Consider the following 72,089-nt stretch of genomic DNA (forward strand, 5'->3'; position numbering starts at 1 on the left):
TAGACGTGGATCATGTTCAAAGAAACAAGGAAACAAAGAAAAAGAGCAATAATGAGTAAAAGAGAAGAAGAACTAAATGTGGAACTGGGTTCCATACTGGGTTGTGGCAGTGGGGACTCTTCCAATCAAACTCATTTGGGCTCCTTAGACCAGAAGATTTTTCATTCCTGAAAGATCTTAATATTTGTAACAGTGATCCTGACCAGACATTTTGGCAGAGCCCAAAAACAGAATTACTTATTAAAGCAGTTGAATAAGCCTCCCCAGGAACTCAGGTAGATTAGTGTCTTCAGCTCTCCAGTGGACATTAGAATTCTAGGCACCCTAAATAAATTCTAGCTATAGAAGGCCACATTGTATGGATTCTTATTAAGGGTAGTAGACAGAAAGAGAAAGCAATCTGCTCTTTCAAGCTGATAGCATAGATTGGATACTCAGGAGATGGGATTGACCTAATTCTGGGAGTACAAACTGCCTTGCTGAGAACTCAAATTTTTGGCAGGACAAGCCTTGCCAAAATTTCTAGACTGCTCTTCTGTCATGCAGACACAAAGCTCTCAGAATCATGTAAATTCCCTAAGGCTCCACAAAATAGGTCCAATCCATTAACTGGAGTAACTTTTGTCCAAATAAGACACTCCAGCTAGACCATGGTCCAAATCTATTTCTACCAGTACTTCCTGAGATATTTGAACATCTTACTAACATATATGACTATAGGGATAAAAAATTTTATTTGCATAGAGAAGTAGAATGTGAACAACAAACAGAATTAAATTAGCCTCTATACTTTATATTGATATCATCCCAAACCCACAAAATTACCAAAAATTCATATTGGCTAAACTTGTGGATTTCTAACAAATGTCCAGCTTTTTCATTTTGGATATAAATGATGGCTAGTTAACAGGAAAATTTTTCCCAAGTATTAATATTTTCCCAAATATTAAGCAAAAGTTTGGAAAATATGAGCTATGAATATTTGGATCCATGGCAAAGCAGTAAGACAATTTTAGTATGTCTCCATAGCCTAATCTACTTTGGTAACCAGTTGTAATATTCACATAACTTGTCCAAAATTAGTGTTAATGTTATAGCATAAACATACCTGATACCTCCTTAAATATCCAAAGTGAAAAATGTACACAGAAGTGAGGAGGGGGTCAGTTGTTGAAGGCTAAGACTCATAAAGTTCCTTGAGTTCAATAATTTTCTATCAACAGAAAAATAATGTGGCTGCACCCTTCAGAATGAAAATTTTCTATCCCTCAAGAAGGATTTTTTGAAATGTAACCAAGAATATTAAAAACTAAGATACGTAATTATTTAAGATAATGACTGGTGCCAGCAAAGAAACAGTCACCTCCTGAAGGAGACCAAAGTGAATGCAAAGTGGACCAAAGTCAGTGGTCCCAAAAAAGTATCAACAACTAGATCATAGAGAGGTAAGATGACTTCAGGTTCTCACTGGGTATGGTGAATGGGTCCTGTGGGTTTACTATCTATATGTCATCTGTATGTAATACCTCACACTTACAAGAAATAAGTGTGATATCAGACATTCAGTTGTGTTCACCTGTACTAATCTCATTTTGTGGTGATGTGCAGTGCCCTGTATATTCATTTCTACTCCTAAAATCTTAGAGGAATGTTACACAATTCAAGTACCACCTATTACAAATATTTCAGGACAAAGATTAGGCAACCTCTTTGGCCATATTGTTATCAATAATATTGAATATAGTCTATATCCCCAAAGCATAAGAATCTATAAAGCATACTTAAGAAAAGAACATTTGGAGAACAAAAAGTGGAGATTAAAGCCATAATAGCAATAATCCAAAACTCTATAGAAGGAATGTCTAAGAAGGATGTAAAGACAGAAATGGAAAATATTACAGAAAGTGAATATTAAAGGAACAAACTGCATTAATTCAAGAAATGAGGAATTTTACATATATCATCAGAATAGAGTAAATTCATGAACAGAATAATTAAAGAAAATTTCCAGAACTAATAGACATGAATTTCCAAATTAAAAGGGTCACTAAGCACCTAGAATAATGGATATAAAGGACACTGTCAAAGATACAGCCTTTTGACATTTTACAACACTAAAAACACAGAATCCCTTGAGAAAATGTCTTAATAACAAGACTGAAAGCTAAAAGACAAAAGGAGAAATAGTTTTAAAATTCCAACAGAAATATTTCCAGCCAGAATGTGATACCCTATCAAAATATTAGTCAAGTGTTAGAGTAGAATAAAGACATTTTCTGCTATTTTAAAAAATATTCTACATATATGTGGTAGAACATAAGCAAGATACCAGTAGAACAAAAAAGAGCAAATCTGCCCAGGAAGCAAGACTTCTAACCCAACAGAGGCAAAAGTTATATTTGTTCCTAACAGAGATCCAAAGATGAACCCAGATTTACATGAGACAAAAGATTCCAAGTGAGAAATTGCTAATAAGATAAAAGTGTTAGAATCTCTCATGATTTTCAACATACTGAGAGAATATTTACTCACCTAGAGAAGAAAGAGTTTAATCAATGATAAATACAAAGATAAGCACACAAAAAATAATAATTATTAACTCCAGTTAAATGAGAAATTGTGTCAGAGAGAAGAGGAAACATATACTACGTGGGTCAGTTACAAATACAAATGACTTGATCATTTAATGTAAATCCTGAAAATTGATCTGAACCAAACCAACATATAACTACAGCAGATAACTAAGCAAGTGTTACAATACTAACATTGAAAATTTGGGGGTTTAATACTTTTCTTTGCACTCATGTGTGTGTGCTTTGGTCAGTGCTGTTGCTGTGAGAGAAAAATGAAGCTTCATCTTCCAAAACTCTCCATTTATTTGGCCATAGAGCAGGAAACAAAAAAATATTTTAAAAGTAGAAACTAATAGCATCACGAAGAACAAGAAATAAGAGAGGGAGGTATCAGTACTGGCAGGGACTGCTTAACAGGTTTAATTTGAATTAAAACTATTTCACATGTAACTTATAAAAATAAAAATGCTTTTAAAAGCAATCAAGTTAGGTTCACTGTAGTCCCCATCAACTCAAACCCAAGACTCTTGACCAAGGAAGGGGAGATTTCTGCCCCTCCATTAGTCCTACTTAACTAAAAATAGATGCTTTATTTAGCAGATGACAATCTTTGATTCTGTGCTCTTCAGAGTGAAACGAAACAAAATTTTGACTTTATACTCTTAACATTATACCTAGTCTTAGCATTATATTCTTGAACTGATTTATGATCATTGTAATATTTCCCTTTTAATATTTCATAATTGGAAGCAAGTGTTACAATACTAACATTGAAAATTAGAGGGTTTAACACTTTTCTTTGTGTCATATTTACTAAAAACAAATCTGAAAACTTTTATTTTCTATTACTTTAGAATCTCTTTATGTATTTATTCTTATGCCCAGTTTCCCAGATCTTCAGCATAATGTGTGAGTAGTCAAGATTTTTGAGAGCTGCAGCTAAATCGGATTTGAAATATTAATTCACATTCTGGCTACAATTGATTTAATTGTCTTACAGTCAATATTTCTTCTATATTGTTTTGTTTATCTTTTATTTTCATTTGATCACTCATTCAATTATTGAAGCCCCAAAACTGATAGCTACTAAAGCCCTTTTGTGTATTAACTCCTCAAATTGATTTTGATTTCTTATATAAAGATAATGTGTTACATTTGTTTTGAACTTTCTCATACAGTGTTCAGACTATAGTAAATGCACAAAATTTCCTTAAATAAATAAGCTTTCTCTTCTTCCATTTTGATTTGATAACACTAGGATATGATATAATGTATGATATGATATGAGCTAAAGATCATTGGGACTATTCCATTCTACTTTATTTTACTAAATAAGCAGCTCTACTGGTCAAATGCAAAGTTAGTAACAATTCTACTAAATATCCCAAATGGATAAAAACAACTTACATAGCCACAATTCTATTACTTTGAATTAATATGCATCACAAGTGAAATATTCTTCCTATCCCACTTACTAAATTATAGCCAGTGTTGGTGGATTGCCATTGTTGCCATTTAAAATATTAACCCAACTTCAAGTTATCCTTAAATGACACACACAATCCAAACCACATGCAAAGTTAAATAGGCATTAGCAACAAAGCTAAGCTTCATAAAAACAAATATGTGAATGTGACATAAATATTAATTCAGTCTTACAAAGACAGCAGATTTGAGAGGGCACATGACAGGAACTCCTATAGGCATTGGATGTATTGAAAGAGGATAATTAGGAAATGAAAACTTCCTAATGGCTGATGGATGTCAGCAAATTTTCTTTTCCTCTCTATTCTGATGATCTTTTATAAAACATGTAGCTTACTTTTACTTAAGAAATTACTGATGCCAAGTCTTTAAGCTCTATGTACTTTTCCCCAGATATGTGTGGTGCATCAAACTTTGGCCATCCACTGGGGCATTGAGGATGGTTTATGTAACCATAAACCAGGAAGGTCCCCATTAACTACTTAAATACCACAGTCCAATCAGACCCGAAGACCAATTGCAGCAAAAAGCAGATGTCAGAGTAGAGCAAGCTAAATATTTACTCAAAAGGGGATAGAAGTCAATAATATGGTTATTAATTATATAAATTTACTTATACAAGTACTTTATCTCAAAAATTGCTTTTGTAATAAGTCTTTAAATATTTTTATTGGTGCATTAAAAGTATACATAATAGTGAGATTCATTATGCCATATTCATACATACACATAATTTAATTTGATTAATCTCATTCCCCAGTTCCTTTACTTCCCACCCCCCAATTCATTTGCTCTACTATACTGATTTCCCTTTTATTATTGTTACCATTATTTAAATTCATGTGTTATAATTATAGACTGCAGGATTCATTGTGACTGATATAAGTTGCTTTTGATCTGGCACTGACATCCAACTTTTCATTCCTTTAAGAAAATAAACTATGTTCAGAGCCAAGCATTATAGGAAATCCAAACATCTACAAAATACAACTCTCCCAAAACTTAACATATAAAGGAAGATATGAGACAAATTTCTGAAATTGAATTTAGACCATACAAGAGAACATCACAGAAATACTCCGATAATTTGCCACAGGAGTTTCAACAAAGAATGAAACTCATATTGGTGAACTCAACTTTTTTAGGACCTATAACTTGGATCATTTATATATTCAAATACTTTTTTCTTGTAATGCTGACATCTTTTGACTATTAAATTAGAAAACCTGAAAAAATAATGACTATGAAAACAAGATGAAAGACTTATTTTTTCTTATGTTTTATAAAATAGATATCACTTTGAAGTTATTTGTGAAATGCCTCAAAATAACATGTTATTTTACTTAACATTTTTTTGTTGTTTACCAAAAGGAGAGTGAAACTAATAATTGATAAAAAATAAAGATATTTCTATTCAATTCAAAAGCCCTGAGATTTGTTATTCTAATAAATCTCTGCTTCAAAATGAACATACATCAGAGCTTACAGCTCTGAGAGCCTATTTTGGAAAATAGGTTAGTCTGATATGATATTCAGACATTTGAAAGGGTTTTTTCCCCTTAATAACATATTATTTGGCATTATATTCATTCTTTTTATGTGAAATTTGACCCAAATTTGCTTTCCTATTTGTATAAAATTCTTTTGATATTTCACTTGAAAGAAAGAAGATAATGACAGAGGAAAGTAGAATCCTTTCCACAATAAACAAGCTAGAGACTGGCATCTTTTGATTCTGCTTTATGATGTGCAAATCTTGATTATACAGGTTTTATTTTAAAGTACAGAACTCCAAAGCCATGACAGATATTAAAAATAATTATTCAGTTTGCAAACTGACTAAATAAGAAAATATACAGTATAATTCCTTAAATTAGTATAAAATACTTTGAAGAAAGAAAGAAAAGAAAAATACTTAATTGGCCAGGATTTGGTAATAATACCTCTTAAGACAACAAAGAAGAGATAATTATTCTCACAGAGAGCTCTAGGGTGCTTAAATTTTAAACTATTGGGAATAACATTTCTGCTTCACATTGGATAGTGTTTTAAAATACAACATTTCCTTCTAATTTGCTAAGAAAAGGTACTGTTTCTGTGCCCTTTAAATTTGCTTCATTAAAATCCATTTGCCTTAAAGGTGATTCAGTATCAGAAAATCTATTCATATACTACACATAGGACAGGCTAAAATGTCTATCAAAATTAAAGCTCTTGTAGAATTTCAACAGTCACAAGAGAACAACGCCCACTGTTACCATTATTATTAAATTTTTTTCTGAAAATACTGATCAAAGAAAGAGAAGAACTAAGAGAAATAAACATATTGAAATAGAAAAGGTAAAATTACATGACTTGCAGATGAACATTTATACGCCCAGCAAGTCTCAGAAATCAACACAAAACTATAATAACTAAGGAAATTCTACAAAACCAATACAGTTTATAAAATTAAAACTGAAATTATCACTTTTCTAAGTATAATCAACAAACAGCTAGAAAATATGAAAGAAAATATCTCATAATAACAAACAAGATATCTAGAATAAATATAAATTAACTTTTTAAATATAAAGAAATTATGTAAAGAAAATATATAAACATTATTGAAATATAATAGAATTTTACTCATGTAGTTATACTCAAACTTTTAAAAGTTTAGTATATACTAATAGGTTTATTTTTTATTTTAATTTTTATATATGACAGCAGAATGCATTATTATTAATATTACACATATAGAGCACAGTTTTTCATATCTCTGATTGTATACAAAGTAGAGTCACACCATTTTTGTCTTCATACATGTACTTAGGGTAATGATGTCCATCTCATTCCACTGACTTTCCTACCCTCATGCCCCCTCCCTTCCCCTCCCTGCCCTTTGCCCTATCTAGAGTTCATCTAACCTCCCATGCCCTCCCAACCACATTATGAATCAGCATCCTTAAATCTGAGAAAACATTCAGCATTTGTTTTTTTGGAATTGGCTAACTTCACTTAGTATTATATTCTCGGACTACATCCATTTACCTGCAAATACCCTAATTTTATTCTCTTTTAATGCTGAATAATATTCCATTGTGTATATATACCATTTATTGTCTTTATTCCTTCATCTACTGAAGGGCATCTAGGTTGGTTCCATAGTTTAGCCACAGTGAATTGTGCTGCTATAAACATTGATGTGGCTGTGTCCCTATAGTATGCTGTTTTTAAGTCCTTTGGGTATAGACAGAGGAGTGGGATGGCTGGGTCAAGTTGTGGTTCCATTCCAAGTTTTTTAAGGAATCTCCATATCGATTTCCATATTGGTTGCACCAATTTGCAGTCCCATCAGCAATGTATAAGTGTGCTTTTTTCCCCACATCCTTGCAAACACTTATTTTTGTTGTATTCTTAATAGCTGCCATTTTGACTAGACTGAGATGAAATATTAGAATAGTTTTGCTTTTCATTTCTCTAATTGCTAGAGATGATGAACATCTTTTCATGTATTTGTTAATTGCTTGTATATCTTCTTCTGAGAAGTGTCTGTTCAGTACCTTGGCCTATTTATTGATTGGGTTATTTGTTTCTTTGGTGTTAAGATTGAGTTCTTTATATATCCTAGAGATTAGTGCTCTATCTGATGTGCATGTGGTTAAAATTTGTTTTCAAATTGTAGCCTCCCTATTCATTTCACTGATTGTTTTCTTTTGCTGAGAAGAAGCTTTATAGTTTGAATTCATCCCATTTATAGATTCTTGATATTAATTCTTGCACTATAGGAGTCTTATTAAGGAAGTTGGGGCCTAATCCCACTTGATGGAGATTTGGGACTACTTTTTCTTCGAATAGACACAGTGTCTCTGGTTTAATTCCTACGTCCTTAATCCAATTTGAGGTGAATTATGTGCATGGTGAGAGGTAGGGGTTTAATTTCATTTTATTGCATACAGATTTCCAGTTTTCCCAGCACCATTTATTGAAGAGGATATCTTTTCTCCAATGTATATTTTTGGAACCTTTGTCTAATATAAGAAACTGTAATTATGTAGGTTAGTCTCTGTGTCCTCTGTTCTGTACCATTGGTCTATAAGTCTATTTTGGTGCCAATCCATGCCATTTTTGTTACTATTGCTCTGTAGTATAGTTTAAGGTCTGGTGTAGTGATGCCCTATGCTTCACTCTTCTTGCTAAGGATTGCTTTAGCTATTCTGGGTCTCTTATTTTTCCAGATGAATTTCATGACTGCTTTTTCTATTTCTATGAGGAATGTCATTGGAACTTTGATTGGAATTGCATTAAATCTGCATATTGCTTGTAGTAGTATGGTCATTTTGACAATATTACTTCTGCTTACCCAAGAACAAGGTAGACCTTTCCATCTTCTAAAGTTTTCTTTAATTTCTTTCTTTAGCATTCTGTAATTTTCATTGTAGAGGGCTTTCACCTCTTTTGTTGATTCCCAAGTTTTGGGTTGTTTTTTTTTTTTGAGACTATTGTAAATGGGGTAGTTTTCCTCCTTTCCCTTTCAGAGGATTTGCCACTGATATACATAAATGCCTTTGATTTATGGGTGTTGATTTTATATCCTGCTACTTTGCTAAATTCATTTACTAGTTCTAGAAGTTTTCTGATGGAATTTTTTGGGTCTTCTAGGTATAGAATCATGTCATTCCAAATACTGTCAATTTGAATTCTTTTTTTCCTATGTGTATTCCTTTAATTTCTTTCATCTGTCTATTTGCTCTGGCCAGTGTTCAAGAACTATGTTAAATAGAAGTGGTGAAAGAGGGTATCCCTGTCTTGTCCCAGTTCTTAGAGGGAATGTTTTCAGTTTTTCTCCATTTAGAATGATGTTGGCCTGGGGCTTAGATAGATAGCTTTTATGATATTGAGATATGTTCCTGTTATCCCTAGTTTTTCTAATATTTTGAACAGGAAGGGGTGCTGTATTTTGTCAAATGCTTTTTCTGCATCTATTGAGGTCATCATATGGTTCTTATCTTTAAGTCTATTGATGTGATTAATTACATTTATTGATTTTTATATGTTGAACCAACATTGCATCCCTGGCATAAACCCCACTTGACCATGGTGTATTATCTTTTTTATATGTTCTTGTATTATATTTGCCAGAATTTTGTTGAGAAGTTTTTGCATCTATGTTCATTAGAGATATTGGTCTGAAGTTTTCTTTCTTTGATGTGTCTTTGGTTTTTGGAGTCAAGGTGATATTGGGCTCAAGAATGAGTTTGGAAGTATTCTCTCTTTTTCTGTTTCATAGAATAATTTCAGAAGTATTGGTATTAGTATAAGTTCTTCTTTGAAGGTCTTGTAGACCTAATCTGTGAATTTATCTGATCCTGGGCTTTTCTTGATTGGTAGGCTTCTGATGGCATCTTCTATTTCATCGCTTGAAATTGATCTATTTAAATTGTGTATATCATCCTGATTCAATTTGGGCAAATCATAAGACTCTAGAAATTTGTTGATGCCTTCAATATTTTCTATTTTATTGGAGTACAAGATTTCAAAATAATTTCTAATTATCTTCTATATTTCTGTAGTGTCTGTTGTGATATTTTCTTTTTCATCATGTATGTTAGTATTTTTTCTCTCTCCTTCTCTTCATTAGCATAGCTAAGGGTCTGTCAATTTTACTTATATTTTCAAAGAACCAACTTTTTATTCTGTCAATTTTTCAATTGGTTTTGTTTGTTTGTTTGTTTGTTTGTTTGTTTCAATTTCATTGATTTCAGCTCTGATTTCTAATTTCATCCCATTATGATCGATAGAATGCAGGGTAGTTTCTCAAATTTTTAAATTTGTTAAGAGTTGCTTTGTGGCATAATACATGGTCTATTTTACAGAAGGATCCATGTGCTGCTGAGAAGAAAGTGTATTCACTTGTTGAAGGATGAAATATTCTATATATGTCAGTTAAGTCTAAGTTATTGATTGTATTATTGAGTTCTATAATTTCCTTGTTCAGCATTTGTTTGGAACATCTATCCAGTGGTGAAAGAGGTGTGTTAAAGTCACCAGAATTATTTTGTTGTTGTCTATTTGACTCTTGAACTTGAGAAGAGTTTGTTTGATGAATGTAGATGCTCCATCGTTTGGGGCATATATATCTATAACTGTTATGTCTTGTTGATGTATGTTTCTCTTAAGCAGTATGAAATGTCCTTCTTTATCCCTTTTGATTAACTTTGGCTTGAAGTCTACTTTATTTGATATGAGGATGGAAAGCCATGCTTGCTTCTGCAGTCCATGTGAGTAGTATGATTTTTCCCAACCTTTCACCTTCAGTCTGTGAATGTCTTTTCCTATGAAATAAGTCTCTTGAAGGGAGCATATTTTGGGGTCTTTTTTTTTTTTCAATCTAATCTGCCAGTCTGTCTTTTGTTTGGTGGCGGGATGGACTTGGGCCTTCCCTGGGCCCTAGCTCCCACGCAGTTCAGTGAGATGGGTCTGGGCTGGGCCTGAGCCCCAGTGGGAGTCTGCCAGTGGGTGCTCCTGCAGAGCTCTCCTGGTGGCAGGATGGACCCTGGCCTAAGCTGGGCCCTAGCTCCCATGCAGGTAAGTGAGCAGATCCAGGATTATTTTTTAATCTTTACATAATAGTACTAAATTTTACTTAAGAAAAACAATGTGAGAATATACAAAGGATCTAAAATAAAATTAATGAGGAATGCTAGTCCTACCAGATATTAAGATATATTTTGAACTTATAATAATTTATGTATATAATAGGGAAATATTTCACAAATTGCAAAGAATGTATATCTAAATAATATGAAAATATTGTTGAAATTAAAATGGTTTTCAAGTAAGAGGAAAGAAATTATTTAGTAAATTATATTAAGGCAATTGGTTTGTTATTTGAAAAAAAAATAAATTTAGATCTCTTCTTTATTCCATTCACCCAAATAATGAATAAATGCATTAAAGAGCAGAAATAATATCAAAAGTAAAAAGATTAAATGGAAAACATTTTTATAGGCAGTAATAAACACAGAACAAAATTCAGAGGTCATGAAGAAATGAATTAATATATTTGAATTCATTCAACCTTTCTATAGGATGAAAAATAGAAAGTCTAATAACAAATGAGGGAAATTTTTAATATTGTTTTTAAAACTATTATCCTATGCCAATCCATAAAAATGTAAAATGAATAAAGAAGTAATCAAACAAAATTAAAATAAAACAAGACAAAAAAAGAAGAAAATGAAACTAGCCAATTAGGAATAAGTAGAAAGTCATAAAAAACATTTTCTTTTTGGAGGGGGGAGGATGAGGTGGGTACCAGGGATTGAACTAAGGGGCACTCAACCACTGAGCCACATCCCCATCCCTATTTTATATTTTATTTAGAGACAGGGTCTCACTGAGCTACTTTGTGCCTCGCCATTGCTGAAGCTGGCTTTGAACTCACGATCCTCCTATCTCAGTTTTCCCAGCTGCTGAGATTACAGGCCTGCACCACACTCACAACTATAAAAAAACATTTTCAATTTTACTTCTACTTTTATTCTTTTATTTTTTTAAATAGAGCTTTATACTTAAGATACATAGTAGAGGGGTCATCCCAATGAAATCATGCATGAAATTAGATTTCAGTTCACAATCCCCCCTTTTCCCTCCCCCTTTCACTCCTATTCTCCCTGTCCTCTAGCATTCTACTCCCTCTACCCTGTTAGACTTCCATTCACTCATTTATTTATTCATAATCTTTTTAGTTATACATAAAGGTGAAATTCACTGTGTATATTTATATATGCACGTAACATGATTTTTCAAGAATTCATTCCACATTGCTCCCCCTTCCCTCCCTCCACTATGACTCTCCATCTCCTTCTATACTACTGATATTTCCTATGTTTTTGAGTTATCCTAGCCTTCTCTCCCCCTTTCCTTTATTTTTATTTAGCTTCTGTATATGAGAGAAACCATTTGACCTTTGAGTTGCTGAATCTGAGTTGTTTCATTTAGCTTGATTTTCTCCATTTCCATTCATTTACCAGCAAATGCCAAAATTTCATTCTTCTTAACAGTTGAGGAGAACTCCATTGTGTGTGTGTGTGTGTGTGTGTGTGTATATATATATATATATATATATATATATATATATATATATATATCTCACAATTTCTTAATCCATTTATCAGAGAGGCAGCTGGGTTGAAAACATAATTTACCTATTGTGAATTGTGCTGGTATAAACATTGATATGGCTTCATCACTATATTATGCTAATTTTAGTGCTTCGGGGGAAATACCAGAGTGGATTAGCTGGATCATAGATGGTTCCATCTCTATTTTTTTGAGGAATCTCTATACTGCTTTCCAGAGTGATTGTACTAGTCTATAGTCCCACCAACCATGTACAATTATACATTTTCTCCCACACTCTTGCCAGCATTTATTGTTTATATTCTTGATCATTGCCATTCTGACTGCAGTGAGATAAAATCTTAATGTTATTTTGATTTTTCCCCCTCAATGTGAAAGATATTGAACATTTTTCATATATTTATTGGCCATCTGTGTTTCTTCTTTTGAGAAGTTTCTGTTTAGATTTTTGTCCATTCACTAATTGGGTGTTTGGGGGATTTATTTCTTTGTTTTGCTTTGTTGGTGTTGCCTTTTTGAGTTCTTTATATATTCTGGATAATGATCCTTTATTAGGGGAGTAGCTGGCAAGATTTTATCCTGTTCTGTAAGCTCTCTCTTTATGCTCTTAATCCATTTCCTTTGCTGTCCAGAAGTTTTTTAATTTGATGGCATCCCATTTATTGATTCTTCATCTTATCTCTTGTGCTTTCGGTTGTCTTATTAAGGAAGTCACTGACAGCACCAATATATTGGAGTGTTGACCTTATGTTTTTTTCTAGCAGTTTCAAGATTTCTGGTCTAATTTTTAAGCCTTGACCTGAATCAGTTTGACTCTACGCCGGGTGAGAGAAAGAAAGAAATCTAGTTTCATTTTTTACACGTAGTTCTCTTAGTACCATTTGCTCAAAAGATTATCTTTTCTCCAAAATGAATTTTTGACACCATTGTCAAATATCAGATGGCTGTAAGTACATGAGGCTTTCTCTGTGACTTCTGTTCTGTTTCATTGGTCTTCATCTCTATTTTGATGCCACTACCATGATGTATTTGTTATGATAGCTCTATGGAATAATTTCAGATCAGGTATTGTGATGCCTCCTGCATCTCTTTTCTGGCTGAGCTTTGCTTTGGCTATTCTGAGTCTCTTATTCTTCCAAATGAATTTGAGAATTGTTTTTTCTGAATTTATGAAGAATGTCATTGGTGTTTTGATGAGGACTGCAATAAATCTATATATTGCTTTTTGTAGTATATCCTTTTTGGCAATATTAATTTTGCCCATCCAAGAACATGGGAGATCTTTCCATGTTCTAGGATCTTCTTCAATTTCTTTATTCAATGTTCTATAATTTTAATTGAAGGGCCCTTTTACCCCTTTGGTTAGATTAATTTCCAAGTTATTTGATTTGTTTTGAGGCTTTGTGAATGGAATGGTTTTTCTGATTTCTTCATTGACTGAATCACTGTAGGAATATAGGAACTCTATTGATTTATGGGTGTTGATCTTGTATCCTGCTACTTTGCTAAACTCATTTATAAACTCTAGAAGTCTTCTGGTGGAATTTTGGGGGTCTTCCAGATTCAAGATCATGTCATCAGCAAACAGAGATTGTGTGACTTTTTCTTTTCCTATTTGTATCCCTTTGATTTTCCTTATCAACCTGGCTAATGTTTTGAGGACTACATTGAACAGAACAATAAAAGTGGACAGCCTTGTCTTATTTCTGATTTTAGAGGAAATGTTTTTACTTTTACTTCTTTCGGTATGATTATTAACTTTTGTGTTTGTGATAAACAGCCTTTATGATGTTAATGTAAGTTCCTTCCATCTCTAGCTTCTCCAGAATGTTTAACATGAATGGGGGGTGATAGATTTTATCAAAGGCCTTTTCCACATCTATTGAGATGATTATGTGATTCTTGTCCTTAATTCTGTTAAAGTGGTGAATTACATTTATTGATTTGTGTGTGTTGAACCAATCTTGCATTCCTGAATGAAACCCACTTGGTCATGATGTATTATCTTCCTGATGTATTTGGGGTGGGGGTGGGGGTGGAATTACGGAAGATTGAACATATGAACTTAGACCACTGAGCCACATCTCTAGCCCCATTTTGGATTTTATTTAGAGACAGGGTCTCACTGAGTTGCTTAGTGCATCACTGTTGCTGTGGCTGGCTTTGAACTCATGATCCTCCTAATTCAGCCTCCTAAACCACTGGGATTACAGGCATGTGCCACCATGCCTGGATCTTGATGTATTTTTTAATGCAGTTTGAAAATATTTTATTAAGGATTTTTGCATCTATGTTCATCTAGGTTATTGTTCTGTAGTTCTCTTTCCTTGATTTACCTTTGTCTGGTTTTGGTATTAGGATTATACTGGCTTCATAGAATGTGTTCCTCCCTTTCAATTTCATGGAATAATTTGGGAAAACTGGTGTTAGTTCCTCTTCAAAGTTCTGGTAGAAATCAGCTGAGAATCCATCTGGTTCTAGTCTTTTCCTTTTGGAGAGGTTTTTAATTGCTTTTTCAATTTCATTAATTGGTTTTGGTCTGTTTGGATTTTCTGTATCTTCCTGATTCAATATGGGCAAGTCATATGTGTCTAGAAATTTATCAATGTCTTCTAGATATTCCAGTGGATTGGAGTATAAATTTTCAAAACACTTTCTGATTGTCCTCTGGATTTCAAAAGTGTCTGTGGTGATGTCTCTTTTAGTCACTAATTTTGTTGATTTCTGTCTTCTCTTTCTTTTGGTTAGTTTGGTTAAGGTTTTATCAACATCATCTTTCGAAGAACCAAGTTTTCTTTGCATTGATCTTGTGTATTGTTTTTTTTAATTCCCAATTTCATTAATTTGGGCTCTGATCTTAATTATTTTCTATCTTCTACTGATTTTGGAATTCGTTTTTTATTCTTTTTCTAAGGCCTTAAGGTGGAGCAAAAGTTTATTTATTTGGGATCTATATTTTTTTTGTAGGCACTTAGTGCTATAAATTTTCCTCTTAGGACTGCCTGCATAATGTCCCAGAGATTCTGATATATTGTATTTTAGTGCTCACTGGTTTCTAAGAATTTCTTGATTTCTACTCTCATTTCTTCTTTGATCCATTCTTCATTTAGGAGATTATTTGTTCAATCTCCATGTATTTATGAAGTTTCTATTATTTTTCTTGCTGTTGAATTCTACTTTCATCTCATTATGATCTGATAGGATACATGGGATTATATAGATTACTTTGTACCTGCTAAGATTGACTTTGTGACCTAGAATATGGACTATTTTGCAAAAACTTCCATGAGCTGCTGGGAAGAAGGCAAATTTAGCTGCTTTGGTGTGAAATAATCTATAAATGTCTATTAGGTCCATTTGATTTATAGTTTTATTTAGATTGAAAATATTTTTATTGGCTTTATGCTTTGATGACCTATTAGCAATAAGGGTGTGTTGAAATTATCCAGTATTATTGTTTTGGGGTCTACCTTTGATATCATGGAGTGTTTTTTATGTAACTGGGTACACTGATATTTACAGCATAAATATTTACTATCATTATATCTTCTTGTTGGATTGTTCCTTTACCAGGATGTAGTGGCCTTCTTTGTCTCTTCTGATTAATATATGCTTGAAATCTACTTTGTCAGAAGATAGATACTCCAGCTTGTTTGCAGAGTCTGTTGACATGAATATTTTTTTTCCATTCTTTTATCTTCATCCTGTGGGTATCTTCATGTATAAGATGAGTCTCTGTAAGCAGAATATAGTGAGATCTTGTTTTTTGATCCATTCTCCTAATCTGTTTCTTTTACTTGGGGAGTTGATATGCTTTACATTCAGTGTTAGCATGTTTGTGGTTTCCTGCCATTTTCGTTTTTTGCTATATTTAATACTGTTTTGAATCTCCTTTAGTATATTATTCTTCCATTGAGCTTCCTCTATTTGGGAATTTGGAGTTTGTTTTTCAGTTCTTCTGTGTGCCATTTATCTTTGATTATTCTTCATAGTGCTGGCTTAGTGGTCATGAATACTTTTAGTTTATTCTTGTCATAGATAGTTTTTTATATCCCCCTCAAATTTGAAACTGAGCTTTGATGGGTACAGTATCCTTGGCTGGCAGTTGTTTACCTTATGACTTTGAAAATCTCATTCCAGGTCCTCCTTGATTTTAGGAAATGAGTAGAGAAGTCTGAGTAAGCCTAATTGGTTTACCTCTAAATATGTCTTTATGTTTCTATGTTGCAGTTTTTAATATTATCTCCTATGTTCTCTTGGGTATTTTGATTATGTTGTGTCTTGGAGAACTTCTTGTTTGATTGGGTCTATTTGGGGGTCCTGTATGACTCCTGCATATGGCTATCTATCTATCTCATTTTTATATGGGATAAGTTTTCTGTGACTATCCCATTTAAAATGTTCTTAATGTCTTTAGTTCATATCTTCATGTTCTCTTCTATCCCAGTGATTCTAAGATTTGGTCCCTTGATGTAGTCCCAGAGTCTTTATATATTTTGATCATGTTCTATAACTTTTTATTTTTATTCTTATCTAGGTACTCAAGTTCATTTCCCTATCTTCAAGGCCTAAAGTTCTGCCTTCATGGGCTGAAGTTCCATTTTCTACACAATCTCATATGTTAGGGATACTTTCAAGGGAATTTTTAATTTGACTTGACTTTTATTTCTAAAACTTCTGATTAATTTCCTTTTGATATTTCTAATTTCTTATTGAAGTGATCTTTCATCTCCTGTATTTTCTTGCTTAATTCATAGCTTAGGTCTTCTTAGTTCATTTAACATTTTAATAATCAGTTTCTTACAATTTTTCTCTGGATTTTGCCCACTTTGATATGAGTGGGATCCTATACTGGGGGATTCTGAATTTGGGGGGATTCTTTTTGTCTGTTTCCTCATGTTTTCAGAGTCTTAGATTTGCTCATGGATTGAGATGGGTTCCCATTCCTATTTTTTACATATGACCTTTTTTTGTGTGTGTAATATTTTATTTGTTCTAGAATTTCTGTTTTTTATATATAAGATGTCATGGACCTGAAGTCCTTTTCTGATTATTCCTCTTTGTATCCTGGTTGTTAGTTTGGTGGGGTTTCTTGGTCTCCTCAATTTTTGAGTTGGAGTAATGTTAAGGAGTCAGGTGAGGAGGCTATATCATGTTTGGGGTGAGATTCACTGTTGCCCAGTTAAGATGTGAGTACATCTCAGCAGCTGGATCTGCATTCTGTATCTTAAAGTGTCCCATTCTCTTTCCAGCCCCTCTTAGAGGGGGGGGGGGGGGAAAGCCAGTTTTGCCCCTAGTGTCATCAACGGATGTACAGCATTAAAATAAATGTTCAGTGTCTATTTTGACATCTATAATACTAATTGCCACTTCTATAGAAATGGTGGGGTAGCATTTAATAACAGTACCAACAAAAAAACATAAACTAGATCAGATATTCAACAGCAAGTGTTGCCTATGTTGACCACGTAATAATAATCACAACTTGAATGGGTTATGAATTACATAAACTACATAATTTCTGTTACTTCATGGGATTACAGTTTCTTAAGGAAAAGGAAATAGGGTAGGTAGCCAAGAGAAACATTTAAAGTGTTTGAAAAAGTGATCAGAAGAAAGGCAGGAGATGGGGAACAAGTGTCAATTGTAAAGAAGAAGGAAAAATAAATTAACTGACAGCAATGAAAAAAGAAAGAACAAGAGGAGCGGAGAACAGGAAATTTTGAATGCTGGAGGTGGGGGTGTGAAAAAGGAGAGAGAAGGGATCCCAGAACCTAGGTATGAACAAACCAGCAAATATAAGGTTGAAACAACTCCAACCCTCATATAATTGTACCTCACCAAGTCTAATCTAAGCTAAATAATGAACACATTAATAGGTCTCTCCTATTAATGCATGTTATATGAATAGAATAGACATATATATTCAAATTATCCACACAATGAGAGAATACACAACCACAAACACATACACACACACACACAAAAAAAGCACGCAAAATAAAAAAGTGAAGAATAGTATAATAAAATGTTTGAAAAACTTTTAAAAAAATAAAATTTAATAGGAGTAAAAAATGAGAATATGGAGGGGAAAAAAGAAACAAGGAGAAAAAATTTAAAAAAAATCTTTATGAGAGACAGAGGGTTGTTTCTGATGTGGTGGTCAAATCTGTTGGCAGAGATGGGTTTTCAGTTTTTATATTTATTTTTGGCTCTGTATTTTTGGCCACTGTCCTTGTGTTCCTCACCTAGCTGCCAGCAGGGTGCAGCTCTCAGCTTCCAATCTCCCAGTGTTGGTTGGGATAGCCTGGCGAGTACTGATGAATCGTGTGATCCTGAGGCCGGGGTGAGGTGGAATTTTACATTCGAGTTTCCAGTTGTAGGGGTTTGGCCTTTGGTGACTTTTGGAACCCTGCAGGTGAGTACTGGAGATGGGGTTGACAGCCCCTATGAGTATGGAGCTCCCTCTCTCTGCTGGGCTTCTGGAAAAGTCCACTTTCCGGGCATAAGGACTAAGCCTGCACAGGTTTAACTTTCACAGATATGATGGGATTGACCGGGTACCCGCCCTGAAATGAAGTTGTCATTCTGTGGCAGAAGTGAGTGTCCTCGTAATAGCTCTTCTAAGGTGCCAGCCATTATGGGATTTTTTCTCCCTTGGGATCCAGAGGCTAAACGACCCTGTGTGCCTGTTTCAGTCTCTCTGGTTCATTCACTCTATGGGAACGTTTTTGGAGGCTGCCATTGGCTTCCTTTTGAGTCCCCATCCCCCCCTCCTCCCTGTTCACATCTGTGCAGATTCCAGGGGACAGGTTTCAGCACCTGCCAGCGTGGCCTGCTCGCAGAGGGCTTCTGCCCCCACAGAACACCTCCACCCCAGCAGAGCGCTGCAGATTGGTTTTCACTGAAAGGGCTTAGCCTCCCAACTCTGTGTCCAGAATAATCAGCATTCCTTGGAAACCACAGATGTTTCTTTATTTTTAAAATAAAATTTCTTTACCCCCTGGTCATGCATCTCTAGTCTGTGCTCCCTGCTCCGGCTGCTAGAGGCTGGAGCTGGCGCTTCTCTGAGGTATTATTATGCTTGAGTTACCGACTTGCTGTAGCTCTCTGAACTTTTTTCTTTTTCTTTTTTTTTTTTTTTTCAAATTCGGTATTATATTTCGGTGAGGTTCCTTTTTCACTCACCTCAATGAGGAATATTCTTCCAGCTTTGTTAGTGAGCTGAGGAACTGCTGGGCTGTGCTTCCTTTCTCCACTCTGCCATCTTGTGTCTATTTTTTTTTTAACTTAACCCCTCCAATATCCCCAGGGGATTTTATTTAGAGACAGGGTCTTGCTAAATTGCTTAGGACCTCACTAAGCTGCTGAGGCTGCCTTTGAACTTGCAATCCTCCTGCCTCAGCTTCTCAAGCCACAGGGACACAGGTTGGTGATAGTATTTTAATTTTAATTTTGACAGGCACATAATATTGGTGCATAATTGTGGAGTACAGTGATGGTTTGATTCATGTGCACATTGTGTAATAATAAATCAGGATAATTAGCATAGCCATCAACTTAAACATTTAGCAGTTCTTTGTGGTGAGAACTTTCAAAATCCTCTCATAGTTATTTTGAAATGTACAGTGCATTATTGTTAACTATCACCACCTTACAGTACAATGAAACACCAGAATGTAATTTTTAATCACATGCTTTGCTATATAAATAACAAAAGAATATTTGAGCATGAACAGTACAAAACTACTAAATCTTTCATAGAAACAATTTTATAAAAATATTTTTTATATTTTAAAATGTAAATGTTAGGTTTAGAACCTATTATCCACCACCACCACCCCCAAAATTGTCCCAAATTTGAGTAATATTTATTCTACTGGAGGCTTTTATATAGTTAAAGTGTGTCAAATAACAGTGTTAAGGCCAAAACACAATGCTCCTATGGCAGGCTATGTGAACTTTACATAGAAAGTAAAAGACAAAGTCAAAAGTAACTACTTTATAAGACAAGACAGAAAACAGATGCCACAGAAGTGATGAGAACAGCACATTTGGTGGGGATATTACTTCCTAGGGGGTTAGGGACCAGACAGAAGAGCAGGAAGTCTCCTGGAAGATGAAGGATTTCATAGTCATTGTTTACTTTCAACCTTTCTTTCTCACTTTGAAGCTACACAAACACGGGGCATTATTGATGTGGCGATATTCCTTTCTTGTCTGGGAAAATACAGAGGGCCATTATCCTAGTCAACAGGAACTATGAGACGTGCAGATTTCCCAGGGAGAGTTACTTGCAGATGCTGAATCTCCTAACTCATTGCTCTATCACCCCAATACAAAAATGTTTATTCTAAAATAAACAAACAACATTTTTAATAAATAAAGCTCTTCTATGTTTCATAACTCAAAAAGTTAGAAAAATATAGACAAGTTTACATTTTCAAATTCATAGGTTAAAAATATTCTTGCCAATTTTGCTGCTACACAGTAGAGATTTTCAAAAAAATCATTTCAGTTTTGCCATTTCATGTCATCTCAGAATGTTTTGCAAATGGAATCCATTTATCTATGTGTGTCTAACATTATTTAAATCTGAGAAAGTAAATACTAAAGAAGTATCCAGAGGAAAAGAGATTTACTTACCTTTTATTATTATTTAACTTCAGTTCTCTCTTTCCTCTGCTTCAAACTTTCTGCTTTATCTGGGGATTTCCAAATTGTGAGAAAAGAAGGAAAAGTCAATAAATACAGATTATTTTTTAACAACTGTCTTAGTGATATTTTAGCGCCATCTTTTAAATAGCATTTCTAACAAGAAAATATACTAATCTGAAACTATTATTGGGGAGATTTTATATGCAGAGAGAGATTCTCAAAAGAGGAGAAAAAATATAATTCTAGAACCCAGTTACTTATCACCTTTTCCATTGCACATGGAAAACTACAGAAGGGAAATGCTCTTTGAAGTCTGCATAACTGACCAAAAGATAGGGGATCTCTTGTTGGTAGGTTCCTGTAATAAAGAAGTGAAATTAGCTTTTTTATCTCATACTTGGAAAAGAAACAGAAAATCATGGGTTTGATGTTTTCTTCACTTTCCAGGCCTGAGTGTCCCAGGGGCAAAAGGATTATTGCAGTATTTACACAAGTCAGTAGAACTAAATCCTGCCCAAACAAAGAATTAGAGGAGTTAATAGTTATTTCTTAAAAACTCTAACTCTTCGGTAGCTCTTAAATTTTAGAAAACCAAGTTTGTAAATAACATTTAAAATGGTATAAATAACCTTATATATCATTGATTATCGATGTACCATGACAAAGTATTTGCTTCTCTCTCAGAAAAGGATGAATCTTATTGGCAAAGCAAGGAAAAATGGCTCCCAACTGGATATGTCCAAATACATTAGACAGGAATCATATGTATTGGACATCAAAAAGGCTTGTGGCCCAGATTGAGCACTATTACCTTAACAATCAAAAATAATGTGTTTCTATCAGCACAGAGTTAGAACAATTAAGATCATACTATAAATTCTATCTAAAAACACAGCAAAGAAAGAACTCATTCCCAAACCTATCTGGTGTATTTCTCAAAGGATTTTCATCAATAAACTAAACATAGGTGTTAAAGCATAAATCATAAACTGATCTGCTTTGGATTTTTCTTTTACCTTTTAATCCCATCGCCCCTCTTGTACCTACCTCTCCTGTGCTTGCTTACTCTTCATTCTGTAGTGAGCTCACTCTTCCTCCCTCCCTCCTTCATTCCCTCCCCCCCTCCCGACTACCTCTATCTTGCCTAAAGATAACCCAGTTTCTTCTTTCCTGAAAATGTGGTCTCTAAGTCACTTACTGTGACTGTCTTCCTGATACACTCCCAAAGCAACCATAATTGTCACAAATCCTCCCAGTCCTTCTTTTCTTTCTTTCTAAACATTCTATTAAAAAAAAAAAAAACTCACAGTAGCTAGAATGTGGAACCAACCTAGATGCCCTTCAATAGATGAATGGATTTAAAAAATGTGGCATTTATACACAATGGAATATTACTCAGCACTAAAAAATAATAAAATCATGGCATTTGCAGGCAAATGGATGGCATTAGAGCAGATTATGCTAAGTGAAATTAGCCAATCCCTAAAAAATAAATGCCGAATGTCTTCTCTGATATAAGGGTGGTGACTCAAAATGGGATAGGGAGGAAGAGCACGAGAAGAAGACTACCACTAAACAGGGAAGAGAGGTGGGAGGGAAAAAGAGGGAGAAGGGGAGTTTCACAGAAGATGGAAGGAGAACCTCATTGTTATACAGAATACATATAAGATGTTGTGATGAGAAAAAGAAAAAAAAAAGTGTGTCACATTAGATTGGATAGAGAGAAAGGATGGGAGAGGAGGGGAGGAGTAGGGAGGATAGGAAGGACAGCAGAATAGAATAGACAATATGATTGATGTATGTACATTCCATGTATGTATTATATGTCAAATGCATTATACTGTCATGTATGACTAAAAAAATAAATAAATAAAAATTTAAAAAAAAACTGTGTCAGATGTTAGATAGTAGGCCCGCCCCTTTTCACTCAGTGAAACTTTTCATGAGTTCTTTTCATGAGTTCTCATGTTAACTATTGTCTATGTTAACTATTTTGAAATTCATCTTTTGAAATAATCTCACTCTGCCTAGCTTTAGTTGTGTATATGACTTGTTTCCTTATGTAGGTTATAAGCATCTTTATCTAGCACAATGCCAAGGAAGTGTAAGTACTTGAAAACTATATTAGTTTGGTTTTTTGACCTCTGTGATTATTTTCTTCCTTGTCAACCCTGGTGTAACTCTAGTAAGTTTGGCCATTTAGCTAGATTGATAGTTTCCAAATTGTGCTTCAAAGAACCCCTCAGAAGGCTGGGGCTGTAGCTCAATAGTAGAGCACTTACCTCAAGTGTGTGAGGCACTGGGTTTGATACTTGGCACCACATAAAAATATTGTGTCCATTTACAACTAAAATATATATATATATATTTTTTTTTTAAAAGAAACTTCAGAAATTAAAGGAAAAAGAGAGCCACAGGATTTAGGCTGTTGTCCTCATCTGTGCCAAAACAAAACAAGTAATAAAGATTATAGATCACTAACATTGATAACCAAATTATAAGGTGACTAAATCACAGGACAGAGATGCCAGCCTCTAGGAACTCCTCACTTCCAGTAGGGAAATAGGGGTAAAAATATAAGATAATATAGGTGAACTAAATGAATTAGCAAAACCTGTGTAATTTTGCATGTGAAAACTTGGGGAGACTTAAAATCATCTTTAATTGCCTTTAAATTTGAAGATTTCACTAAAGCAGAACATCCATGAATACCTGTTGACTAATGATACACTTTCCTTTTCTCCCATCTAAGAGTCCCTGATTGTTATCTTTCCGTTATGGATGCATCAGAGATTTTTTTAAATGAAATTCGTAGATTTGCTTAATAAAGGAAATTAAAATCTGGCTTTAATATCATGTAGTAATTAAATCTCAGCCTGTTTAAATTAAAACAAACAAATCATAGATTACAATCTATGGAATTCTTAAGTTCTTAGCCAATGATTGTAATTATCTAAAATTACTATCGCTTTCAGTTCCAACAGTTTGTATGTACTTTCTTATTCCTTTTCTTGATACATGAATTTCTTCTACCAGTTAGCTTCTCACTCTAGATGATACTACTAGCCAAAATAAGGAACATAGCTCTGTTCACCACAGAGCTTAGCTTAGTGTCTAATACATAGTAAACATTCAGTAAATACAGATCTGTTGAATGGATGAGAAATTTAATGAATTAAAGTCTGAAAATAATCTTTATTAATGTTAGTAGCTTCCAGCTACAGACTAGTCATGTTCAAACTGCCTCTATTTAAGATGTCTTGTAATTTTTTCTACCATATTTCAGACACTCTTACTTCTCCGAGGAAGACAGAGTAAGACACTGATAATAATAAGCATGAACTTCATGTAGTGCTGAACACACATCTACACTCTAACACATGAACTTAAGAAATTATCAATCAAATGTCTATGATTTGTAGACATAGTCTCCTTACTTGCCTTTGAGGATTATTGCGCATATTAAATTTATAATACATATGAAAATTCACATCATAGCACTTGTCATACAATGTTGTACATCAATAAGTGTTGTACTTGGTTCTCTCTGCAGCACACTTCTTTGTTTCTGCTTCACCTGGATCTGATACCTGCAAAAAAATTGAATTCCAGCCAAAAGAGCTTTGCCTCTGGAATCTAGTTCCTCCACCCCAACCAACATTCAACATAGTGTCCTTACCATCTCCCTGACCAATGGTGATCTCATTCTCATTCACTCTGCTAGCAGAGGAATTTAGAACATAGGAACCAGGAAATTTTATTCTCACTACTTCTTTCATTTCCTCAAAACTTCTGAAGGAAAAACCAAGCATACCAGCACCAGGTCTTAAGTTCTTTGTATTTAATCAAAGAATGCATTATAAGGGTAATAGGAAATTTTATCTAATTAACACTATTTTCTCTAAAACAGACTTTTAAAGTTAGCGGCTTAAATTTCCTCCTTGGGTTTTATTACCTTTTGAAAACAAAGTAATTTGAAATCTTAGTACCCATTACTATTTCATTGAACATTTCTTCAAAATCTTAAGTAACTCAATTTCAGCATAAAGTATTAATTAGCAGTTTATACCTTCACAATGTCATTAGTGACCTTTATTCAGAGGTTGTTGAGGTAATTCTGTGATGTAACCAAATTAAATTTCAACCTGAAGTATGGGCAATTATTTTAAATCAGGTCTTTTAATATTGGCTAAATGGATAATTGTTCAACTTATGTAGTAACTCATTTCCCCACAGAGAGTTAACAACTGTTGTTTTATTTTGGATGATCATCATGCTTAAGAGTTTTCTATACAACCCAGTCAAACGTATGCTCACCCACCAGCAAAGAGTGGGGGAGTCACTGCCTATTCCCACAACATAATATTTAATTCCACTTTTAGATAAAAGTAGCTCTGTTTTGTCCAATGAGATCTTCTGAATTAGTTTTTTCCTGGATTTGCTTGCCTCCCTTCCCTTTGCCTTTGTTGCTTTCATTTTTCCATCTATTCTCTATTACTAACTATACCCTTTATCTATAAATTTCATTCACTATATCATTAAGCCTATTCTAGGATGATTTTTCTCTAGCTCTCTCCTTTATGTTCATTTCTTAATTACTTGTTTTCCTAAAGAGAAAACACAGGAATAATTTTTACCAAACTGGGATTATCATGGTAATATGCCATAGTTTATAGACACCCTAGCCAGATGCTCCAAAGAAAGGCATTAAACTACTCGAAATTCTATAACAACATTCAATGATTCACTTATTCATAAACTAAAATATTTAACATTTCAATGAAAAAAAAATGACAGACTTTCCATCATTCTATCTAGTCCAGAAAATAAGAATGAAAGTCTTTGATTTTTAATAAAACTAAGATGACTTTGTGTTGCACTCTTCTATAGTTATATAATTATTTTTAGAAACCTATTACTCCAAAAGTGACTAGATAAATACACTTAGGTGAAAAGTCTTGCTGCTCATTCTTAGTTCTCTAAGGATATAAACACAGCAGTTTGCTGTCATTTCACTTAGCTGGATTTAATTCTACTTTTTTACTCCACATGTATTTATTGGGCACATACTGTGTTCTGGACACTAAAGATTTGAGTAATACTTTGGTGAAAAGTCAGGGTTGTATCTGTTCATGTCTTATACTCTTATAAACTCTAAAGAGTGAAAGCATAAGAAGATTTGAGAGAGTAAGACTAAGGGTCTTGGTTTAGATTGGGGTGTCTGGAAAGACATTAGTGAGTAGGACTTGTGAAAATGAAACGAGATAGTAGGTGCAAAGTTCAGCTCCCAATTATTTGATCAACATGCCTCAAGTGACTATCTTCCACAGGGGAAACCTGTAGAAAAGTGGGGATCTGGGATGGCAGGAGGAGGACCACGGACATTTCATGGTATTAACCAGATATGGTGTGTGTCTGGAAATGGAGTGACATCACCACACACTGGCAGCTACACAGGTGTTTGAAATAACCTCCCTTCACTGCAGCATGGAGGACACCAGTCCACAAAAATACTACACTGCTTTTGCATCACCTATGAGGCAGCACTTTCTCTAAGAAACAGTTCCAAAATTAGAAAATCCAGAATCTACCCAGAACTTTCACAGTACTAAAGTGCCACTGACATGTTTGTCCACTGCTCACAAGGAAAGTGTAAGAATCTCAGTGAATGAGATCTCAGGTTATTAGAAGATGTGAGATAAATTGAGGAACATTGGAGAAGTTACAAAGTGGAGAATCCTAGTTCATGTGCTATAGAAAAATCATTGCTCGTATTAGAGAGGACAGTGGTGTAATGTACACCATGAGTTTCCAAGTTTTCTCAGACTCTATTGGTCATCTCTTATTGTCCTGAAATCTCAGGGGACTAATGTAGATTCATGAGTAAAGGACCTGGAAGGTACTGTGCTGACAAGATTTCCAAGTAATTTGGATTTTTTTTTAGCCACATTTAAAAAACCCTGTTATAGAGAAAGCTATGCAAATTTTACAGCCCTGGACTAACCAGGTGAAGAATCTTACATGACCTGTGAAATTTATTTTATCTTTGGTTACAAATTGATAAGAAAATTTGAACTTCAAATATTGCATTTTGAAACTGATAAATTGGTAAAAGGTTTGTAGGGATTTAATTCTGACTTTTTATTTCACCTTGATATTTTCTTCTTTTGTCAGATGATTTCCACAAACCCAAGACAACAAGAGTGTAAGTTCTATAAAGCTAAACAGTTGATTTGGTTTGGGTTTTTGTTTGTTTTGTTTTGTTTTTTGTTTTCTTGTGTGTTTTTTTTTTTTTTGGATGCCCCTCAATATTTTCTTCAATAATTTGTGTACGTAAAATACTTGTTAAACAAATATTTAAACCAGATTTAAATACAAAGCCAATTGCTGCCAGTTACCGTTACATTGCCTCCTCACACAAGTTAAAAGTTCTTTGGGGTTCCTAAGAAATGAGCAACCTTACTTTTAGCTTCATTTTCACAAAACAATTTACTCTTCGGGCTGTCAAGTTCATAAAACGAATAGCCTCCCTTCTTCAATTTTATTCTGGAACACTCTTGGCCATTTCTCTTCTTTGCTTGTCTGGGATTTCTTCTTATTTTGTTTTACTCTCTTATCCTTAGCAAAGCATCACCAAACAAAGGACAAAATAAGGGCAATGAAACAATTGTGCAATGACTTTTATTTCACAGCTCTGCTCATCTGCTGCACAAATAGCAGAACCCGTGGTTAATCACCGCATACCTCGGTTCCCAGGGCACTCGTGGAGCGTCCCATATGGTCTGTTCAAAACGAGGACTCACACATATATCAAACACAAATTATGCAAAGAAATGTGATCATACAGTGGAACCAAGTCATAAGAGAAAAATACCTGTTCAACAAAAACAGAAACCTACTTAATAAACACTTCACATTTCTGGTTCCCAAGGCAAAGCAATAATGTGCACACTATATAAATCTTCATCCTAACATTAGCGAGGATAATCTCTCCGACATACTCAACTGGAAGTTTTCATCTCCATTCATCCAGGCCAAAGGAGAAAAGTTTAATTGATTATTTCCATCTTCTTGTTCTTTAATATTGCAGGCTTTTCAAGTCTCGCTGACTTGGTCACTTAGTAAAGTTGTAAAGTATTTTTTTCCCAAAAATTTCATCTCTTAACTTTTAGTCTGTACCTTTTCCTCTTGACTTAAATATATTTTCTTAGCTTTAGGATGGGTAACCACATGTTATGGTTTGCATGTGCGGTATCCCCCAAAGGTTCACCTGTGAGACAATGCAAGAAGGTTCAGAGGAGAAATGATTGGGTTATAAAAGTCTTAACCCAATCAGTGAATTAATCCCTTGATAGGAATTAACTGAGTGGTAATTGAAGTGGTAGGTTATGGCTGGAGGAGGTGGGAATCATGGCGTGGCTTTGAGGTATATATTTATATCTGACAAGTGGAGACTCTCTCTGATTTCTGATCACCATGTGAGCTGCCTCCCTCCACCACTTTCTCCCACCATGATATTCAGCCTTGCCTGAAGCCCTGGGATATGGAGCCAGCCATCTATGGACTAAAACCTCTGAAACCATGAGCCCTCAAATAAACTTTTCCTCTCTATAGTTGTTCTGCTCAGATCCTTTAGTCACAGCAGCAAAAAAGCTAACTAAAACACGATATAAACTAGAGCACTTTTGAAATGGAAAGAGGCACTAAACAGAAAAGACACTACAACAACAAATGAAAATAGAGACTGTTCTGGGCAGACTGAGAGTCACAGTCATCTTTTCTAAGGCTTTGCTTTTTGACTAACAAAAATCTTTTTCACTTACTTTTAAGGTTGGTCCAAAGTCCAAGGTTACATAAGCTGAAAACCATTTTAACTGCTGATCCTACTGCAACAAATTTCATATTCCACATGAAAGGCAACTGACAAAGGCTGAAAAATATCAGTTTTCAGGAGCTTCATCCAGTAACAAGAAAGCATAGAGAAGGAAAGGGGAAAAAGTCTTTTGGGTATAATTATATGCAGGTACCCTAAGAATGGAGAAAGAGTGAAAGCAAGTGATTAATCACATTAATTCATAGGTATTAATATTCCCATTTTTTATAAATCAGAGACCTACACATCAATGATGAATGTGTGAATTACTGCAACTATTTTTGAAAAGTAACCTACAATATCTATTCAAAAATTTAAAGCACCTATCCAGGAAACCTTACTTTGAATAACATCTTCAAAAACTTAAACCACCAGTACATAATGGCGTATGTATGGGGACGTTGTCGCAACATTGTTTTTAAAGGCAAAAAAAAAGTAATCAGAAATCACATCAATGAACAATTATCAAGAATATAAGTAATGGGCTGGGGTTGTGTGGTTCAGTGGTAGAGTGCTTGCCTAGCACACATGAGGCACTGGGTTCCATCATCAGCACTACATAAATAAAAAACAAAAACAAAATAAAGGTATTATGTCCATCTACAACTAAAAATATTTTTTTAAAAAAGACTACAAGTAACAATAAATGGTAGCAAGGATGTAGGGGAAAATGTACACTCATACATTGCTGATGGGACTGAAAATTGATGCAACCACTCTGTAAAGCAGTATGGAGATTCCTCAAAAAACTAGAAATGAAGCCACCATTTGACTCAGCTATCTTACTCCTCAGCATATATCCAAAGGACTTAAAATCAGCATACTATAGTAACATAGCCATATCATGTTTATAGCAGCTCAATTCACAATAGCTAAACTATAGAACCAATCTAGGTGTCCTTCAACAGATGAATGGATAAAGAAAATGTGGTATATATACACAATGGAATATTTCACAGCCACATAGAAGAATAGAATTATGGCATTTGCCAGTAAATGGATGGAACTGGAGAGTATCATACTAAGTGAGATAAGCCAACCCCAAAAAACCAAGGGCCAAATGTTCTCTCTGATATGTGGAGGCTAACACACAATAAGGGGATGGGGGTGATGGAAAAATAGAAGTTCATTGTATTGGACAAAGGAAAATGAAGGGAAGTGATGGGGGGATGGGAATAGGAAAGACAGTAGACTGAATCAGACAAAACTTTCCAATGTTCATACATGAATACACAACTAGTGTAAGTCCACATCTTGTACAACCACAAGAATGGTATTCTAATTAGAATAAATTATACTCCATGTATGCATGGTATGTCAAAATACATTCTACTGTAATATATAACTAAAAAGAACAAATAGAAAAGAAAGCAGAATAATAAATGTAACCTGATCTTATTATTTTGAAAAGAGGAATACCCCTATGTGTAATGTATAGACTATTTACTTTATTCATTCAATCTGCTCTATGATTATATTGATGTGTATTTGAAGGAGCATCTGAATTAAATCAGGATGATGGTACTGACTAGGGAAGGGTAAAGATAACAGTTCTCTGTGCACCTTCAAACTTTTTTGACAGGTTATAAAAGTATGTGCTACTTTTGTGACTTTCACATATCCAATTAAGAAAGGAACTGTGCATTTTACACATGCAAAAACAAAAACTCATTATTCTTAAGTAACTAAATGAATGAACCTCCTGACACTAGGATGTGGTCAGTTTGAGCTCAGATTCAAGCCCAACTCCAAAGCACCATGGCAACAAGTCTCCAGGAGAAACTATTGCCTTTAGAACAATTTACTGTTCGGCAATCCAGCAGTTCATTCAGGATGAAACAAACTTAGAAGGAAAAGGAAAGACATATGAAGTAAGTTAGACTTTTCCACTTCAAGAATAACAATGCAAAGGTAACATCCAATGCCATAGGCTCTTAGATGTTCTTGTTCACTCAGGCTCATTTGAGATTCTTTCATCATTTTGCCAACTGTGGTCCTGATTTTCCTAATCTTATAAGCTCTCTGAAAGGTATTCTTCCACAGAGTCTAACAACTCAAAAACTGTGAAAAGGGCAAATAAACAAGGTTTCCCTAGGGTTGTAACCAAGGTCATCTCTGGACACACACACACACACACACACACACACACTCATACTCACTCCCCCCCATTGAAGTCTAGCATTAACAGTGGACATTATATCAATCCCACAATTATCGGTGGAGTCACAAACCATACTCTTCTCACAGGTATGAAAGTTATAAAACCAGACTAGGTGTTTGTCAACAGATGAATAGATAAAGAAAATAAAGTCTATGTACATGGTGGAGCTTTGTTCAGCGATAAAGAGCCAAATTATATTGTTTCCAGGAGAAAGGATGGGACTGGATAGCATCACAGTAAGCTTATTAAGGGAAAGACAAGGGTTTGTAGGTTTCACATATGTGAAAACTAGAGAGAAAAATGAAAAATAAAGGGTTTCATTAAATAGAAGGGAGACCGAGAAAGAGGATGAGAGGGAGGGAGCAGGGGAGAGTAAGGCTAGGTACTAGGGAACAAAACTGATCAAAGTATGCTATGTGCTTGGAGGAATATGCCACAATGAAACCCACTATTCTATACAATTATTACGCAGCAATAAATAATAGTTATTCTATCAGGAGACTCCAAGAGAAGTGATAGACCAAGAACTGAACAGAACACAGAGCAAGTGCTGCTTGAGCCAAAGAACAGGGCTGAGGGAGAAGGGCACCCAGAATAAGAAGAGATCCTGAGCTCTTGATCCAAAACTACAAGCAAAGCATCATCAGGTCTCAGGAGCACAAGAACTAGGAATTGGAAAGTCTTTGGACCAAGCCTGTCCCATCCCCTCATCCCCTGTCTTCCTGGCTGTCTTCTCCCTAGATTTTTGTGCACGCTGTTCTTGGCTCTCTCAGCAAGCCTCTTAGCCAGCTCACTTTGTGCAGTTCTCAAGAAAGCTTCAGAGCTCCATCATTTATCGTGGCCCCCAGCTCCAGCAACTTCCTTTGTTAATTCAAATTTTCATGGATACACAATCTGATTGGCTTATCACAGCTGGTTTAGTAAAAGCACTTTTTTTAAAAAAAAAAAAGCACTTACAGCGTGTCATAGCCCCTGGTCAGCATGTGAAATTGTTGTCCAAAAACTGATTGCTCTGACCCAATTCCATGTGGACCACAAACGTAAGTGGACACCGTGGATACAAAAACACCTAATAGATAGACCTGTCTGGACTAATAATAGGACAATATGATTAACAGGCACATATCAAAGGTTTATTTGAACTGTAGAGAAAAAAAGTTTATTTGGGGGCTCACAATTTCAAAGTCCATAGAAGACCCCAGCTCTATTCCTTGGGGCTCAAGTGAGGCAGAACATCATGGTGGAAGTCTGTGGGCGAGGGAAGTGATTCACATAATGATCGGAGAGCAGAGAGAGACTCCACTCAATACAAAATATATACTCCAAAGCCATAACCCACCTCCTCCAGCCACACCTTACCTGCCTATGGTAACCCCTGCCTATAGTTAATCCCATCAGAGGATTAATTCATTGACTTGGTTAAGGCTTTCATAACCCAATCATTTCTCGCCCAAACCTTCTTGCACTGTCTCACATATGAGCTTTTGGTGGACACCTCAGATCCAAACCATAACAATTTGCTAGTCATTTGGAACTTAGAACTTTTTTGCCTCGGGCAAAAGTCTCATAAGGGAGAGGAATAGACATCAATTGTTTATTTTGCTAAGCAGAGTGATAGGACTTTAAATTCATTTTCTAATTTTGTTTCATTCATTCACTAATCCTCTAAGCAAATTACTATCTCTACAGTGGTCTAGGCATTATAGTTAGTCTCCAAACATAGCTATCAATATCTTATTAAAATTGAAATATATATTCACAACATCTAAAATAGGATGGATGATGTTCCAGTAGGGTCTGTTAATAGCACATTCTCCCCCCAGCGGGAGTGATAACTACATCTCCTACCTCTTCCTTTATCTTTTATCTAGAAATAGGGCAGGTCTCACTGGAGGCCATAAGCGATGGGAGACCCATGGCCTGTGAGAACAGATCTGGAGTAAAGCACAGGCCTGAGAAGCAGGCAGTTGGCAAAAGTGAAATACAAAATATATACTCCAAAAAATAACAAAGCATTTATGAGGGCTTAGGAAGAGGACAGGGCAATAAGAAATAAAGTTTGTACTGGTTTTTTTTTCCCCCTAAAGCTTCTGTATTTTTATCCTAGTTCTCACTATTTCTAATGTCTTAAGAAATTGTTGAGTGTGAAGATTGGGCAGCTGCGAGAGCTTGACAGGTACAGACTGCCACAGCCTGGAAGGTGCTCCATCTGTGAATGAGTCACAAAGGGAGAGGGGCAAGCTGAAGGGAGAACTCCACTGACCCTCTCTGGAGAACCCATTTGTAAATGCAAGGACATTCATAAGTCAGGCGTATGTAAGTCAGGGACGGTGTGTAATTGGATCGTATAATATGACATTCATCCCTGACTCTTTTCCCCTCACCTAGTCTCCTGGTTTTATATCCTACTTTGATGTGAGATAATATGGTTGTACATGAGTGACTTGAGTTAAAAAATAGATGCATAAAATTCTCTCAAGCTAGATACTCAGCAACTTAAATTGTGAGGCACATTTTAGCCAGAGACAATTTCATAGAGAAGAGAAATGTGGCACTGTATTACACAAATGGAAAACAGCCTTTATTCCCTTATTAAATTTTCAAGGAGTTGCATGGAGATTTAACCACAAAGCTCACATTATTTAGAGGATTTAATTATTGTTTGTTTCTTTCCTTCATTTTCTGTCTTCAAATAAAAGCATATTTCATTACATGGTGAGCATTAATGCTTTTAAGAAGGTTCAGGGGGGGAAAATCAGCTTTCCACAAAAACAAAACCATATTCCTTATTATCTACACAAATTAAGAAAAGCCATGCTGCTGTAGGATTGGACAGAAAAGAGGGGGAAAGTGTTCATGTGGCATCTTTTCAGGTTAATTTTTAGCAGCCAGGCCTCTTACATTTTGGAATTCGGGAGTGCCAAGGCTGATCTCAGAGTAAAAGACACCACAGGCCTTGAAGTAGTGGTGCCTCTGTACAAGGTGCTCCAGAACCATCCAGGGAGACTTTCTAAAGCAAAGATTACCCAGGGCTCAATCCAGACACTTTTGAAGGCAGCCCCTGAAAATTTTACCTTGAAAAGTACCTTCCTTGGAATCATTTGCAGCTTGTAGGTACTAGTCAGCCACTACGTACAAATGAATACACACACACACACACACACACACACACACACAAATACACACTATATTTTAGAAAAATCATTGCCTTGAAGCAGCTTTTTCCCCCTCAAAATATGAGCCCTGTACTACAGCTTGGGTATCCCAACTCCAAAATACCTGAAATGAGAAGTGTTTTTGATTTTGGATTTTCAAATTCAGAATGCTCAATTTGTAGCTCTTAAGCAGAACCACGTGGCATGTTGGTAAAAAGTTCAGATTTTGAGATCAACTGGGTCAGATTCTCTGGGAGGCAAGATGCAGGATCCTTGCCTCTTAAGGAGCACTCCAGTTAAGTCTCATTCCTATTGAAGTTTAAGAATCCCTGCCCCAGAGGCTTTCAGCTAGAAATAGAATAGTATCTATTTTTCTTCTCTACCCCATTGTTAATTTCTTTCTTAACAAAAAGTATCCCCTTTTTATATTTTAACTGTTCAATTAATAACAAAAGAAAGAAATCTCTTCAATATATCCCCACCCAACTTGAGATTTTGCTAGATGTGCCCAGAAACCTGAGGAGTTCTGCACTGGGAAGCTGACTTCTGTCCATTTTTCTTTACCAATCCTTTCTTCATCCATGAGGAAGTGGGACTTAACAGGTGACTCTCAGTGAGCTGGATCTTGAGGTTGTAAGGCCTCCTCAAGTACTAGCTACCACACAGCAGCCCCTACCTGCCCCACTTGTATTCTGTGTATTGATTAGTTCTTACCACTAGAATATTAACAGAAGTGGCAAGTGTCTCTTCCAAATTAGGGACTTGAAAAGCCAGGCATTCCTTGCCAGTACCCCTCTCACCATCTTCCAGATGTTAAGGACTCCAAGACCTTAAGGGATGGCAGAGCCACAAGTAAAAACACTCAGGTTCTCAAAATCATCAGGTAGAAGGCAGCTGATTATGGACAAGGAAGATCTACATCAGATTGTTAATAAGCAAAAGAATATATTTTTATGGAGCTAATCTACTAAAAGTTTGCGATTGATTATCTATAGCAAATAATACTATCTTGCCAGATATCTGGTTTCTTCTGCTTTTAAATGTAAACAAAGTTAATGCAAAATAAGCATTTTCTTATATTTTAGACTTAATTTCTCAGTCTGAAGTCCAATTCCTTTAAATAACAGTTCTGTAGTTTTACAGAAATTATTTCACTTCTTTCTGATGGAGTGCTAAAAAATTTCTGAGGCCTGATTAACTAGAATATATATCTTCCTTTTTAGCAAAGAGAGAACATTAGGTAATCTGTTAACACCTATTAAATGCAAATAATTATTTCCTTATTAAAGCACAAATCCTTTGTTACTGGAACTGCCAACCCAAAGAATTGCAAATTTTAATAAGGACTTAAGACTCCCCACAAGCAGTTCAGTCATTCTTCTGCAGATTACATGCATGTTTGGTGCTTTAAAGTCTACATTCTAGTACCTATAGGTACTATATACTTTCTTCAAAAAACAAATACATGTTTCATTACATAGCTGCAATAGGGAAAATATTCATTAGGAAATCACAGAAAATGGGAATTATTTCTTCAGTACTATCCCCAAAATACATTGAAAATAGATAATGTTCACTTTTTAAATTAGGAAACCAACAAATACATTTGAAATTACAATTTTTTTTGAAATAAAATTTTCATTTCATGTTTAGGAAAGGGTATCTTTACCTTTGGCAAATCAACATTGAGTCTGTAAAACATGACACCCACTCATAATGCCATGCATCTCACTCACAGTAATTCTTTCTTATTAACTGCTTGGGTACAATTTATTTTCCTCTCAGGCTACAACGGTGCATGCAAGTGCAGAACACTCTGGCTGGAGCTGATAAGCCAGCCCACAGCAGCAGCACTGCTGGCCTGATGAGATTTGTAAGAAGACAATATTCCATTGGCTCGGAAAACTATGCTGTATATCAAACCTATCAAAAATTATATCTACAAACAATGCCTTGATGCATTTGCCAACTCTCACAGAAAGCTCTCTGGTGTTCTTCTGAAAATATAGCTTTATTTTTTTTCTATTGTAGTGAAGACATACAGACTACTTTTTTTTTTCAAGATCCTTGCTTTTGTTTACATTTTTTCAATAAGCATGGTAGTCTAAGGGAATATTTTTAAATCTTGACTTTGAAATAGACATTGCTATAGTTTCAAGAAGAGGATGGATTACCCATCCTTGGGGTTAGGACAGTTTATTTCATAGAAGAGTAATAAAGAAAGCAAGCAAGGGCCAAGAGAGAAATACATCACAATCACACCAGCTGAAATTCACACAAAAAAACGTTTTCCAATGCTTTTTAAATGAAATGGTTTTCACTAAAAATGGCAAATGCCCTCTCCCTGAAAAAATTTACTTCATTCTCTTAGAGCAACTATTTAATATTTACATTGTTTTAGCATCACATGCTTGGTTGTTTCAAAGGCATTTTAACCTGATATATTACCAGAATCTTTGTTTCAAAAAAATTGATGACATTAAGGAAAAAATTATTTTAAAGACCACTGTAGGAATCTAAATACATGATGCAATAAATATATTCACTTAATGTACATATTGTATAATTTAAAGGAAAATGAGCTACAAAGATAAGATTATATTTAGATAATGCTTTGCAGTTCACATTTTCCAAAATGCTGTGAAGTGGATATGACTAGTACTAGAACTAACTTCCAATGCCAATTGGCTGTCATTTATTGAATGTTTGCTGAATAATCTATGCTTCAGATACATTACCTCATTTAATTCACATAACAAGCATGAGATTTTATAGCAGGTGATATTCCATTGGGGCAGACAAATCCCTGCTATATGTCAAGCCTATCCAAAAAAACCTAAAACAATGCTTTCTTCCCAACTTTCACTCATAAAAATATGTCTACTGTATGCTGAATTATAGGTTCTTTTTTTTCTTTATTAAGGAAAGCAAAAGTAAGGAGACAACTATGTGTTTTGAGCACCATCAATGGATGTACTATTTTGAAAGCAATGCATGTATCAGCAGTCTGTTCCTTTTCATTGTATTATAGCTATATAAATATGAAAAAATAACATGTGGAAAATGTAAGTAACTTTCCCAAAGATACACATACAAAAACTAGTAGGGCTGGAATTTAAAAGCATGTCTGATTCTAATGCTCATGTTTCTTCAGCTAAGATTGAAAAATAAAAGAAACAAATTGAACAGAAAAACAGGTTTTCTGAAACCATTAAGTGTACTGAATGTATTATCATTGAAAGGAATGTAGGTGGAACACAGCTACTGCAAACGCAGAAATTCATTAGTACTCAAGAAGGGAAGCAATTCTTCCTGAAAATTCTAAGTAACAATGCTACTCTGCATTTTTATTTTAGAAAACATAAACTTTCCAGTAATTTAAGTGTGATTTTATTCCTTAACTATGTTTCATTTGAATGTTTAAAAAGTATTCAGTATGAGATCCATATGGTGGTTTTTAAGTATACTGTATGTCTCTACTTTAGAAAAACAAAACCTGAGAGTTAAACAAAGTAGCAAATTTACACACAACACATGATCAGTGAGGTGAATAGGTAACATCAACATACTTTATATATAATCAGAGATATGATAAATTATGATATATTGGTGTATTAAGAATTGTAATGCAAAAATAAATAAATATTTTAAAAGTAAGTAAATAAATAAATGCTATTAGTGAGGGGGGAAAAAAACAGAAGATTAGTCTAAAGCAATTTTAACCAGCTTAATTCAGCAACCAATTGTTCAGCAAGGGCTACACCTCTCTGGCTGCTTTCTGTTCCCCCACGGAATCTACAAACCACAAGCCAAGAAGCTGCTATTCAGGGTTGGTGGTGGGTGCTCTCCAGAGAACATCCACACAGCTTTCCTGGGAAGAGAAGCAACCACTGCAGAGTGGCACAGCACCAGTTTCCCTCTGAATTATTAGGCAACTTTTTTATCATTGTGACCAAAAGACCTGATAGCGGTAGAAGAGGGAAAGTTTATGTTGGCTTATGGTTTCAGAGATCTCAGTCCATAGTGCCCAACTCTGTAGCTTTGGGCAGAAGTGAGACAGAACATCATGGCAGAAGGGCATGGTACAAAAAAGCAGCTCAGGACATAACTCCCAGGGAGCAGAGAGAGAACTCCGCTCCCTAGGGACAAAATATCAACCCTAAAAGCACATAGTGCTTGCTCTAGTCATACCCTAGCTGTCATCACCCAACTAATCTATATCAGTGAATTAACCCACCAATTCAGTTATAATTCTCATAATCTTATCATTTTACCTCTGAAAATTCTTACATTATCTTACATGAGTTTTTGGAAACACCTCATATCCAAATCATGACACCCTGTCACCCTCTTTTCTGCTAATATTGAGCCTCTCCCTTTCATGGTAGTCTTTCCTTTCCAGCAATAGCTTGAAAGTTGCTTTTTAAAATTGTCCCATCATTTTTTTATGCCAAGTTTATTGCTCTTAACATGTCCTACAGAATCTGCAAATTTCATATTCTCCCATAGTTTCTTCTTCTCATCTTTTGTATACACCCTTTTAAAATCTAGATTTTGTAGCCACAGTAGGATGTTGAAATGTTTCCCTTGTTGCCACCTGACTGGGATAAGTGTGTTTGTGCTGTTGGAATATTGCTTTTTAGAGCCTTATTTCCCTCATGCCTCTTGAATCACCTTTCCTCTAGGTCCTCAGAGTTTAGGCACAGGTAGCAAAGCAAGTTCAATAGACCATCTTCAATCAAAGGAGAAATGAGGTGTCAACCAGTTATCTGGGAATGGTAGAGACAGAGGGAATCCATTTATTGTAAAGGTACACTGAGCAGAAAAATCTCAGAACCTGAAAAAAAATTTTTGTTTATTTTATAAATTTGCTACTTAGGGAAATTTCTTGTTATAATTGTACATAATTTAGATGTAAACAAATTAAACATACTTTGCTCTAATTACAACCACCTGTAAAATCAGGAAAACAGTGCTTACTGAAGGAACCCTGCCAATTCATGCCCTGCACCCACCCCAGAACACAGAAACATTTTGCAAGAAGGCAACTCCCAAACAAGTTGATTAAATGACCTATTACCAGTCTCTCAGGGACATTGCCTTCCTTAATGCTCCAGTGGCTCCTTGAAAAGAAATGTTCCCATTGTCATAAAAGAGCAGATTTTTAGTCCCAATAACATAACCAACAGATGTCTCCAAAATCCTAAGGCAACTAGGATGGTGGCAATTTGTGGTATTTTCCCATCCCTTATGGTGCGTTGAAAATATCTGTGCAACCACCTGGTTCTTACCTTTTGTGCATGCAATCAAAGCTGTTTCATAACAGAGCCAAATTAAACAACAAAGGGGCTCCAAGGACTCAGAAGTTTGTCTTGTAAGTGACATCTTTCAGAATAATAGAAAGGTGAATCTTAAGAGCTTAAAAGAGTATATTTAGACTCTTAAGCTGGGTGTCCTTTGTTGCAAATTAACTTGCCTTGTGTTAGTCAAAGTTTTCTATAAATGCTTACATGAAAGGAAAATAACCCATACGTTATTACTCCGTGTTCTATCAAAATATCTTTATGCTATGATCACAATATCCACATTTCATATCCATTACCTCATTTAATCCTCACAGCCTTACACTGAAGGAGGTCTTATCTTTATTTCACAGATAAGTAAACCAAAATAGTCACTCTCAGAAAATGAAAAAGCCATTTTCATTATTCAGAACCACAGCTGTCTTATGCCTAAGCCCATGCTTGCTCCACCTCCACATGCTGCCTCTACTAAGCAGAGTCAGAGAAAATCTGAAGTGCTTAAAAAGTACTCAACATCTCTTCTTTGTAAGTTTGTTTTTTAAAATTTAGGGATTCGATAATAAAACATCAGTAAAGAACTCTGGTGTCTACCGGCCTTTATATTTCAATATATTGTATGTTGAACCATATTGTTCACAAAACAATACGGAGTATAAATTACTCATTTACATGGAGAAGAAAATTTTTTGAAAAGAAAAATCACTTTAAGTTGCATTTTTATTCCCAAAAGGAAAGCCTTTTGCTTTAACTTCTAAAGTAAGTCCAGATGTAAGTACCATTTTGCCAACATGTCTACACAGAAAGATCACAAAAAGAGGCTAACCTACATTCTTCACTGGTTCCTATGCTAATTTTAGCCTTTTGTATAAAAAGCTTTGCTGAACAGTTGTGCCAAGTGTGTGGTAGTGTTGTGATATAACCTTTAGGCCATACAGAACTCAGCCAAAGTTACCGAAATAATTTGATTCAACAGAATTTGGATTTGGTCCCTTCATAAATAAAGAAGGTCTAAGAAAAGAAAAAAGAACCTGGTCATTTTAAAGTAGGGAAACAATTGCTAAACCACAGGCAGCCAGAGTCTAATTTTACATCATAAAAGATAGTGATGCTGGTGTACCTTTTCCAAGTGTACTTCAATAGGATGTAAAACTTTCTAGTTACAGATACCATTATTATAGAATTAGTCCATAGGAATGTGTCTTGGGCTCCCCTCCTTTCCTTTGCCTTACTCTGTGTGTTTTTGTTCCCATTGTCATTAAAGAGCAGATTTTTAGTCCCAATAACATAACCTGTCAGCTCCATAGGAATATTCCACAGAGTAACAACTGAATGTTTCAGAAATCTTGAGCAGCTCCACACTATCCCAGCAGAATTTCAAACAGGTAATGAGGGTACTAAAGCGAGTTCATTGTTTTACTTTCCAAACCCATATTCCTCTGCGCTCCCTTTTTTGCTTTTTGCACCATCAGTTACACAAGATGCCACCTTTGGATCATTTGGACTTATTTTTTTGTCCTTTACTTGTCACAAGCAAACACTCTACTGCATGAAATACTCTTGAGTCTGTCTCCACGCCCTGATTCCACTATCTATCCTTCCCACTGCCGCATGTGTTTTTCAGGTTCTCACTAACTCTCATCTAAATTTGAAGTCACCTCTTTTTTTTTAATAAGTTTTTTTTTTAGTTATAGATGGACACAATATCTTTATTTTATTTATTTATTTTTACGTGGTGCTGAGGATCGAACCCAGTGCCTCCCATGTGCAAGGCAAACGCTCTCTACCACTGAGCTACAACCCTAGCCTCTGAAGTCACCTCTTGATTCTTTTTTTAATCTTCTCTCAATCCACTAAAATCCATTTTACAAATTATTGTCATTCCCTTCAAAACCTTTCAAAAACTGACAAGGAAACAAAACAATTGATCCTGATTTCTAATTACTGCAAACATGGAAGTATTATAACAGCTAACTACAGGAAAAACTGAAATGATGAAGTTTAGCATTCAAGTTTCCAAAATTTCAATTGCTTCATTTTAAATAACATTGTAAAGTAGGTCAGATCATTCAGTAACTTGGGGAGATACTTGGCAGCAATCTCTTGTGGCACATCAGGAGGCCACCCTTCTCAGAATTACACATGTCACCATATTACTGAGGTTTTTACAGTTAAAGCAAACAACTTCTAGATATTGCTACAAAAAAACTTTGCAGAAACAAACCATGCTCACTGTACTTTACTCTCTCAAAAGACTCTTTGATTTTTTCAGATGGAAAATCCAAATACCAGAGCAAATTCAAAACTGCTTATTGAGGAAACTCCCAAATTCACCTGCTCGCAAACCATAGGAGTCTGTCCTCTATATGCATGAAGAATATCAAAGTGATTTCCATATTCCACTCCAAAGCCCAGATAAAAATGTTATCTGTGGAAAATATTCTATAGGATATGCCATCCATGCATTTAATTCACTTATTGTATTTTCTGAGTGTCTCTTATGTGCCCACACTCTTCTAGACACCAGCAATACATCAGAAAACAAGATACACATGTCCTACCAGGGTCTCATAGGTTAGTAGGTGCTGCAGTCCGGCTGGCTGCAGCAAAATAACCGGGGGGGTGACGAACAACTTGCATAGATTGATACAGCAGGAGTGGGAGCCATTTATTGCAAGACAGAAGCAGTATTTATACATTCCACACAGCTTATCTAATTAGCATAAACTAGATACATCAGTCAACCAATAAGGAATCTCCACACTTAATGGCTCGCTTTTGTTACTTGTCAAACCACTCCCTCTGGCATTTTGCCAGGCACCATCCAGACTTGTTTACGAACTCTTAACATTCCCCTGGCAAAATGCCAGGTGTTATTTTGACTTGTTTACAGACTCTAACAAGTAGGAAGGAAAAATAAATAAATAAACTGATTGTATAACACATAAGGCTATGATAAGTACAGTGGGGGAAATAGGACAAGGAAATCTTGAGTGCCAAGAAAAAAAAGAGTGGCTATTTTTACTGGATGGGTTGGGCTTACTTCAGCATCAATTTGATGGGAGTAAAGAAAGAATCCTGCATCATATCCATTTCCTGGAAATGCTGTAGCAAATTGCTATAAACTGGGTGGCTCCAAATCACATACATTTCTTTTCTCACAATTCTGGAGACCAGAAGTCTGAAATTGATGGGCCATACTGCCTCCCGAGGCTCTAGGTCCAACCCCTCCTTGCCTCTTCCAGTATCAGGTGGTTCCTGGTGTTCCTAAGCTTGTGGCAATCTCTCCCTTCATCTATACGTGGACTCCTTTCTAGGTTTCTCTGGCTCCTCTCTTCTTAGAAGAAAACTAGTTATTCTAAATTTAGGATTATTTCACTTTGAAATCCTTACCTAATTACATCTACAAAGACTCTACTTCTAAATAAGGTTATACTTTGAGGTTCTGGATTAATCTGAATTTTGGTCAAACAACAGGCATATATGGGAATCTGGGGAAAGAGTGTTTCAGACCAGAAAATAGTGCAATGATTATGAGGTAGCAATGTACTTGTATTATCTAAGGAATGGCAAAGTGGATGCTGTAACTGGGACAAAATAAATAAAGGGGAGAGTGGCAAAAGATGATGTCAGACACAAAGGTGCCAAAAATATGCACTGGAGAAAACTGGATATCTATATGTAGAAAAATGAAACTAGATCCCTATCTGTCACCTTGCATAAAGGTCAACTCAAAATGGATCAAATTCCTAGGAATTAAGTCAGAAATGCCACAACTCCTGTAAGAAAACAGGAGAAACACTTCAACGCATAGGCACATGCAATGATTTGCTGATAAGACTCCTATAACTTGGGAAATAATACCAAGAATTAATAAATGCGATGGAATAAAATTAAAAAGGCTTCTACACAGCAAAGCAAACCATTAATAGCATGAAGAGACAGCCTAAAGAATGGAAGAAAACCTTTGCCAGCTACTCTTCTGACAGAGGATTGATATCCAGATTATGTAAAGAAATAATAATAATAATAATAATAATAACCCATTCAATTTATTTATTATAGTGTTCTCATACCAGGGACCCAAGCTCCTTCTACCTCATGCTTCACCATAAAGAGTGTTCCCTTCAGAGTCTGAGAGGGTCACTCAAGCTTCAGCCATAAAATACAGGTTATATAAAATACACTTATTTTCATCCCTATTATTATCTTCCCATAATATTTCACTGGTAATTTGGCCACCCAGATGGAAATCACATTTTCCATCCTTCCTTGTAACTGTACGTCATAATATAACTAAGCTCATCCCTAGGGATGAAAATAAGTAGTAAGCACGATTTTTAGCAATTGCCTTTTAAAAGAAAGGGACATTTCTTCTCCAACCTTCCTGTCTATGTGCTGAATCAAACCTGTATTTTATGGCTGAAGCTTGAGTGACCCTCTCAGACTCTGAAGGGAACACTATTGTGAAGCATGAGGTAGAAGGAGCTTGGGTCACTGGTATGAGAATACTATACTAAAGCTGAACCCTCTCTATCTGGACTATTTAGCATGAAAGAAAAACAAAAACTCTTATTTTGTCTAAACTTCTATTGTTTGGGATTTTTTCTCAAAAATAGCAATAACTGCTAGGCATGGTGCAGCTCAGAAGACTGAAGCAGGAGGATTGCAAGTGTAAAGCCAGCCTCAGCAACTTAGCAAGGCCCTAAGCAAAGTGAGACATTGTCTCGAATTTTTAAAAAATAAAAAAGGGGTCTTGGGTTGTGGGTCAGTAGTTAAGCGCCCCAGGGTTCAATTCTCAGTACCAAAAACAAAACAAAACAAATAAAAAATAGCAACACCTAAGCCTATGTGATACAGGGAGAAATACCTATTACAAGTCCATTTCAATAACCCATGTGAGACAAGACAATGGTTTGGATTAGGTGATAGCAGTGTAAGGTGGTAAAGTATATGAAGACAACAAAAAATTTTCAAAGTATAACGACAAATATTTACTACTGGGCTAGACTTGATATCTGTCATAATGAAAAGGGATAAGTGTATTTCCAAGACTATTGGCCTAAGCAAACAGAAGAAGGGAAATTCTACTAAGATGGGAATGAGAGGGAGATCAAGTTTGTGTTACTAGAACAGATTTAAGAATGAGGGAATAGCAAGCAGTGAAAGTGTGTACAGTTTTTAAAAATCTCATCATAAAGAGAAACTGAGAAAGCAGACAGTACCTAGAGGAACATATGGTATAAATAAGATTTTTTGTTTTTGTTTTTGTTGTTGTTTTGGTTTTGATATGGGATGTTTTTATGCTCATAGATATGATCCCGTATCCTTATGGTAATGAGGGTGCAGGAGAGAGTGAGGATAATACTGAAGTAGTATTCTTGATTAGATCAGAGGGAATGGGATCTAATACACACATAGAGGGATTGACCTTAAGTACTTATTGTCCTACTATCAGAAAAAGCAAAATAAGTACACAGCACTGGAGGTCAACATATCCATGTGGGTTTGATGATATACAGATGCTCTCTTTGGATAGCTTCCATTTCCCTAGTAAATTAAGGAGAGTCATCAGAGGTTCATGAAAGAGAATGTTGAAGTTTTTGAGAGTGGAGAAGTGCTGGGAGCCATTAGCCAAGTAGGTATGACAATTTCCTTGCCAGCTTACCCCATGTTGCTGACATGTTGCAGTGACATTGAATGTAAGTGACCTTGCTCAAGGACCAAGGCAGATTAGGGTGTTCCTGGTTTTAAGATAACCGTGTTTAGGGCGTTCCCAGTTTAGGTTCCAGGTTTAAGGTTTAAGATTATTCCTGCTGGGAATAGGGCGTATCCTGCTGCCTGAGTTCCCCTTGAGTTCTCACGGGATTCAGACAGTATATTTTGGGAGATAGAAGCCCAGTGGAGGTGGATTTGGGCAGAAAACGTGGATTTGGGCAGAGAACGTGGATTTGGGAAGAGAACGTGGATTTTCCCCAGAACGTGATTGTAGACGGCTGGTGTGAGTTCGGGAATAAAGAGTTGCTGTTTGAATCTACAAGCTGTGTGGTGGCTCGTGATTGTGTGCCCAGCCAGACTGCTGCATTTGTGCCCAGCCAGACTGCGGCAGAGAAGATCTGAAGTAGTTAGTATCTTGGAAAGAGAGAGTTTGGATGAAATAAGAAAAAGTACTAGTATTGCAGTTAAAAGCTGCAGGTCATGAATTTTAAATGAGATGATTCAGAAGGGTTGTGTATCCAGCCACATTCAGCTATGAAGATAAAGGTAACAAAATCAGCAAATCAAAGAATAAAAGTAGAACTTGAGATTTTACAGGCAAATATGACAAAGTGAAAAAGGAGTAGGAGAAATGAAGGGGTACAAAAGTGGGAACCATAAGGTCCAAAATGGGTGAGAATGGATGCAGAGCTTCAATTGTTTACTTCACTCAAAACCAGATGAAAATGGATTAAAAGTGCAAAAATTTTATTGGGGAAATGTCTATGTGAAAGGAATAGTGCTAGGAGAGAGCCAGGAGAAATGCCAGATCGTGACACAAATCTGACTATGAAAACAAAATTAGAGCAACAGAAAGTTGGGTGTAATCATCCTAGACTATCACAATCTTCCATCTCTATCTGGACTATTTCATGTGTAGGGAAGGTGCACCAAACCACCTGAGAGCCCCTGAGCCAAAACTGGCAGACAAAGGAGTTCTGTGTGTCCCAGGAATGGATCTGCCCTACAATGTCCACTACTAAGTCATTGGCCTCAGCACAAATGCAGCCACCAAGGTCCTAAGTCAGTTTGCTCCTTATATAAGGAGTAGTCTAGGAGGTGTAGGAGGAGGTCTACAAGGTTCAGTCTCATGACCACCAGAAAGAGACAGTTAAACAGCAACTATGGGTCTCAGTACATGAACAAAATTTTTGGAAATAGATCACAGAGATGAGTAGCTGAGGGAAGAGACAAGATCACTGAAGAAGGAAAAATCAAGAAGACAAGGACATTAAAGAGATCTTCTGCTTAGAATATTGAACCCACCAAAAATTATGGATGGCATAACATGGAGAGAACAACCACAAACACATATTGAAATCTTCAAAGAATTAAGGGAAGCAACTTGGAATCTCCATAATAGTATGTAAGGTGAACAAGTGAGTATTGTAATCTGATGGTGTAAGTTTTAAAGCTATGATTCCTTAGAGAAAGTAGAAAATCTTGATAACAACTATGAAAAGTAAGTAGTATATCTAAACACTTTCCAGTCCGGGGATTCAAAGAGAATGTGAAAGAAAGCACTCACCCATCTAGATGGATGAAAGCTAAATATTGTTGTTGTTTTTTTAAATTTTTTTAGTTGTTGACAGACCTTTATTTTATTCGTTTATTTATACGCGGTGCTGAGAATTGAACCCAGTGCCTCACACAAGCAAAGCAAGTGCTTTACCACTGAGCCACAACCCAGCCCTGAAAATTAAAATTCTCGGTATCTGATTCTAACCATTAGCAAATGATAATAATAATAAAAGTGAAAGAGGTAGATAAGATATTAAGTTTAAAACTTTGGTATTTTTGCTTTGGGCAAACTTATTATATGGGGCAGATAGATGGATTTTCAAACGTGAATAAATTGGAGAGATGAAACTAAGCTGAAGAGCTACACAGAGCCATACAAGGATGAGAATTCACGTAATAGTCCCAGGGGAGCTCTGGGTTTCATGTGGTGACTGATGTAAATGAGGATCCAGGCCTTGATGCAGGTGATATTTGTTTGGCAGATTTGGGTAGTGAAGACCTTTTCTAAATAGTCTGATTCTGTTCTTAGGTGAGATTAGGTGGCTACAGTTTACATTCTTTAAACCTAATAAAATCACCTTTTTTAGAGTCTGTATTTCATTTTTTAAAAAATGTGTAAAGCTTTTATATAGACTATAAAGAGTTAAGAATGTTTAGAGCAAACACACAGAGAGAGAGAGAGAGAGAGAGAGAGAGAGACAGAGAGAGAAGTATAAGGATTTATGGCAAAAATAAATAAATAATAAAAAGCTAGGCTTACATTCAATCAAATATAAAATATTAGTAGTTAGGGGACTAAACATTCTTGTTAAAAGGCAGAGATTGTCAAGTCATACAGGGGCAATAGCTGTATCTTTATATAAAGACACTAGATTGAAAGTAAACAGTAGGAAAGATATACCATGCAAATTGCAAGCATTAGGAGATTGGAGTTCCTATAGTATTATCAGATAAAACAGACTCTAAGGCAAAGAGTATTACTAGAGATAAAGACACACAATTCATAATGGTAAATGGGTGATTTCATCAGTTAATTTCCCACTTAAGGCCCTTGCCTCTCAAGAAATCCCATAACTAGCTATTGTCTAGCCAAGGCTCAATGAAACCGAGAGTAGCCCTGTTCACAGGGCTACAAAGTTACATCATCTTTCTTCAATTCTCTTTTCCTCTTATGTACCTGTCCATTAAGCCCCACTCAAATACCATCTACCTCTTCAGGCCTTATTATTCATTTTATTTTATTTTAATTAGCACTATATCTTCCAGCAGATTGGTGATCAAGTCCTTGCCATCAGTTCTCCCTGAAGAAACTCTTGTTAATCCATCATTCGCAACACATTGCCAGACCTGTTTTATACCTGATTATTTTGTGGAAAAACTAATGAAAGTGGTTTCTCAATTTCTTTGTACTGCTCCTTATATTCTACAAGTATCTGAATTTTCCTTTCTGTATCAGTCCTTCCCTACTATCACAGAAGATAAAATACATGTCTATACTGCACCCAATTAAGAAGAGAAACAGAATACCTTCATATGTCCATACAAATGATATTAGATCGCAATTCCAGAGGGAGTTATATACTATCAGAATGGAATTCCTTTTCTTGGAAAGTTGGAAATTTTTCTAAAATTTGTTCCTTCTGTTTGATTATTTGCAGCTACAAAATGCTAGTAGACTGCTTTGTAGAAGAATCACCTCAAAAGATAAATGTGGCAAGCCTCCTTCTGCTGTGCCTAACGAAAGAGTTGCTAAAAGATAACTGTCCTCCCTGGGAAGAAGGTGAAAATATATCTCCAAATTCTTATTATGGATCAAACCAAATTGTAACAAACTATAGAAGAACAAAAACACCAAAGGAAAGTTATCAGAATAGAATGCTGTCAGCTGCTATCCTCAGACCAGAACACATCCATAGAAGATGAATAGATAAAGTTTTACTTGTTTGCTACAATTTCAAAAAAGTGAATTTTACTGTATTAAAGCCATCAAATGAGAAATTTTTCTTTGTTGCATTACTAGTTTCAAATCAGTTGTGTGTGTATGTGTGTGTGAGCATGCGCACATGTGCACACTTCTCTTTTAAAAGCATAACATTGGTGATCAGGATATATGTACAATTATCCTTACTTTGTTCTCCACCATAATTTTTCTTATGAAAACAAAAATTTCAAGATCTGTTGTTTGCTAAAACTCTGTAGGATTTTACTTAAAATCAGCCCCAATATTTCTAGTTTCATTGCAGGAAATAAAGTTTCAAAGAACAATCTATCCTGTTTGGAGCCATACACAGACAGTTAGAATTAAAATGGCAATGTATTTGAGACTAAGAAAAAAGATTTTGCCCTTTAAGATTACCTGCATCATTTCAAAATTGACAGTTCAAAACAAAGAAAAATTTGTGTTAAGGGAAATGATGTAGATTTAGCTACCAAAAATCCATTCATTTTGGTCACTTTCCTCATCAACTTAACAAGTCCTGCAGCAATCCACATTGATCAGGGTTAAATTAATAAATAGCTAGGTTCCAATCTATTTATTTCATCAATATAGCCAAAAGGGGAGTAAAAGAAAAGAAAAATAAAAAGTAGCCTCTGTTTCATTCCTTTGTTTTCACTTGCGATGAAGACCCTTGGAGGAAACTGACACTAGTATGGCAGTATGTGTAAACGTGGCTGTATAACCAATATGATCCTGCAATTTGTACATGTGGGAAAAATAAGAATTCATACGCCATTTGAATCAACTGTATGATATATGATATGTCAAGATCATTGTAATGTTTTGAGCAACTAATAAAAAACATTTAAAAAATTTTAAAAAAAAGAAATTGCCAACTATATTTGGGTGCTATTTTGAAAAATAAATTTAATATTAACAACTAAAAAAATGAACTTGCTTTATAAAGAAAGGAAACAGCTGTGAGCTGCCACTCACCCCATGGTCCATGACATAAAGGAATCTACTAGCAATTGAGATACCATTTATGTGGATCATTATCCTCCCCTTATTAACCAAAGAACCCTCCTCCAATCCACTATGGCAAGCACAGTAAAACAAGTCACTTCAACGTAAAGAGAATAGAAGTGGTTCATTGTAGAGGCTACAGTGAAACCAACATATTGGCTTGATGATTTTATTCTTAAACAACAAGAAAATTAGCATTTCTTGCACAGTTTCTGCATATTAATTCTCAAGACATTCACACACACACACACACACACACACACACCTTTAAAGTATTCTACTTGCTCAGAGAATGAACATGGACATATTTCTATTCCCAGATTCTGAGGAATACTGTCCACTCTTCATCCACTTTTTATTCATTCTAAAATATAAAAGTTTGTTCAACAAATGTTCCCAGAGTGTCTATCATATGTCAGACACTGGAAAAGGAGTAGGGTCTATTGATGGTATTCAGTGGAAGTATGGGCACGTGGCGATCTCCCTTTTCCTTCATTACCTTTACTGTGCATGTGAGGAATCTCAGCTTCCACTCTGCCCTTCTTGGGCCTTTATGTGAAGTATGCCCCCAAATTAAGCACAAATTCAACCCACAAGTTGAGATTGTAATTGGATTTTTATCAGAAGATAGTAAAGAAATTATATTACATCACAGAAAAATTAAAAAAAAAAAATTCTCCCACAACCGCATCAAGCCCTGCTACTTCTATTTCTTTTCTTTTTTTTTTTTTTTTTTTTTTTTGGAGGGACTGGTTCTTTATTTCAAAAAGACACTTGTCAATATTCAGTATCAAAACAGTTGCACTGTTGTTTGTCTTTCTCCCAACTGGCCCCAAAGAGACCACAACAAAGGAGAATACATTTTAAGCCAATAAGCTGCAGGATGTACACCTAACAGACCTCATGAAACCTCACCTAAAAAAGTGGGGATTGGGCTGGGAAAGAAACTTTGAACGTTCAGCACTCTGCCAGCCCAGACTGCAGGACTCTCACAGCCAGACGAGGTGGCCAGGTACCCCACCCCAAAGATGCAGTTTCAAAATAATATAAAATTTAAAAAGTTGTGTACATAAGCTATTCAAGATTCTCCAGCACTGACTGATACAAAGCACAATGAGATGGCACTTTTAGATACAGCAGCTTCAGACCCAGAAAAGGGTGATGAGATGAGTTCATATAGCTAAATCAGTGGCCAAAACATAATTTTCTTTCTTTCTTTTCTTTCAAGCAAGCAGGAGAGCAATTAAGTGGTCACGCAAGATTAAGGGGCCCATGATCCATTCTGTGAACACTTGGGAAGTGGGTAGAGATGGGAGAAAAATTTGGTCTCAGGGCTAAGAATATGGCTCAGTGGTAGAGCATTTGCCGAACAAGCACGAGGCCCTGGGTTCAATCCCCAGCACCAGAAAAACAAAAAGTCTCAGAGGTCTCACCATGTTAATTTGGTCATTTCTGATGAAAAAAAGTAAAAAAATAAGAATACAGTTGTCTAAAGATACCTTAAAGCTAAAAATAAAACAAAACCTGAATAGCAAGGTTTTTGTTTTTTGGCGAACTCCTCTTGGAATCACCTTTCTGGTTTGGCTGGTACTTTGCACAGAGCAATGAGGTTTGCCACAGTAGAGTCTTTCCCTGGGCTCTGTTTGGCTCTCAGTAAGGCAGGCCCATTCCTCTTTTCCTCCTCTATGGAGAGGGCAATAGGGACTAGGCTGGAAAGTTACCTTCCAAAAGTGAGAAGGGAATTACATTGCTGCTTCAGAGTTATGAAATTATTTGGAATGTTTTACAAATGGTTACTGTAACAACAAAAAAAGTAATTACAAAATGTGTACATCACAACATGCTTTTTTAAAGACACTTTGCGTTGTGCTCACATTCCCTTAAATGCTGTTCCCAAAAGTGCTCAGCCTCTAGCCCAGCTGGAATCTCTGGGAAGAAGCAGACACAGTTTGGTGAAAAAGACAAGGGGGTAGGGGGTAGGGGGGGTGTTGAAAGGAGAAAGCAGCCTTCCAGTTAAAGATCAGCCCTCAGTTTCAAGGTCAGCTTCGGGCTGGCTGGCCTCAGGCGGAGTCAGGGTCAGAGGGAGGAGCAGCAGCAGGGCGGGACTGGGGAGCTCTACATCTCATTCAGGTCAAGCAGAGTCTGGTCCAGCATCCTTTGTGTACAGAGGTGCTCCTCTTTGGCGCATTTCAGCTTATCTTCCAAATCATCAATTGTCTTTTCCAGTTTGGCTACCGATCTCTCGGCAAACTCAGCGCGGGTCTCTGCCTCCTTGAGTTTATCAGTGAGAATCTTTATTTCTTCCTCATATTTGTCTTCTTTTTGAGAGTACTTTTCTTCAGCAGCATTCAGACACTTCAGGTTCTGGTCCATCAGTCTGATCTGCTCATCCATCTCTCGGCAACGGGACTCTGCCAGCTCAGCTCGTTCCTCTGTGCGTTCCAAGTCTCCTTCAATAATCACTAACTTACGAGCCACCTCTTCATACTTCCTATCTGCTTCTTCTGCAATGTGCTTAGCTTCTTTGAGTTGGATTTCCTGGAGTTCCATCTTTTCTTCATCTTTTAGGGCCCGGTTTTCAATAACCTTCATACCTCTCTCACTCTCATCAGCAGCTTTTTCTGCTTCCTCCAGCTTTTGCAGGGCAGTAGCAAGGCGCTCCTGAGCACGGTCCAGCTCCTCTTCAACCAGTTGGATCCTTCGGTTCAAGGAGGCTACCTCAGCCTCAGCCTGTTCCCGGGCCCGCCTTTCTCCCTCAACTTCCCGCTGGAGGCGCTCAGCCCTCTCCTCGGCATCATCCGCTTGCTGCTGCAGAACCTGGATCTTGCGCTTCACCGCCTCGACGGTGGTGATCCCGGCCATGGTGCCCACCCAGCGGCTTCTCGTTATCTGCCTTCTGCCTCCTCTCGGCGCAGCAGCCGCTTCTCCTGCTACTTCTATTTCCCCTTCCCAACCAGATGCCCTAAATTCTCCAGCTAAAAGGAATACTCTACTGATTAAAACAAACGCCCCATCACATTCCAAACAACTATGATTAATGAAGCCCCAGTCTTTTGCCAAACCATAAACAAGGGTGTTTCCATGTCCCTAAAAGCCTTCAATTCATATTTATGTGTATTTTAATTTATTTACATTTGTTATAAATATATTTATATGTTATAGAAATGCGATATAAATAAAGATAGATATGTGCCTATCTCCTATATCTACATCACATTTCCTTTCATTTGAATCCTGGCCACTAAACTAATGGCTCATACAGTCTTTGTTTACCATACCATTTACCTGAGTTCACGCACCTATGGTCATAAATTCCCAATCGAGGGAAAAAAAAAGTCACAACTGAATTCATGATACACAGTGTATATCCAAGCTATAAACAGTCCTGGTTCTGCTTTGTTGCTCAGCCTAAACTTGCTTCAAAACAGAAGTCCAAGTTGGACACTGAAATCAAAATTTTTTTCCATTACGTAAATGCTATACAGCCTCCTGTCTACATAACTATCCTTGCCTAAATATACCCATTCTTCCTATAACCACTCCCTTTCTCAACCCAAAACTTAAATATAATTCCCCAAATGCATATTCAAAACATTTTCTGAGCTCTTAGGTACGAATTAAAGAGAAATAAAAGCAGAACAATTAAGTGAAATAAAGTAGGAACATGCTACATATATATAAGCCATTTGCCTCACTTTTTCAAGTCATAAAGTTGTATATATAATGTTCATAAGAAACAGAAAAGTCCTCAATAAGTGTTAACTGCTATTTTTTGTGTTTGTTGTAAATATTATATCTATTTGTTCCTCTGTCAAGTAAGAGAAAAGGGAGCCAAATCAAGTTAGTCTTTAAAATTACAGACTTGCTCTACAAACAAACAGGAGGGAGAGGGACTATCCTTGCCAAGAACAAGTTTTAATTGATGATGGCTGCAGCACTAATGAGGCTGCCTCCCATCGATATGGCTCCTGCTCCAAAGTACCCCTCAGAGGGACAGCCATAGAGGCAGACAGAAATGACCCACTCTGTTGCCAGAACCTCCATGTGCAAGCATCAATAAACAGCGCTGCACTGAACCTCCTGTCTTCAAGTCCACGTTGTCAGCTCACACCATGCTTAGGGAATCAGACTCTCCAGGGAAATAACAGTTAGTGAAATAAATAGAGAGGAAATAAATGCTATCCTATGGTGGTTCTTATGATAGATGAATAGCGTACTATTAGGAAAAACTAGTGATACATAAAACATTTTATTCAAGTCTCAAGAAAAATAAAATTTTCAATGGCAAATTTAACAGTTTTAAGCAAATAACATTTCTACACAGTTTAAATTTTATCTGTGAGCAAGATACTTAAAACATAGACACTTGCTTCTGTAAAAGAGGTAAGACACTTAAAAGTTTTGAACTTGAGTAGAAAAAGAAGAAATTCATCCAGAGTAAATATTGAATATCCAGATGTGAAATGAAAATCTTTTTTTTGTTTCTCTAATATCTAGGTTGGTAGTTTGAAATCTTCGCCTTATTAAAATTTAATAGTTGAAATTGAATTTACCCTGTGCCATGGTATAACAAACACTTCAAGTGAATGGCTTCATTTTTGTCACAACATTATGAGTAGTTGCAATTATCAGAATTTTCCAAGTGAGGAAATTGAGGTATTTCCCAAGGTCACATAACTAACACTAGAAGAAACTAGGATTCAACTTGTATGGTCTGGTTCCTAAACCTCTAAATTTACTTGCCTTCCTTTAATTTTTCTCATCAAATAGAACTCAGCAAATAAGTTCATGTCTACTTAGGAGTAGAAGATCAAACATTTAGAGACAAATTTTCTTCCACGTTTTCAAATTAAATCTACACAAATCAGCACATATTTCAATACTGCACAATTTTACAGCATCTTTTCTATCACTGTTCCCATCACTCCAAATCCACCATTAAGACCTGTCATTTCTACCTCCCAAATATCATGAATCTATTCCCTACGGCTGACGCTTCATTCTCAGCAAATGTTACCCTCTTCCTGGCTTATGGCAATAGCCTCCCAATTTGCCACCTATCTTGCCATTTGTGTTTCCTAAAACTCCTTGAATATATAGTCTCTACACTACAGGATGATTTTCATAAAATTTAAATCAGATCACATTCCTCCCATGCTTAAAGCCCTTCAGTGACTTTACACTGCTCTTAGAATAAAATTTAAACTTTTTCACAAAGCCCTTCTCCATCTGGTTGCTACCTTTTTATTCAACCTCATCTCACACAACTCTCCCCATTGGGCTTTAGCCACTCTTCTTCTTTCTGTTCTTTTATAACAAGCCTTTGTACTTACTTGTCCTGAGAACAGTCTTCCTCTGGACACCTTCATGCATCTCATCATGCCTCCACCTCATCATTAAGGCTCAGCTGAAAGTCACTACCCAAAAACATTTTCCTTGACTCCTTATCTAAAGTATTTCACACATGCACAATGTCCTCTTGACTTGCCCTTTACCATCAATCAGAGCCCACTCTATTTCCATTAAAGCATTTACCAGTATGAGCAGCCATTATCGGCTTTCTCCATTAACATGTAAGTCCAAGAGGAGGAACTACCACTTTCTTATCTGTTGATGTGTCCCAGGCCCAAAAGAACATCTGACACACAGTAGAAGCTCAATAAACACTTTTTAATAAATTAATGAACTCTCAAACTTCTTGTTCTTATGCTTTTTACTTTTCCAGTTTTACTGAGGTATGATTTACAAATTAAAAAACTGTATATGCTTAGGTGTACAATGTGGTGTTTTGATATAAGTATACCTTGTGTAATGATTTCCATAATCAAGCTAGACAGTATATCTATCCTCACAAATATCCCCCCTTCGTGTGTGTGTGTGTGTGTGTAAAATTTAAAATCAAATTTAAAATTTAAATTCAAATCTTAGCAAATTTTAAATATACAATATATTATTACTAACTATAGACACCATGCTATACATTATTAGGTCCTCAGAACTTATTCACCATATAACTGAAGGTTTGTAAACTTTGATCAACATCTCCCCATTTCTTCCACCATTTAGCCATTGGCAACTACTGTTTTCCTCTCAGTCTCCCACTGTGACATTGCTCATAATATCCAAAATGTGGAAACAACATAATTATCCACGGACCTATCAATAGATAAAAAGACTATAGTATTTAAATATATAAGAGCATATTACTCAGCCTTAAAAGGAGAGGAAATCCTGCCATTTACAATTGTGCAGGTGAAATTGGAGGACATAAAGATAAATGAAATAAGCCAGACACAGAAGGATAAATATTGCATGATATCATTATATTTTGAATCTGCTGCCTTTTAAATCTAACTGTGGAAATTCCTCTTCAATATTCAGAAAATCAAGGGACTAAAGAATATCAGGTCAGACTTAAAGAAAGTCCGCACATAAACATATACATCAAAAACAGCTGAAAATGTTGCCATAATATATATGCCACCAATTGTCATCATAAATCTAATCAAAAGAACAGCCAAAAATGGCATAATTCTTTTTAAAAGTCATAAACTTAATTTAACATCACAAATTCTAAATAGTTTAAAGTTGGGAAGAAAGGTGGGAAATTTTTAAAAGATCAACCTCTTCTTGCATATCTACATGTTTCTTTTAAAAAAAAAAAAACTAGACTAATAGACTAAGATAATTACAAATTCTACTTTGTTTTCATATCATTTTTAAAGCAACGTTTTTCTGCCTCCTTAGGAAAGGTATAAACATTCTCAACAAATCACAACCAACAAGATGATTTCAGTATATGTCAGACAAGTGGGTACATTTTTTGGTTACCTGTGTCAGCAAATGTTTTCCTTGGCCTGTAGGCAAAAGTATTGTCTATCTTAAAAAGATTGGAAGGAAACCATATTTTTAAGGAATAAAGACTTTAAGGAATATGTTAAAGCATGAATATACTATAAGAAGAGAGCTCAATGAAAAATATAAAGCAAAGTGGTCAAAGTAATACTCAGATTTCAAGGTCTAGGTTATCTTCCATGAGAACCATCAGTTGATATTTCCTGCCTCAATGATTACAGCATGTAGCCTAAGATTGCTCTGGATTTTTCCTTAATACAACATTCATTGATTTCCTGCTATGTGCAAAGCAAAATTTGTGAAGTTGAATAATGTCGAAATATGATTCCTATTCTTTAACTGATTATAGTCTACCAAATTAAGCACACCAAATTAACTAATGGTTCACTATCTCCTCCTCATAAGTAACAGGTTCCAACTGCTTCAACAGATTCAAACATCAGTTTCTTCAGAATGATGCTGCATTTCTGTATTTCTAGGATACTTTCACTATGGAATGATAAAATATAACTACTTTATTAATTTGTTCTATCTCACCTGCACACTGCAATTCATTTCAGATATACAGCAGCATAATATCTGTGATGAACAATGAGAATTTATACACTGAAGTATGTGAACCAAAAGTACTTCTGACTTGATTCGAAGGTCCTGACTCAGCCAAAACTCAGGGACTTGTGCACAAGTGCAGATGACAGAATCATGCCCTCAGGAAGTCAGAGTGCCTCAAAGTGCTAAATCCAGCTAGCAGTTGCAATATCATCTACTGCCCATCTATCACATTACCTGACTTTATGAGATAAACCTGAACAGAATTTCCGTTTTAACATCAATTTAATGGAAAACTGAATGATATCTTAAAAGCACTAATGTCAAAAATACTGGAAGTTGGAAACTGACTCTTATTCATTAAAGGATAAATACTGAGTGTCTATTGTATATCTTTCTTGTGCTAGGCACCTGATGCTTTTTTTTAATTAGATAACATTTGTACACCATTTACTTAAGTCATGTCCACACAGACAAATATATGCCAAAGAGAAGTCTGCAATATAATAAATGACTTAATAAAATTTTATACCACTCTACAAGGAATAGCTCACCTGCCTTCTATTTTATTTAATTAAAAAAATTGTAATAATCAGTGGACTACAGTGAACTGGAGAAACAAAGTTCTTTTTTAAATTTAAGAAAATTTGGTGTCTGTTACTTTTACCTTTTATGAGTTGCCAGCTCTCCCGTATTTGGCAAGACAAATAGAATTACATACTGTGAGTGACTCAGAACAGAACTTCACTATCAATCATCTGCCTGGCTCTGCACAAATTCTGTAGGGCATTCAGGACATTTTGCTGCCTATGAATATTTTAGACAAGAAGAATCCCTGAAAGCTTCCTGATGGATTAATACAAAAAAGGAGGACGTTTCCATGTTTTATAGCTATTTGCTAAAGTACTACAGCCATTACTATACTCCAATGAAAGACTGCCTCTTTAAACAGAAAGAAGCAGCAGTGTAAAATAGTTCTGGCTCCCTTTATCATATGCTGATTTCAAAATAATGATATATAATATATAAATATTGCATGCACTCTTCTGCAGAAAATGAAATGCTGTACTAGTGCCAGAACTTTTACACCTAGCAATAATTGTGGAAAAAAAGGGGGGGGGGAGAGATAAAAATATATACTAACCACTTAGTAATAGTTTACTCATATACTTTTTTAGTTTTACCAATAAAATAAAATGCAATTAATTAGCTTCTTTATCATTTTACTGTGGAATTCACACTTATGAATAAACAGCAGAGCATAATAATCAATAACAGTTCACAACTTCTCAAACAAAACTTATAGGTTTTTTTTTAAGGTAACAAAATTAAGAAAGCACACGCTGAAAAAAAAAGAACAAAGAAACATTCAGTTGTTGGTCCACTACTATTGATATTTTCAAGTACTTCACACCAGCTTTTAATGTATTCTTATATGCAGTGTTCTATCTTAGCTTTCCTTCAATATATAAACATTTCTAATATTATAAGGTCTTCATCAACATTTTAATGGCTTCATAACTATCCATGAATAATATTTAACAAAACTGACACAATACTTGATCATTACCAGATATTTAGAAGGGTTCCAATTTTTTTACTCTTATAAATATTATTTAGCATTATTATTTTTACATGCTTATCTTGTCTTTGATTACTTGAACTTTTTATTTCTAAATTAATCAATATCTCTTCCAACCATAAATGGTGGAGGATGCACACAACTGGTTTTTGTGTTTTTTAAGCACCTTTTCTATTACCTTAAGGACAATATGTAGAAAATTCACATGTATAGAGAGACTAAACTAATGACTACCAATTATAACATGCTCTGTAGATTACCAACATTGTCATGGATTGCCCTAGGATTAATATAATTGTTATCTCACTTTTCAAATTAATGAATTATGGGTAAATAAGTTTAAGTTTCCTACTCAAGTTCAGGCTGTTAGTAAGCCATAGGGCTGGTATTTGACCCCCATTTTTTCTTTTCTTTTCTTTTTTTTAACTCCATAGACCCCTCCCTCTCCTTTCATCACATCTCCCTGCTCAGGATGATTGGGAGGGTGGGGGTGGACTCTAATTGTTCTGAGCAACAAAATTAAATCTTAAAATTCAGTTTATTAAGTACATGATTCATGTCTGAAGTTGATTCTTTATTTTTTTTTTTGCAATTTGGCTTAAGTTTTCCATACACCTAATTAATATAATCTTGATATGTCTTTATATACATTTATATATCTTTATATATTAATATAACTTTATATAATCTGTCCCTTTTCCCCCCTCTCTAGTAGACAATTCCCCTCCCTTATAAGTAAGTGTGAAACAAAGCCACACTGCAAAACCTTTGCCTATGATCTAAAAAAGTATTAAACAGATTACTTTTTTTTAAAGAGAGAGAGAGAATTTTAATATTTATTTTTTTAGTTATCGGCGGACACAGCATCATTGTTTGTATGTGGTGCTGAGGATGGAACCCGGGCCGCATGCATGCCAGGCGAGCGCGCTACTGCTTGAGCCACATCCCCAGCCCCTAAACAGATTACTTACCCATATTCACACACATTTGTTAAGGACTCAAATGAACTGATTTAATTACAACTCCAATAAGAAAAATGCAGTACAAAAACGTTTTATACAGTTTGAAAGAGATTGTCTAATTACAATCTACATGCCTACATACCACATACCCACATGACTTTGCGCAAGGTCTATCACATACTCAGCTTTAAAAATAGTGGTTAAGGTATGATTATGATTTGGGTTATGCTCAGAATGCACTAGAATGAGAGCATTGAATAACTTTAAAAAATTAATTAGACTCCTTGCTAATAATAGAAATCAATTATATTTATGTCAAGAGAAAAGTCTTAAATTTGAAAATAAATAGTAATTCATGACAAAAAAAAGTGGCAAAGAAAATGGTATCAGAATAAGTTTCAGCAAGAAAAATTGAATCAGTCAGGGTTCAACTAGGAAACTGATTCGCCATGAGTTATGGACTAGGGACTTATTACAGGAGTCAGGACTTAGGGAAAGGGCTGGGCAGATGGAGGTCCAGAAGGGGAAGCTGGATGATTAGTGAGAATAACCAGCCAACCAGTCTAAGAAGCCAAGAACATCCAGCCACTGAAATGGGCTATAAAAGGAAGGCTCATGAGAGGTCAGTAGAAATGCAACTACCATTTCAGTGAGTTCATATAGAGTCTGGGACTGAGCTTGAAGCTACTGTGACTCATCTGGGTTGTCAGTCATGAAGAAAGGCTGCATACACAGCAAGGACCAGCTGGCTGCTGGCATCTCTGCGGCTGTCTCTTGGCACATCTAATCATGCCAGCCCTCTAGAGAGATGGTTACTGCTTCACTTCTGCCTTCCAAATCTTACTCAAGGCCCTTTTGAGTCAATGGTCTCCTAAAACTACACAGGGAGGAATATTCTAATACATATGGCTCCCCAAATGACTAGCATAGTACAAGCCACCACAGGAGTTTGGATTAAAGGGACAGGCAGCAAGCATTTCAACACAGCATTCCTTTTCTAACAGTTCTTGTAATCATAGAAAAAAAATATGTGGTGGTTGGCTGTAGCTCAGTGGTAGAATGTATGCCTAGTATTTGTGAGGCCCTGAGTCCAGTCCCAAGCACCTGCCCCTACAGGAAAAAAAAGAAAGAAAAAATGTTAAGATACTTCTATAAGGGAATATTGAAAAATTAGCAGAGAAAAAAGGTGAAAAGCTTTCTTTCCATACCATACTTAAAAGGAAATAAACAAATAAAATTGTCTACATTTGCATGTTTGAAGGAGAAATGATCTAGTAAGATTACTCATCTCATTTTAATAAGAAATTTGTTTCCTCATTAATTATCACCATCATTAAATAAGATTCACTTGGAATATTTGTTATTTGTTTTTTATAGTTTCCAAAAGCAATGCAGGACTTTTCAATTTTTTTGTTCAAATTTGTGAAGGAAAAAATAAAATTTAAAAGGTCCAAAATATTAAAAAGGAAGAAGCAAAAGAAATACTAAATGATTGCACTCCATCAATCTGAATGAGACTGATGGAATGTGAAATAAGTTCTAGGACAAAAATGTGTCATGGAACAATAGGAAATGTCAAATGTTATTTATCTGTTTAGCATTAAAAGGCACAGGTAGAAAGGAGAAATGGAAAAAAAAAATGTTTCCGTTAAATGAAGTATCTAAAATATTCTGGGCACTGAAATGTATCCTACATCCCCCAAATAATAAATACAAGGCCTTTGTTGCTTTGAAAAAAAATGCATTGTTCTCTAAAGAACAAATGATAATGGTAATTATAGAATTTCACAGTGAAGTTAGTTTACAAAATTAAATTTAAGTGATACATAATAATCTAGTAATAGATGGTCTACATGGACCAAAAGGAAGGGTATTTTTGAATCTGAATTACTCTCATTCATTATTAAAACAATTTTAAAATTCAATTCAAAATCAGTTATTTGTTATTTCTTATATGCTCCCACTACATGAGGTGCTAAGTATACAAAAATGAATAAGAGCTTTGTAAGTGGAAATCTGCCACTTGTGTTAGAACTCTGGTGTCTGAGTTCATTTCCTTTTTTGTTGGAGCAGGGAGTCTTCCCTTTATTAACTTGGCGAAAGGGCAAAAGCTTCTTCCCTCAGAGAAGCTGAAAATATTAGCCCTCAGACTCATAGTCATTCCAGCAGCTAGAGAAAAGCTCAGGCTCTGGCAATCAATACACCGATGGCAACCCTCATTCACACTATCTGCTGACTTCATGAGGGAAACTGCAAGGCCTCAGTGGACACACAAATGACATGGGATTGCAGTTGTAGTAAAGCCAAGCATTTCACACTAAAGAGGTAGCACCACATGTGACACCTTGTGTTCTGCCACAGCTGCAGCTCTGAGGCATAATTTGGGGCTTTGTTCCTCGAAATAGTGTTCCTCATGCCTAGTGCACCAGCTTTCCCTTAAACCTGGGAGATACCCAAAATCTTTTCAGTAAACTCCTTTTAGCTTAATTGCAGTCAGCATCTGCTGCCTGAAAATAAGAATGTTGAGTGATATAATGCTTCCCAGCCTCAAAGAGTTCACAGTCTCAAAAAATATTAAAAAAATACCAACAGCTGGGTGTAGTGGCACATACCTGTAATCCCAGCAGCTCAGGAGGCTGATCAGGAGGATCATAAGTTCAAAGCCAGCCTCAGAAACTTAGGGAGACCCTATCTCAAAATAAAATTAAATTAAAAAGGCTGTGGATGTGCTCAGTGGTTAAATGCTCCTTGATTATATCCCCAGTGTGAAAATAGATGATAGATAGATAGATAGATAGATAGATAGATAAAACACAAATAAAGATATAAACATTGATATGCATATAATTGCCAATCAATAGCTCTGCTATGTGATCTCAAAGTTACTTCAAACTTAGCAGGTCCAAAACTAAACCTCACACTGGGTCCTATGCCAATTTATTCTGTGATTGGCACCCTCTACCAGTTGTTTAGGAAATAAATCAGTAAATTTGAAATTGCCTTCTTCCTTACTCTCAATATCCAACACATCACCAAGGCCTGTCAATCTTGCCTCCTTCATATCTCTGTAATTATTCACTTCTCTCCAGCTTGATCAGCACCTCCCAAGTCCAAGCTTCCATGATCTCTCTCCCTCACTGGACTGCAAAATTAATAGCCTCCTAATAAATGACCTACATTCTGGCTTCCTTCCAAACCACTGTTGACAAAGCAAACCATTAAGTCCCAAGTTTTTAATTAAACATAATAATTATTTCAATGTTACCATAAATGGTATATTTATTACTCAATTTCAGTTTATATTAATGTTACACATCTGAGATGACAGAACAAAATGGGTTTTAAAAATCATATCAAATCGTATCACTCAACTGCTCAAACTTTTCAATACTTCAAGTTTGTATGCTCTGACCCCTGCATGTCTTTCCACTCTGATTTCTGGCCATCTCATGCCCTAGTGCTTGCATCCCAAATATACTAGCTTTCTTTCCTGTCCTTATTGCCCATTGTTTTCCCTGGAAAGAGATATCATTAATTTCTACTCAGCTTTCAAATTTTTGTTCAACTATCAGAGCCTCAATGAAGTCTGCTGGAATGTTAGACTATATCCTGTCTTCTTGTTATACACAATCTTTGTGTGGGGGGGTGGGGGTGTACCAGGGATCGAACTCAGGGGCACTCAATCACTGAGCCATATCCCCAGCCCCATTTTTGAAATTTATTTAGAGACAGGGTCTTACTGAGTTGCTTAGCGCCTCAACACTGCTAAGGCTGTCTTTGACTCATTATCCTCCTACCTCAACCTTCTGATTCCCTGTACTTTTATTCAAAATTCTTAGCACAGTTTGCAATTTATTTATGTGGTTACTTACTATTTGGCTGTCTACTAGAGCCTAAGTTCCACAAGGGCCAAGAATGGTTGTGTTCACCTTTGTGGGACCAGCGCCTAGCACGTAGAAAACATACTAAAAACACTATTTGATGAATGGAAGAATGAATTATGTAAAAGCAAGAAACAGATCAATTCATTCTAGTAGACAGGGAGACAAATGAGAGTAAGGATTTGCAGAAACTGTGATTCTGATGTTAAGGAGTGACTGAGAATCTCACAGACAGAAAATCACTGTGTCATCGTTCACTCGCCCTTGCTGCTGTGCACCCCCATATTCATAGAGGTATTCAAGGGCAAAATGCACAATGAATTCATGTTGGAACTCCATCGTTTTTTTTAAACCCTTAACAATGATAAAAAAAAAATTGTATTTTTTTTTAATTTCTAAAGACATAGCCACAGACAAAATCAAAATAAGCATCATTATGATCCAGAAATGGAATAGAAAAATAGAGTAATAACTAGAGCTCAGTTGCATCACAGTCCCCCAAAAGGTGGACACCCCTGGTTAGCAGAGACTAAAGGTTCCCAGGAATATCCAAGGCTCACTCTGTAGAAACAGACATTGAAGGAGGACTGCTCACTGCCACAGAATCCTGGAATCTCCCAGACCTACTGCCAATAGTATGTGCTGAGGAATGTTTAAAAACCATCTTACCTGAAGGGCAATGAAAGCAAGCATATATACACTCATAAGTTCATTATAAACTTGATTCACATAAGAATGTACAGAAATTTATAAATAAAACATACAATTCTCTTTATTGTAAATTCTATATAGCCAATTGATTCTCACAGAATTCTTTCATTGATTTTTTTGTTGAACTCTTCTATCACTAGATAACCTATAGTTAAAACTGACAAACTAGTATAACAACAATATTGATTCTGGTTGGCATTTCCTTTAACATTAATAAGTAGGATAAAACGATAAAGATATGGAAGTGTATTTATTCATTATTGAGCTTAAGGACTTCTTTAAAAATAGTTTAGAATACTGGAAAAATATTTCCTAATTTTTTGTGCTATTCACTATTCAATGACCATAAACAGAACACATTTCTAAGTTTAATCTGCCATACTGATATTTTCTTCATTACTATTTTAAGTCTGGATAATCAACAAACAATAAATGAAGTCCTGATTTATAGAGTTTACTAATTTTTGTGGGAAAATACTTCCACCAAGGCCAATTGCAAACTATCAACAAAATGTTGGGGAAGGTACACAGTATCATGTCACTGTATGGTATTTCCACCCTATCAAAAATACAGTAGACATTAGCAACCTGAGAGCATAGATAATAGTAAATAGACTGAAGTGAGTAGGAAGTGGTATCTTGAAGATTTATTATCTTAGTTTTTAATATATTTACAAGTTCATAGAACAATTTTTAATATTGCCGTGTTTAATGACTAACTTACAATAATCTCTTTACACTTTAGCAATTGACTCTTGCCAGACAATGAAAGATGGATCCAGCAAATCAGGAGCACCACCTGAATGAAGTTTCTGTGTACTTGCCATAGAATAAAGAAGAGACAACTCTCTTGGTTGGAGTGACACAATGTCAACACTGTATTTTTTCATATAATATTGAAATACTAGTATCAATACTGGGCCTTTTTGTTTACAATTTATTAAAATTTTTAAATCACTGCAAAAATTTTAACTTGTTTAAAATATTTAAAATATAATTTTTTAGCTAGGCATGGTAGTGAACACTTTTAATCCCAGTAATTTGAGATCACAAGTTCAAGGGCAGCTTGGGCAATTTACAGAGACTGTTTCTCAAAATAAAAAATAAAAAAGTGTGGGACGTAACTCAGTAGTAGAACACCCCTGGATTTAATACCTAATGCCACAATAATATATATATATCTATATATATATATATATATTTGTATTTATATATGTGCTTATATATATATATATATATATGCATATATATATGGCCACAAATATATATATATATATATATATACACACAAATATATATACACAAACATTTGTATATTTTTATATCTGTATAAATACTATGTATTAAATATAAATAATATAACAATATGTATAACTATATATACATGTATACTTTATAAAATATCAATTGAAATGTAAATTTGTTAAGCATAAACTCCTATATTTTTTCATTCTAATAAAAATCATTGACACATAAGATAATAAAATAAAACATTTTTCAAACTAACAAAATGCCTCATTAAAATGAATAAATTAAATTATGTAAAATTGAGGAAAAAATGCCTTTTTATAGTTTAAAATATATAGTATGTCACCAGTGGCATCGTTAATCATAGATATGTCTCTGGAGAAATTCTTCCAGCTACTGTAAAAGCTCTTTAAGACTCAAACATAACCAGAAAAATAAATGGTAAAGAGATAGTGATAAGCTACTTCTGAATACTTCTCTCTGATTCTTCTATCTTCAAAGAACTTTATCTTTTTTACTTGATAAAAATATTGATAATTTTGAAGAGTTCTGTTTAAAAAGTTTTTGGCTTTTTTGTGTGGATTGCACTTCCTCATTTGATAGTGATTCAAGGAAAGCAAGTCATATTCCATGTCATCATCTCTAATTTCAAAATGGATAGATGAAGATCCCAGGACTGAAGCACTGATGTAAATGTCAGTGCTCTCATGTCCATACCCTAGTTGTTGGAAAAATCTTTAAACTAGAATAAGAATTAGTCTTCCAAAGAAAGCATTGCTTTGTTAGACTATCATTTGTATCTTCCTCTTGAAGACTGTGGAAGTTTAAAAGAACTCATTTTTTTAAAAAATGTATTTTTGCTCAATTTATATTTTTACTACTACTGATTTCAGTTAAAAAAAAAAAAAAGGAGGTTGTTCAGCAAGTTTTTCTTCTCTACCATGTATTGAGTATCTATGTCGTTGATGATGATATCAAAATGTGAGTCAGCCTTACATAGCCTAACTGAACTCTTAACCCTCTGGCAGCCTTTTTGTATGGCCTTTTTGATTCAGTTCCCTCCATCCCAACCTATGCCCAGAACTGCCATCACTGTTACTGTAGGTAGCATCAGAACTTCAATACCTCCTAGGTGTAAACGTCTTTGTGAAATACTTTGTGACCCACCTTTGGACAGCTTCTATGCTCAAGTTTTGCAGCAATTCTGATTTATCTCCAGGTTGTCTATAATTTAAATAATCTCCTCCTACCAAACCAATATTCAATGTTTGTTTTGTTGCTTCACTGATTACAAAGGACAGAGCTAAATTGTAAAGAGGAGCTGTAAAAGGGATAGGATAAAGAAAGAGAAGCAAGAAAGGACGGTGAATAGATTTGAGAAATATCTATAGATTTGAGAAGTATGAATGAAGTTACTAATTAACACATGAAATAACAGTATTCTCTAATAAGAAATGCCAGTCTCTCAGTACATAATACTAAATTAGTACACAGGAAATTAAAATAAGGGGGAAAAACAGTGTTACAAACATCACTACTAACTCAGTGACTGGAGCTATGACAGCACTATCAGCAAAGGACAGTCTCTCAAAACGGACAAAATAAAATCTTTTTCCACTTACGCTTTCTCTACAAAAGAGCTAGGAAAAAAAAATGAGGTAGATACAGAGAGACAAAAGTTTAAAATTACCTTTCAAAATAAACCTGCAAACTAAAATTCCAAAGCACAGGAAGAAAAACTAAAAGGAAGTCAACTAATAAATTCAAAAATTGGGAGATAAATTTACTCTCGACCTCTGTTAAATTATTTTAATGTAATTATATTTAAGAAGGGATAAAGAAACACTATTCATCAAAATAATATGATCGTCTAGAAAAAAAAGATTGAAATGACAAGAAAAAATTATAAATACTAAACTACATTAATGTTTTCAATATAAAATAATAAATGAAACAATAAAGTAATAATAGAACACCACAGAGAAACAGAAAAGATGAGTAGGCTACTTTAGGACTTGCAAAATAAAATATAACAATTGTCGATATAAATCTAGATGTAACACAATAAAAGAGAAAATTTAATTAGAAAATGGTTTTAAGGAATTTATTCATCCAGAAAGTACACAGTGAAAGATATGAAAAAGAATCCTCCAGCTATGAGACACAGACAGAAAAAGTTACCATTATTTGCCTAAGACAGATCTAGAAGAAGAGAATAGATACAATAATGAAAGCAGCATAAAAAGAGATTGCTGGACACAGAGGCACATGTTCATAATATCAGCTACTGATGGACACTGAGGCAGGAGGATCACAAGTTCCAGGGCAGCCTAGGCACATAGGAGAACTACGCAAGTTTAGAAAAAGAATGAGGAAGATCTCTATGGAATGCTACCCAAGATAAAAAGCAAAGTATAAAATAAAATCTAGAAATCTATAGTCTTAACATATTTTATGTAAAATGGGGGAAATATAAGAAAACGCATATGTATCTATTCATCTGTGTAAAATAAATGCAGAAAGGATAAATCTGAAATTGAAAAGCCTGGTTACCCATGGGATTTGGTGGGAAAAGGGTAGAGAAAAGGAAAGAATGGAATCAGAGCAGCAGGGATAATGACGATGTGATATATGCCTGAGTATATCTTTTTGTGTGGCTCAGACTCTTAAAACATTGCAATGCTTTACAGACTTCAGAAAATAAACAAGCAAAACCAATCAGATATGGTGGTGGGTGACAAGAACCCCAAAAGGAATACAATGCTAACAAATGATCCTCACCCTATTAGAAATGGCCAGCATAACTATGCAGAAAGGGATAAGGAAGAAAATAATTCACTTAAATAACTGTGGAAAATAGCATTTTTACAGGATACAGTACAGCTAATGACAAAAAAAAAAATGTACATGAACTTGGTACTTGAATCTAGTTGTTTTTTTTTTAATACTTATTATTTAGTTTTTGGCAGACACAACATCTTTATTTGTATGTGGTGCTGAGGATCGAACCCGGGCCCGCATGCATGCCAGGCGAGCGCGCTACCGCTTGAGCCACATCCCCAGCCCTTGAATCTAGTTTTAAAAGATGTTTTTCACAAGGATATGATTTAGTCAGTCGTTCTGTATATCCTGGAATTGAAAAAATATTTAAATATTTTATACATAGGGAGAGTCAAATTTCTCACTGTTGGGGGGGGGAGAAAAGGTTATAAATAATACATAAGGGAGAAGGCCAAAATAAACCTTATGGGTTTTTTTTATACCTTTATTTTATTTTTATGTGGTGCTGAGGATCAAACCCAGTGCCCTGCATGTGGTAGGAGAGCACTCTACCACTGAGTCACAACCCCAGTCCAACTTTATGGTTTTTGATTGGATTCAAACATGTCAGTATAAACTCATGATATTTTAGATAGATAAATGATTGATAGATAGATATGCATTAATATACTTACATATTTTATAATTCTTTCTGCTAAGAAAGCCTAGAAGTAGAATTTCTAGGTTTAGCAAATAAAAATATAATACACACAGTTAAAACTGAACTTCAGAATAAATACAAATAATTTTTCAGTAAAAGTATGTTTCATGCACTAATTGTACTAAAAAAAATCCATTGGTGAGTTAAGACTTAAGTTTAACTTGGATTCCAATATTTTATCTGGCAACCATAGTCATAACTACTTATACTCCAATAACTATGACCACAAGTAGCATCCAGATTTTGATTTCTAAACACCACTCTCTAATAAAAAGGGAAATTTGAAAAAGTGTTTGATTTCATAGCAAGGACAGAAAAATACTAGAATATCTAGGAATATTTTGTGGTGTCAAAAGGTAAGGACAGGCCGGGCGCAGTGGCACACACCTGTAATCCCAGCAACTAAGGAGGCTGAGACAGGAAGATTGTGAGTTCAAAGCCAGCCTCAGCAATTTAGCAAGGCGCTAAACAATTCAGTGAGACCCTGTCTCTAAATAAAATATAAAATAGAGCTGGGGATGTGACTCAATTGTTGAGTGTCCCTGAGTTTAATCCCCAATACCTACCCACCCAACCCCCAAAAAAGGTGAGGACATTCTCAAAAAAAAAATAGTTGGAGGTTTATTGAGAGTCAGAAGCCAACATGAAGAAGGTGATAGAAATTACCATATCTTCAGTAGGATGGTGGTTACATAGACATACACATTTGCCTAAACTCATTTAACTGTACACCTAATCTTTCCACACTTTAGTATTTATAAATTATAACTAATAACCTTGATACAGAAAAAAAGCAAATTAAAATTGCAACATTTCAGGTGGAGAAAAATCAAAAAATTTGGGAACTTATACTATTGATGAGGACATAGGGAAAACACATACACACACACACACACACACACACACACATCTTGCTGGTGGGAATGCAAAACAGTACAATCTTTATTTTTGCAATACTTAGCAAAAGTACATTCAACCTTTTCACTCTAAAGGATCTATTCCAGATATAAAAACTAGTGGAAATTCAAAGAGAAAGTAGGAATAAATTCTTTGTTGCAGAATTGCCTGTGATATCTACAGACTGAAAACAACTAAGTCTTCATTAATGTAGAACCAGTTAAATAAACTAAGATACACTTGTGTGTGCATGTATGAATACGTAACAAAAAATCCTATCATTAGGTACACTATGACACACCAATAAAAAACATGGAAAGAGAAAAAAACTGTGGTATACTTGCTTAATGAAGAATAATATAAATATAGAAAGGAATGAAAAACAGCTCTATATTACTAGTATGTAATGATCTCCAATATGTATAATGTGCTGCCATAAGTAGAGTAATTAAGGAGAAGAGAAATATAAATTTGCGCATACTTTCTTTCAAATGGAAAAATAAAACAAAAAGTTTTTAAAAAGAAAACAGAAAAAGTATACCTATAGGGGAAGGGAGAAAACAAGAAAAAGGGGAAGCAAGACTTTTCAGAATACATCTAGCATTGTGTATTTGACATAGAGACAATAGAAATATTTTACATAACCATAAGATAAAAATGTAAAAAAGCAATTACTAAAGGGCTGGGATTGTGGCTCAGCGGTAAAGCACTCACCTAGCACAGGTGGGACCTGGCTTCGATCCTCAGCACTACATAAAAATAAAGGCATTGTAAAAAACAAATACCAAATGTCTTCTTTGATATAATGAGAGCAACTAAGAACAGAGCAGGGAGGAAGAGCAGGAAGAAAGGATTAACATTAAACAGATACATGAGGTGGGATGGAAAGGGAGAGAAAAGGGAAATTGCATGGTAATGGAGGGAGACCCTCATTGTTATACAAAATTACATATAAGAGGTTGTGAGGGGAATGGGAAAATAAACAAGGAGAGATATGAATTACAGTGGATGGGGTAGAGAGAGAAGATGGGAGGGGAGGGAGGGGGGATGGTAGAGGATAGGAAAGGTAGCAGAATACAACAGTTACTAATAGGGCATTATGTAAAAATGTGGATGTGTAACCGATGTGATTCTGTAATCTGTATTTGGGGTAAAATTGGGAGTTCATAACCAACTTGAATCTAATGTATGAAATATGATATGTCAAGAGCTCTATAATGTTTTGAACAACCAATAAAAAAAAATTAAAAAAATAAAAAATAAAAAAATAAAGGCATTGTGTTGTGCCCATCTACACCTAAAAAAATAAAATAATTTTTTTAAAAAAGCAATTACTAAGAGATAAACTAATAACTAATAAAATAAACTAATAAATTAAATGATGACACAAGTTAACAACATAAACAGATAGTGGCATTATGTCAAGTGATTTTAAAATGCAATAATTTAGTCCTATGTATCTAGCAGAATACACACAAAAAGCTGCAAATATATATAAAAAAAGAAGAGCTGAAATACAAAACAAAAAAGTCTTTAATTTTTTTCTCAGTAATAATGTCATTAGAAGTAGCGTTGGCATTGTTATTCTGAGTGTATTGTGAAACAAAGCAAATGAGTAATCATGTTGCTTTTCTGTGAAAACCAGAAACTTTGCCAAGAAATGTAAAGAGAAACAAACAGAAAACTGAAAAGGTTAAGTAAAATCTCTATGTTCTTGAGTTTGAATTAAAATCATCAATGTGAATTATGAATTTTAACTTTATTTTTAACACAGAGCTCAACTCTATTCACTGAAAATAGAATAACAGGACTAATAGATAGCTAGTGCTTTCTAAACTGCATTTTCCCAGAAAAGAACCAGATTCAAGAAGTCTTGTAAAGTAGCAATGCAGCAGAAATTGTACAAGATGATCCTAGAACATTTTATCAAACCAGAAACCAAAAAATTTATCAGACTACTGAGGAGCCAACCAGAAGTTCTCTCTTGCCAAAGGTGGGCCTATTTGAGTATCAACCAGATTAATAACGGCGATTGATTGAAAAATCAAACATGCCAAAATTCATGAGTATGTAATGACACTTTAAAAAATCATTTCTTACTTTGGAAAAATGTTAGAGCACCAATTCATTATTTTGAAAATGAATAAATCTTGACTCCTTTGTAAGAATGTGGGATATTTGGAGATTATTAAATAATTCTTTAGGGGAAGTTTCTTTTTAGAGCTATTCCAGGTGATAAATTTAAAACATAATTTTAAAATATCCTTGTGCAACTCTTAATAAGGTAACACATCCAGGCTACAACCAACAATGGCTACTAATATCAATAGAAGAAAGATAACTAGGTA

At 35.3% G+C, this 72,089-nt stretch overlaps 1 protein-coding gene and 1 long non-coding RNA gene across 3 annotated transcripts; one reads left to right on the forward strand and one right to left on the reverse strand.

Annotated features, from left to right (window-relative positions):
- Nucleotides 1-13,021: 13,021 nt before the first annotated feature.
- Nucleotides 13,022-49,389, forward strand: LOC124077956 (uncharacterized). The gene is made up of 3 exons (XR_006846769.2): nucleotides 13,022-13,131; nucleotides 27,018-27,048; nucleotides 48,269-49,389. It is a non-coding gene; the product is annotated as an uncharacterized LOC124077956 (long non-coding RNA).
- A 1,398-nt stretch (nucleotides 49,390-50,787) lies between these two features.
- LOC124077964 (tropomyosin alpha-3 chain) lies at nucleotides 50,788-52,496 on the reverse strand. 2 transcript variants are annotated; one of them, XM_046422539.1, is made up of 2 exons: nucleotides 52,306-52,373; nucleotides 50,788-52,171 (listed from the first exon to the last, which is right to left on the reverse strand). In XM_046422539.1, exons 1-2 carry the CDS (start codon nucleotides 52,371-52,373, stop codon nucleotides 51,691-51,693), a joined length of 549 nt encoding a protein of 182 aa, XP_046278495.1. In that variant the 3' UTR covers nucleotides 50,788-51,690. The 2 variants fall into 2 exon arrangements, with proteins under 2 accessions (XP_046278495.1, XP_046278494.1); XM_046422538.1 differs by having other exon boundaries at nucleotides 50,788-52,496.
- Nucleotides 52,497-72,089: the final 19,593 nt, after the last annotated feature.

This window comes from Marmota monax, unplaced genomic scaffold (assembly GCF_021218885.2).
Source record: "Marmota monax isolate L192 unplaced genomic scaffold, Marmota_monax_Labrador192_F-V1.1 WCK01_AAM20220418_F8-fsc00027, whole genome shotgun sequence".
Taxonomy (NCBI): domain Eukaryota; kingdom Metazoa; phylum Chordata; class Mammalia; order Rodentia; family Sciuridae; genus Marmota; species Marmota monax.

What these genes read in the sequence shown, in the direction of transcription:
- LOC124077964 (XM_046422538.1), bottom strand. Translation starts at nt 52,437, where the DNA reads ATGGCCGGGATCACCACCGTCGAGGCGGTGAAGCGCAAGATCCAGGTT.